Here is a 72,089-nt window from a genome sequence, read left to right on the forward strand (position 1 = left end):
TGATGTCGATGGGCTGAAAATTGAGAATACTGGCTGATGATTGATTTGTGTGCTGAGACTGAATTGGGAATGCAAGGTAAGGATTGAAGTCTGTGGGCTAGGAAACTCTTAATGCTAGTGTACTTGCTAGGATGCTGATGGACTTAGTGATTGTAGGTTGAGGATGCGGAAAAATGCTAGGAATTCAAAAATTATAGGGTCCTAATGGAGATGGAAAACGGCATGTAGCTTTATACGTTGCTTGAGGTACTACTTGAAGGACTCGGTGCCAATTTGATTGTTAATGAGTGGCCCAAGGGGTCTCTTGCATAGGCCAAGAGAGAGTAGATTGAGAAATTCACGTATTAATGCCCCACATTTTCCTTTATGATATATGGGTGCTCATGTGCAATTGAGAATATGCAACTACTTGGTGGAGTGCTTGGGCATGCACATCCTATGAACATACTCACACAGGCACTAGAACATTTCCTAGGTTGTCCTAAACTCTAGAATACCATGCCTCTATACCCATCTACGAGTGCATTATGTGCATTTTGCAATATGGCTTCTCTCAGAGAAGGTAGTACACAAAGAGGCTAACAAAAAATACAAGAGACTAGCATGAGTGAGATAGGTGTTGGGATCTTGGGCGACAAGAGCTTGTAGCCACTGCTTGCTAGACTCGAAATCTGTGTATTGATTTTTCATGCTATCAAAAGGTACAATGTAAGGGTGTCTGGTTGGACCTACAACTGCATGGCTAATCTAGTAATGTTGATGACGATGATAGACCAAAAACAGAAAGTGCTGGCTGATTTATGTGCTGAGGCTGAAATGGAGATGCTAGCTAAGATCTAATATCATCCACCTAGAAAACTACCACTATTGGTGTACTTGCTGGGATGTTGTTGAACCTGCCAATTGTAGGCTGAGAGAGCTGGAAGAAACTAGAGGGTTCATAAACTCCAGGGTGCTGATGGAGTTTGAAAATGCCTGATGGATCTAGATATTGAATGAGGGTGCTTTTCATTGACTTGACCGTTAATGGGTGACCCAAGAGGCCTCGAGTCATAGGTATTGAGCACGTGGCTTGAGTAGTTGCTGGATTAGTGTCCACATGTTTCTTTGAAATGAATGCCTCCCTTGTGGGGAGAGAAAATACACAGTTGTGGTTTGCTCTCTGCTTGCTAAAGAGAGCAACCACAATCGACCTCTCGCGCTCCAATCCACTGGTACCCGATTTAGATTTTAGTAGCATGTTGAAGCGTGTAGATAGTGTAGTGATGAAGAAATTAGGATCATTTGGGAAGCTGAGATCTCCCTATACTGTTAGAAGAAACAAAAAAAAATTACATATTGGAATACAACAAAATGACATAGAAAATTGCATACTAAACTGCAAGATTGTCTTTCAAGTTTCTTATTGTAGTTCTCTTTTGCTATTGATTTAAATGGACAACATGATTTTTTCCTTGTTGAAAGCTTAGTGTCATAGATTGTCAACCTTTTTTCTTTGTTTGTAACAAGCTAAACAGAAAAGGAACCTTGCATATTGTTGGAGCTATTTCGTTTGCGATGGCTCCATCGAGCACCGTAGAGATAAGAGAACGGAAAAACAAGGTTGTCAACTTTGGCATTTTGAGTTCTACTACACATAGAGATTTTCAAGAAGTGAGTCTTCTATAAGGAATTCAACTATTTGTGACAAAAAAAAAACCTTCTTTTTACTATAAGCATATTAGTTAACTAGTCAAATACTTTTCAGCCTGACATTTGCGTTCATTATTTCCTCTATAAGCATCAATAGAATAATTGAACAAATGATTTGTTGAGGATTGAATAGGTTATATTTCAAGGTTTCTTTTTCCCTGTTGTTGAAAACATTTGATTTGAGGTACTTGTAGGGTTGAAGGCTCTATTTAGGTACGTCATCGTATCATTTTGATGCACAAAATCAAGGTGCAGGTTTGACACTAGAAAAGTGTCAAATGTATAACACGTTGATTTTTCCTTAAATTTTTGAAAACAAGATGTAGCTTGCTTATTCTTTTGATGTATCAATGATAGTGTGTGAGCTTATTAGCCTTTTTATTCAAATTAAATTGCATTTGAAAAAGTAGCTGCCGTGTAAGCAAGAAAAAATTCAGGCCACTTATTTGTTGTAAAATAGCAAAATGTTGCTATAGCAACTGCCTTCGGTAGTGCCAACAAATGTCATCAACTATCTCTACTCTCAAGTGGTCTACATTTTCATAAGACCATGCTTGTTAAATCAAAATCTGGTCGCTTTGATATTTTATAACACCCAAATCTGGGAAGATTCTTTTGTTCGCTACCTAAATCATGTGAGAGAAGCAAAAGTTGACCTTTTCAATTGCATTTGATCTCAAACACAACAGCCTCAAAGGCTTTGTGCTAACCACCCCAACCAATTGTTTTTGGTGTTTACATACTAGACCTTTAATGTAAAAAAAAAAGAAACTGCAGCCTCCTTCCAGCCCCTCGTCCACCTGCTGAACTATTGCAAGTGACGAGCCGCAGTTGTGCACAACAAGCCTACTCAACTCCTATACGTGAGTGCAACCACTCAGGTCACACAACTACCCCCCTCCCATGTGCGTTGACACCAACTCTTTCTTTCCTTTCAATAAAAAAAGGCATTGGTGTCAAATTCCATTGATGATTTAATTTTAGATTCTACTTGAAAAGAGTTTGACAATGTCCAAACCATTTTTCTTACAATAACAAACTTTCTCCAAGTTAAGACACACCATATATGCTCCTCCTTCTTGAGTAGGGATCCCTTACAATTGAGATTATGAGAATGGAAAGGGTTTTGAAGTCATGATAAAGATGCATCGAAACCCCTCACATCGACTTCCTACAATTGCATGGGAAGCAAGCAAAAAACTTCAAAAGATGCATAAAAGTAAGACCTTGAGCACAAGATGGATGCAAGGCATAAATAAGTGGTTTGGAAGATGGGATGTATTACATCTGAACTTTTGGTCACATCTGAACTTGCTTTTCTCACATTTTTAGCCATGACTTAGACCTACACAGTTTCCTCTCCCAGCCATAGTGTGGGCTCTCCATTGCGACTCTCATCACCACAATTTTGGAGCATCAAGAATCACTCATCACTACACACATACTACATCACGTGTAACTTTGGTTCCATAGGTCATGTTTGATCTTTGAGGAAGATAATAAAATCTATCTCTTTGTGTATATCAAGGTTGGTGAAAGATGTTTTCCTTGAAATTGCTTTGATTGACATGAATGTCATCTGTGGCGTATTGTTTGAAAAACAATCTATTTTTGAAGAGCTTTTAGTTGTGGATTCGTCTCTTTGGCTGATCTTAGTGGTGAGTATGTGGCAACATGAATAGTTCTAGGATCTTTTTGGCAAATATGAAGCAAGGGCTTCCATTGCAAAATATTGTATCTTGTATTGCTTCAAAAGTTTCCAACAGTGCTAGAAAGATGCTATTTTTAGCAAATTCAAAATATGGGCTCTTTCTAAATGTGATATCATATGCTTTGCAAGCACATACGTACAACATAGGTAAATAATTGAATACTCTCGATGTCAAGAACAACGTGATGCTGGTCATGATGCCACTATGATTTCACAAGAGGAGATTGAGTCACAATAGGAGTTGGAACATGCTTTTTATGTTTGAAGGCATCTATTTCAATGAGGAAACTGTAGAGGTGGTCGTCGTGGCAATAGTTTCTCTCATCTCAAATTTCCTAGCAAGCACTGTTCTTACTGCAACAAAAATGGACACACTGAAGATGATTGTTGGGCTCATCAATATGATGAAGAACACAATATTACCACTAGCAACTATGTTTATCTAGGGATTCTTCTTCTTCTTGTGATTATTGTGGACAATCTCACTTACATGTGCTTTAAGTGTTGATTTGACACAGATCACAATAGAGCATATATTGTTGAACATCATAATAATATTGTACAAAAAAAAAGTTGTGTTTTGTGTTTGGTTCCTCTAGACAGAATACTTCATGTACATGATGGTTCACTTTATATTATTGACTCTGGTGCTGTAGGAAATATGACGTATCAATCTAAGTGGTTACATAACTATCATCCACTACCTGTTCAATGTGTTGTTTATATGGCTGATGATACAACTTATCAAGTAAAGGGTATTGGAGATTTATATCGGGTAGCTTATCTTCTTCCACTTCAGTTTTGCTAGGGGTGCTACATGTTTCATATATTCAATGTAAACTTCTTTCACTCACCGGACTTGTTAATCTTGGTTTGTTTATTGGAGTGGAACATACCAAATTCCATATTGAGAAAGATGGATAGATTAGTGTCACTACTTATCAAAACAGTAATCTGTAATCTGTTTGAGCTCTCTCTCAATGACGTTGTAGAAAATGTTTTCACTACTCGAGGTGATCATGATTGTGAGGTATGTCATCATCGCTTTGTTTAAAACTTCTTGATCTTCATTGTCGTGATCTTTTTCATGGCATGGATCTTAAAGCCCATCCTCAAATGAAAATTTGTGAGTTTTTTTCTCTTGGAAAACACAATTGCAAACCGTTTCCTCTCTCATATACAGCTCATTCTCATGATATATTGAATCTTGTTCATACTAATATATGTAGACCTCTCCCTTCATCAAGATCAAAACATCATTACTTCATTTTGTTTATTAATGATTAATCATGGTATACTATTGTTTTTTTTCTTAGACAAAAATTTGAGGCCTTATCTATTTTCAAATAATTTCCCAAGATTGCAAAACTTCAAACTAGCCATCACCTGAAGAAACTTCGTAGTGACAATGGAGGCAAATATGTTTCTCAAGAGTTTGCAAGTTACTATGTTGATAGTGGTATTCATCAGGAATAGACTATTCCATATTCACCTCAATAGAACGGTGTGATGGGTTATGGTGGGCAGTGTAAGGTGGCATTCATGATGTGATCATAATGCTAGAGAGAGAGAGAGAGAGAGAGAGAGAGAGAGAGAGAGAGAGAGAGTTAGAGAGTTTTTGCTACCGCCACCCATCTTGCTTCTGGCCATTGCAAACACCATTGTTTGTTCAGGAGGGAAAACCAATCAGCTTGGGATATTAAAGTGTGGTAAACACTTCTGATTTTCCACTTACAAAACTGTATGTCCTTATACCATCGCGAATCTTTTCACTCGAGGTTTGACTCCAAAATAGGCAATTAGCAAACCTTGAGTGAAAAGATTAGCCATGGTATAAGGACATACAATTTTGTAAGTGGCAAACCAGGAGTGTTTACCACACTTTAATATCCCAAGCTGATTGGTTTTCCCTCCTGAACAAACAATGGTGTTTGCATGGCCAGAAGCAAGATGGGTGACGGTAGCAAAAAGTATCTCTCTCTCTCTCTCTCTCTCTGTCTAGCATTATGATCACATCATGAATGCCACCTTACGCTACCCACCATAACCCATCACACCATTCTATTAAGGTGAATATGGAATAGTGTATTCATGAAATGAATACCACTATCAGCACAGTAACTTGCAAACCCTTGAGAAACGTATTTGCCTCCATTATCACTACGAAGTTTCTTCAGGTGACGGCTACTTTGAAGTTTTGCAATCTTGTAAAATTGTTTGAAAATAGACAAGGACTCAAATAGCTAGGAAATTGTGTGAATAGGAAATTGCGTTGTTGGCTTTTTGTATGTAATATATATTGTGTCATATATAATAGTAGCAAAAGAAGGTTTGGCTCTTTAGTCACAACACTTGCCCGTGAGCTGCATGTTTTCTCTCCCAATTAATGAAGCCATGGTAATTTTGTCTGCGTTACTTCTTCCTACAATAGTGACCACCTCTTAAATTGAACTGACAAGAGACATCTTTCAAATAACCTTAATGTTAACCTCAATGTTGATTTGAGAGGAATGATTAGAATTGACATTTTGTACCTCAATGATTGTATTTGTTTGTCAGGTGTTTCCTTGTGTATGTTTCCATGGTTGCAAATTTGTAGAGCTGATTTTTGCTTTCAAAGATGTTGTTTCATGTCACCATTCACCTGCATACATGATGCTCTCTCTCTCTCTCTCTCTCTCTCTCTCTCTCTCTCTCTCTCTCTCTCTCTCTCTCTCTCATTGTTCCTCTGTGTGTGTGTGTGTGTGCACGCTTGTCTCATTATTTCTCTCTTGCATTACCTATTATAATTTTGGAATTGTAGTTTCCATGTCCACGTTCAATTTAGGTTATAGCTTCCATGCCCATGTTCATTGCACATAGCTACCTTTTTGTAGTCTATTTTAGAGGTGGAGAATGGTGGTGCAAAACTTTTTTACAAGAGTATTAGATAAGGAGGGTAACAAAAGTTTTCCTTTCCATTATTTGAAAAAGTAAATATGGGGAAGAAAATTGCCATTCTTATAAGACTAATGTAAAACATCTTGTAGAGATAAGAACTCAAGTAAAAGATCTCCTTTAGGCTTTGATAGAATGAACCTACATGTCTGACATAAAAAACAAAGAAATCATGAAACTTAATTTACCTCATATTAAGTTGACTCAAAAAATTGGGTAGCTCGTCGAGTCACTAGCGGTTTTGAACCTTGTAGTAATATATGTGAAGGAACTTTGAATAGTTCTTTAGAATGCACGATAATCACAAAGATCTCTCGAATGTTCCTCACTGTCTACTCAAATTACAAACAACCTTGGGTGGGAGTTTTCTTTGCTGCAAATAGAATATTCAAACGGGTAGCTGCACAATAGTGGAATACATGTTGTACGCATTGATAAGCATATGGAGGATAGAGCACCATGATCGATATCCTCAAATTTCTCTGATTCTGTTTTTAGTAGAGATGGACCACAATTGGAAGAAATTTTGTGTGAAGGAAAATATTCTCTATTTTGCTTAGGTAGACATTGAGAACCACTATTGAATGTCAAAGATTTAGACATCTTTCTTTCTTTTACTTCAATTTTTGTCTCTGTTGTTTGGCTCGATGACCAGGTTGAGACAATAATATGCCATGAGCTTGATAACAAAATGGGAAGAGCACCATGAGAACAAAATCACCTCAAAGCACATAAAATCTAAAACGCCATGATTTGAGGAATAATAGGTACCTAGATACTCACTCTTGTATATAGAACCTCCATATAGTAGATACGAGCACCATCAAGGCCGCATGTCGCTTTATTTTTTCCACCTTTGCAAAATGAGAGTGCGCTACTTGCTTCTTGGTTAGTGTACTCTGAGCTTTGATATTTAGCTGAAGAAAATTTTGGACATTCACGAAGTGGTTGTGTTGAGGGACCATTAGTATTGTTCTTCAAGTTCTCTAAAAGTGTACTAAGGGTTTTACAAATTTCTCTAGGCTTTGAGCGTCCATCTCAGTTTCATTGGTAGCCTCCATAAGTACATGAACCTCACTAAGTATTTGTTTCTTTGAAAGTAGGCGTTTTGGTTAACTAAAGAATCACTAGAATTTATTGGATTCTATATAAGTTTGATTCTTGTCTTTTTTAGCGTAGTATTATTTTTTTACCGAAAGAAGTAAAACATCATGATCTGAAAGATGGATTGGGATATTATTTACAACAATGTTGACCAAGGATTCATCGGTCTAAATGTGATCAAGTAAATTTTTATTCGTTGTTGTGAAAAGTGTGTTTGCAATGTGTAGACTATGTTTTTCCATTATTCCTTGTAAGTATAGTTGCGATCAAGATCGTGTGAACATGTCACCAATAATAAAAAGTCACCAATAATAATAAGAATGTTTTGGCTATTTTTCATTTCTACAACTTTTTCTAGGTCATCCAAGAATGGTTAAATGTTGTCACTTGTTGGAAACCGATATAATGTAATCAATTGTAGAGACTTAGAGTTGTTGATGAACCATGTAAATTTAATCATATCATAGTATATTGATGCATGAGATTTTGATGTGGTAACATTCAATAAAGAGTCATATAAAATGGTTGTGTTATGGTTTGCTTTGTGTTTATATTTCTTTAAATTTTTTTCAAAGCCTATTGATGGTATGGAATATGTGTTTACTTCTTGAAGACAAGCCACATCAATCATGTCGATAAGTGGATGCAACTTTAAGTCCTCAATAAATTTAGGTAGCGATCTGAGATTTAACGTGAAGATGTTGACAATGTTTTTATTTCTACAGTTAAAATATGAGATTGAAAATGTCCGCTGGGCTATTGAAACAAGTCTAGCGTGTTCCTCTCTTACAAAATCATTGATTGTTAAGTTTGACTGTTCTAAACGATCCAGTTAAAATAAGTTCTCTTTCGTTCAAACTCAAGGAAGTGCAAACCATGCTTCGTACACTTATTAGATGAGAATGCCATTAAATGGAATGAAAGTTCTTGAGAACGGTGTATAGTTCGTGAAGAGGACTTGTTGAATTGAAAATTGAGTTCTGTATGTTCTTTTACTTGTAATTTTAGTAATTTGGAGCTCTTTTGTTATTAAAAATATACATGTCCATGTGGGTTTTATGTTTGAATTATATAATAATTTGCATTTTAGGCATGTTTCTTGTCCTTTTCTTTTGTTAGAAAATTAAATCCACATGATTTTCTTGTTATTATAAGATGTTTTGTTTGAAACTAGCCATCAACTCCGTTCACAAGTCCGTCATGTATGTCATAGTTTCATGCACATAGTTCAACTAGTATAAGAGGTTTGATTTTCTTTAGGATTCTCTATAAACCAGTTATTTTGTTTATGTCATTTAAAGTTAAAGTTGATGTAACTGGGGGATCACTAGTTGCTTTTAAAATATACGTTGGTTCTTTCATGGTTTTAAAAACATTGCTATTGTGTTTTGCTAAATTTTTATGAGTATAGAATAGTTGAGGTGTGTGTGTGTGTGTGTGTGTGTGTGTGTGTGTGCGCGCGCGCGTGTGTGTGTGTAAGAAAGAAGTTTTACTTTAAGTAGTTATTGTTCAATGTTTGAATGTCACTTTCTATTTGTTCATTTTTTCTAAGAAGTTGAGATTGTTTTGGCATATTAATTGTGTTAGTTCCTACTGCTTGAAGAATATTTGCCAAATGTTTTTATAAAGAGGATTGACATTCTCCAAAATCCACTTGTCTCTTACTAGAGATAGTTGATAAAATCTCCAAAACATAGTATGTGTAAACCTCCAAATGGTAGATGATGTATATGATTAACGGATTGCAATCGTTTGTCAGTGTATGAAAACATGCGTGCTCCTACTAAGGTATCTCATACATGCATGCATCTATGAAATAATGTGTGCTCCTACTAAGGATATCTCAACTACAATGACCACTTTCAGCTCATTATACATTTTTGATAGGATATCTAGTTGCATATCTGGGATTTGCAATGATTTTTATTTACTTATTGGTATATGTAGATCTGAATGTATTGTTGTTCTGTCGATATTGTATGCTGCTTTTTTAGTGTAAGCTAACTTCAAGATCTTTGGTTTTAGTGGATCACACAATTTATTAGAGTTGTAGTATCTAGCATGTTGTTGTGCAATAGCTTTCAAGAGAATTTTTTAACCTATTCCAACTCCTCCATTTATGAAAGCGAAGAGTTGCACTTGTGGCTCATACTGTATTTTGTGTAGAACATCATCAAAGAAATCTCGTTGTCGCATGTTCTAGTTCCTTATTTGCTTGTACTGTTTATTCGTTTCTAGAATCAGTTAGATTTTGAGATATATTGGAATTTTTGAGTGTTGATCGGTCTTTGTTATGCAATATCAAGGTCCATGGTGTATGGCACAATTTCTGTTGCATTTGTGACATTGATGTAGTTCTTGTCAATTTAATCATTATAGTCTAAATTGTCTTCAACTATGTTAGAAGCTAGTTGGTTAATGCTATACCATTGTTTGCTAATTGTATCATTTTTTTGTAGTTATACTTGTTGTAGTTCTCTTTAATTTTCTCTCTTTCTACCTCAAATGCATCTCTCCAATTTGAGAATTTTTGTATAAGTTTTTCTTTGCTCCTTTAGAAAGGTACATGTAAAAGAAGCATTTCTCTGTAGAAGTTCTCAGGGTCACGTTTTTTGTTATATTTAATTGATCTAATGACTTTTGGTATTTTTAGCTTTGAAAAATGTCTGACACAATCATATTCTATAACAATGTTACCTAGTGTACAATTTTTTAAACGTGCAAGCCTTCTTTTATACTTTTCTATAATTGGTTCTCTCATAATGTCCATAGAATTGTTCAGTATACTTACACTTTAAGATGAACACATGCTCTTACACAGACACTATATTGATGAATTGAAACTATCGTGAAGTATGAAAGAGAGACAAAGAAAGTACTAAGTATACCGCTTATTGAGCATACATTTGTTGTGAGTTCAATAATGCAAATTTTTGATGGCACTCAAAATAGTTTGGATAAGTCCTCAATTGTTCTAAATCTCTATAGACAATGTCTGTTTGCAAGATATCCTCAATGTTTTCTCGTCTTTACAGCTCGTGCGCAAATAAGTCCGTTATTTAGTGTAGCTTTTCACAAACATACCCATACTGAAGTGTAGATTTGATGTATGATTATTTTTATTACTTTAAGAAACATATTGGTAATGTGACTTGGAAACATTCAGTCACTATTCATGAGTTCCCATTGATAATTTTCTTGGTATGAGTAGCGGTATAAGCTAGATGTATTTTTTTGTTTGTTTCCATAGCAACTCTTCACAATGAGTCTGCTTTTCTTCGCATGGTGCAAGAATTAAAACTTTTAAAAAAGCATCAAAAAAGTCAATTGAATCCGTAAAATTATGTAGAAGTGTATTTGCATGAGATTCAATTGCTTCTTCATGTAGATTGTTGTTCTTTTACTGCTCATGTGGTTTTCATTATCTCTCTCTACATCAATTGTTTCTAGTGTTGTGTCTTTAAACTTTGAAGATTGTCTATTTTTTTTTCCTTCAAAGTTCTTAATGGTTTGAGTATTTGTTGTGTTGTTGATTTTTATTTTATGTTTTCTATACAGAGACATTTTAACCAACTTGCATAGCGCATAATGATAAGCCAAGGTTGAATTTCTCTAATTTTATATTTAGATTTGTACTCTAGTTTTCTCGTTATTGCAACTTCTATTGTTGTGTGTTTGGAAGTTGATCATGGAAAGATCCTCTGTATTGCATCTGCTATGGCTGAAACATTACTTATGCTTCCTTTCAATAAATATTGACCATGGTGCAAGTACTGGTGTATTTGTAAAAACATATTTCTTCGTGCAACTAGGCGTTCTTCTAGTTCATTAAGAATTGAAAATTTTCTAACGGTTTCATTCATATGTATCCAAAAAGGTGACATAAACTTTGGGATTTTTTTGTTACAAAAGCTCACGTAACTTTTGCACATTTTTATTAGTTTTTTAATCACATACATTAATTGTAGTAGAAGTTTCATTCTCAGTAAAGTTTATCTCGTATGAACATCTAGCAATAAGTTGTTCTTTGAAAAACAAGCGTCTACAATAAATACAAATTTTTGAAGGTGTCTGTTGTACATATTTGTGAAACTGCTTTACCCTTTGTGTTACCTCGATATCATTGTCTTCTGTTGCTAGATCACTGTTTTGTATTTGCTTGATTTTCTTTATTAGATAAAGCAAATGACAGTTTATTTATTTGAAACAATCTTGCGGAAGGTTCAAGAGTTTCATAAAGTGGGAAAAAATTTGTTCATGCGTGTTACATATGTTTTCTTTAAGTAAATCAAGAAACAAGTTATCCATGTGTGTTCTAGGAAAGAAAGTAGTTCTCGGACTTTTCTTTGCAAATTGAAAATCTATACTCCATTTATTTGTTTGAGAATGCTTGAAAGCTTATTTACAGTAGTTGATACAAAGCCTGGATTTCTAGGTTTTGTTGTAAGAATATTTTTCTGTGCGCACAAAATAGGGCTGCAAGCTTGTTTTCTAAATATGCGGTCCACTGAGTATATGCTCTTTTTTTGGTCCTCTTCTTTCCTCTATTTTCATTTATGCAAATTTTATAGCACTTAAGTTTTTTTGTAGCATGTTAGAAGGATTTGGAGCTAGATCATTGTTGAAAGGCACAAGAGGCTCAAAATGTCCAACATGTATTGATCAGTCATCATAAAATATATGTAACTTGTCTGTAAATTCTGAGAAATATATAACGTCTAGCTTCAAAGTTTTTTTGGACCATAATGTAATAATTTTTTCAAATAAGCATGAAAATTGAAAGATACACAAATAGTCACCCCATAAACCACCATTAGCAGCTTGTAGTTGCATTTAATGTGTGTATTCTTCTAATGAATGCACTCCATGTAAACTTATTAGGATATCAAGACATTGAAAAGTATATACGGAATGAAGTGCATTGTGCTCTTTTCTATTCATAGCAAGAATGAAGTCTGAAACAATAGCATGTCTCAAAGAAATTGGTGTTTTAACAAGTAGCTCAATGTGTCAAATAGACAATCTCTAGGGACGTACACATAGTCTTCTGGAATTTGTAATACAACATTGTTAAATGAAAATCTAGCTGTAAGATAATTGCAAGTTTCTAGCATTGCAAACAAGAATAAGGCACTTCAAAAAATCTAGGGTTTATTCCTTGTGCAATGAAGATATCTAGTAAGTCATTTATACAAACATATTTTGAGAAGGTGATTTTTTTTTGTATTTTCAGGCAAGGAACTTGATTAAGCGGAGGTTCTTTATTGTAGAACAAGGATATTTACAAGGATTTCTGTACAACAGAGATATCGACAAAGCTTTTAAACGGCTATTTAAAAAAAAACCACATCTTGTGGTCCTTCTAGGCAAGGAACTGGGTAGCGGCTGTATTTCTCCTTTTTCAAACCATGGCGTTTACAATAGGTGGTAGGTAACAGATTCCTGTACCCATTTGGAGGAAAAAAAGATTTTGTAAATATCAAGAATATAATGTTAGTGATACTCAAATTATTTTTCTTAGTAAAAGAACCCATGCTGCACGTTAGGCTTGCTGGTGCAGGAAGCTTATTATACCCTACCAGAGTGTTGCTACTATCTATTGTAAAACGTCCATATATTCGGATGGAGCTCAGTTTTTTGTAGAAGTCCCTTTTTTTTTCAAAGTATGTTTGAAATGAATCTTCAATGTTGAGTAGTAGCAAGGGGACCTATTCGTCGATAATGGATCTCCTTATGTAGCTATTATCGTCTTCAATTGCACCATTTATTCCAGGAATGGAAATAGAGCTAGTGACTTCTGAGCATTGTATGCAGTATTTTGCATTTGAATGAGTTTGTGAAATGGAAGTCAATGTATCATGGATTATGGTTCTACATTACTCGGAGCTCGGAAAGAAAGATGGCTTGTAGAAGAAAGGAACAGGCAACTATCTGCAAAAACCACGTTAAATACTATAAACAAGTTTTCCTTTTCTCTAAGTTCTTCTTTGTTTCCTTTTTTTTTGGTTTTATGGGAGAACTAGTTAAGATATTGAGTATTGATACCTCTTTGACTATCTGAATCTTTTTTTTCTAGAAGTCAACAACCTCTCAATAACTTGGTTTAGCTCTAATCTATGGTCATTGTCATTAATAAGCGCAATGATTGTTGACGTTCAAAATTGCAGTAAGCGTGCATCGTAGAAAGCTCCTAAGAACAAGTTCTTCAATGTGAACATTGCATATTCCTCTTTGCAAAACTCTTCCATGATGTAGCTTCTTTCATCTTCACAGACACTATTGAAAACCACCTTTTCTTGCATATATAACAACAAGTTAGAGTGCTCAAGAAGGGCATTTCTTTACTAGCTAGAGTAGAATACACCAGATTCTTATGAAGATTGAGACATACAATTTGGTAGTCAATTTCTCTGGTGCCATCTACAAAATCAAACTTGTATATAGTCTTTTTCCTTGTTGTGACTTGTGGACCTCTGTCTTGGATTGCAACAACTGAAACTGTTTCCTCTTGCTCTTTGTCTCCTTGTGCTTGAACCAAACTAGAAAAATTTGTACTTGGGAAAAAAAGTATTTCACACAGTTGTGGACTTGTACTAAATATCATTGAGCTTCCAGTAACTATGATAACAACTAGTTCATCTCCTTTATCAAATTTGGGATATTTAGGTTGAAGCATGAAGTTTTGTATGCGCACCTATGTCCTTTTCTTGATCAACTGTTTGAACTTTTGAATGCCATCTCTATTTACTTGCAATATGATTGTTACAAATTCTTCTTTGTTTGTCAAGTGTGCGTGCAAAACTGGAAATGAAGGACTAACATTCTGATTGTAAGTTCCATAACGACTTAAAATTAGTCCTTCAATAAATCGCCATGTTGCATTGTTTTCGAGAGGTCTCTCACTTGCATGCCTTTTTCACACTTTTTTGTTGTTCCTTCATTTTTGGGGGAAGAAAACTGTGTATAAGTACACAAAAAAAGTGTTTTCCATTTCTAAAACGAATGATAGTTTGTTTGTTACTATGCTACTTGTTGATTACTTGTCTAGTTCGAAGTGATCCACTGCTAATATACCATATTGTAGGTGAAACAAGGTACTTATTCTAGAGCCTTGTTGTCGGGCAGATACACTGCTTGCAGTTGCTAGCAAAGTGAGAACTAGGCTAACAAACAAGATGTCAACCAAGGACGGAGCTTAACCCATAGGTGCATGGAAACAAATAGATAGGTGTCAATCACATACTCAACCTTCTAGAGACAATCACTACCAATGAAAATAATCTCAAAACAAAGTATGTATATACAATTGCTACCTTACCTACGATGTCTATGCTCTTTGAAACATGACCTAACGTTGTCAAATCATCACCAAACTCAAGGAGTAACCGCCGCTACACACCTAGAGGACTCTACCCTAAAGTCTCTTATCCAATTTACTACTTGCAAACACTTGGTGCGGAAAACGCGTATGAAGACATGCCAAAAATTATAGGTCATCGATTCTCAACATACTTAGGCCTAAAGTGTAGTTTAACTTGTCATGAATGCAATGACATAAAGAAAATACACAGCTAGAGAGAAAACTCACTTCGAAGCTCGTGGGAAAGCTCTCAGATTAGGAAGGGAATGGGGTCTAAGGGGGCCTCTTTATTTGCCATGGGCTTACAAAGGAGATTATGGAAGGGGCAATTGGGTGGATGCCATGTGGACTGAAATGGTGGGTATGGCAGGGCCTAAAATTAAGTGGCAAACTTGTACTCTTTTATAAAATACAAAGAGAATATCTCTGATAAATTCAAAAAACTAAACTTTTCTCTAAATAGTTGAGTAAAAACCAATCCTTTGTCTCTCTAGTGGCTGCCAGTTTCTCCTCCCCTCTCTCCTAAAAGGGGGTCCCTCCAGAAATGTGTTGATCATTCCCTCGCTCTCTCTCTACTATATCATCTCTCACTTCTCTTCACTTCACCTTGAAAGTTGCTTCTCTTTCCTTCCTTTTAATTTTCCCTCCCAAAAGCTCTACAGCAGAAGTTTGAACTTCCTTTCCCTCCTCAAGATTACTGCATTCTTGAGGGCTGCATTCTCCTCAAGCTTGATGCATTCTCCTTAAGCTGAAGTTCTCCATTTCTCCATGGGCCGCACTAAACACCTCTATCTAAAGCTGAAGATCTGCAACATACCCTTCTGCTAGATCATCCCTCTTTCTGTCCTCAATAGGTTTCTTGCTCCTTCTCCATTAATCTCTCTAGAGAGGATCTACTTCCCTCTCAAGCTTTGCAACATTACCTTCCCCTATAAGCCAACAAGCAGGTGGAGCAGTATAGCAGTAAGTGGCATCCTTTACCTTTGTGTACCATCAAGAATCTTGCTCTTTATACAGGTGAGAACATGGATCTGCAATGTCTAATCATAAGTGTTTTTTTTGCAGGTTGTGCCACTATTCCCCATGGCAGCATCAGGTACTCAATGACCTAGGAGTGCCATTGAATCCATTTCATGCAACAATGTACAAGACAGCAGTGGATATTGGGTGACGATGGAGTTCAAATGAATGATGTGGGTGACAATGCAACCCAGCTCAAGAGGTGCACATAAGGTCTCAAGGAGACACATGTATTCTTGAGCACACCATTGGAAGGGAAGAATCATTGAGTTCAAGCAAACACAAGATGAAAAGAGGCTTGAGAAGGTGCAACATGTGTATGTTGCTTCACAACTGAAGCTAGAGACAACAGTGGCTCCATCGTGGTTTCATGCAAACTGTAATTTTACTCCTCTTTCAATTTTTCTGGTTGTCTATTTAGTATTTTTTCCTTGTATGTTTCTTTTGATGACTGTAATATTTCCATTGCTTGTTGATGTTTGTAGATGTTTTTCCATCCAATTTTGTAGAGTGGGAGCCAATAGAGTCCTTCACAGGAACTTTTGAGGCCATCCACACTAAGCTTGGCAAGTTGATCTATGTTGGCTGTCTATCCTCTGAGCATGCCTCACATGAATTTTTTTTCTTATGATCATATTTATGTCACACCTAGGTGAAATGGATATGGTAATATTTCTCCGGTTCACTCACCAACCTTGGAGAGTTTGGAATGGCCTAAGCCAGACAGTTCCTTGATCCCAACAACCAAAAGGAGAATTGAGGTGGATGTACAAACAGCAATGAAGTGCATGTATGGTTCCCACAAAGCCACGGTAACATGGTTTATGTCTCTTCATGTGTTTGTGTTTATATTTCGACTTTAGAGTGTTCACAGGACACCAACAATGTGGACTTGCAAAGGGGGAAGTATTAACAGATTCCTTGCAGTTGGATGGGTGACTAAGGTGGTCAACAACCAGGAAGATAGAATCAAGTGCTCTGTAGTTGCTGACAATGTGGTGTACAGATACCATATTGAGAAGAAAATCTTGTCGATGGTCTTTCCCTATAGAAGATGGAAGCTGAAAATGGGACAATGGGAGGCACTAGACTCTGATGTTGTTGCTGCTAGAGAATCAATTGACCTGCAAATACGCCTCCATGATGATGCAATGCACCACATTACAATGAATAATGACTGACACTTGAGTCACCTTCGTGAGTATCTTAATCTCAAATATACCTTTTCCAAGCAATATCTCTTTATAAGCAATGAAAAGGTTGTTCGCTCCAAAAAAGAGAAGAGCTTCCTGTGTGAGAACGTTCTGCTTCCGTGATGTATTTTTATAAAAGCTTGCAACTGACAGGGATTTTGCTCCCATTAATATATACGGTGTTTTGAATCTTGTTTCTGCACATCCTTGTTTATTCATGCAATTTCTTTGATGTGGAGCACAAATGTTTTGAATGTTGGTGTCTTTCAATGCTTTGTCGCGTGATTTTGTTTAAAATTATAGTTTTAAGTTATTTTGACGTTAATTTTAAGTGCTTTTTAAAAGGTGACTTTGGGTATATAAGTGACTTTCTAGGTTTTAAACTTCATTTCTCACTTTCACAAAACTCTAGCTCTAAGCCTCTTCACATCTTCTTCGCGAACGAACCCATGGCAACGTCTACTGATGTACTTCTCACACAATTAGAAAAGGTAGGAGTTGCAGATCGAGCACATGAACTACTCACTGTATTCGAGGGGACAATTGACATGCAGGCCACTGCCAACCTTCATGCAGAGGCATCCAAAAGATTTCTTGACTACATGGCGTAGCACATGGAAGAATATGCCATAATCTTTGAGGGATCCAACACGACGTGGTTGACAGTGGATTTCCTCAAGCATCTCTATGCGGCCAAGAAAAACTTTTTCTTTCACTTGTTGAGGTTTATTAAAAGCCTCACGGAACAAGACTACTAGACAGAGGATGAGGATGATCTCATAGATCTGGGCATGGGGTGCATAGGCACCCAATTAATTCTTGGACATGGTTCTAGCCTTACTATGTGCTTGAGGGCATGGATAAGGGAAAATCAAAGGAAAAGGTCAACCAAAGACCACCTGTGACCATTGTGGAGAAATCAAATGAAGTTATCAAAGAGATTGATGAGCAGACTGAATCATCTATGGCACTCGTCCTCTTGCAAGATCCCAACTCCACTGAGGAGGAACATCGGATAATAGAGGGAGATGAGGTGTTGGAAAAAGTCCCAGACCTCCATTTCTCACTTTGCATGCAGTGCTGGTGGATGATTGTCACTTTCTATTCCTTGACGACATTGCCAAAACATTAGGACTCAGAGAAGATGGGTCGCTCGCAGTGCTTGCAGGCATGAAGAATTCCAGTGAAGGAAGAGAAAGTCAATTTTCAAATTGACTTTGAAGACCAAGGTCTCCCATCAAGCCTCTCTTTCCTCCCCAATGAAAACGAACATAAGTTGGTGCAAAAAGTAGCAAGTAGACTTGTGGAAATCAAATCATGTGCCTCATTCTACGAAAGCGTACCGAAAAGCACTTTTCATCCACACAAACCACTGATTGCGATTGGTAGAGATGATCGATATAGCATCGATTTTACAAAGAAAAATCTTGAAGAGAAGGATGAGGGAACTAAGGTAAACAAATCTTAACATGGTAGATTGTCTATTGTTTCTTACAGCAAGTGTTAAAGTCATTTAAAATGCTTTGCAAACGGCATACCATGTTGATAAGTTCGCAATGCGTACTGGAGGTTCACGCAACGTGCCCATGGGTAGAAATAGCTTGCATTGGCACTACGTGAGCCACCTAGGGCCATTGATTCTTCGAGTTTCTCACAAAGAGTTCTCCAAGAATGGTTCAACGGAGATGCTCAAGTGCAAAGCATTAAGTTCCATACTTGCTGAAGATTCCCTCACCCTAAATGCTTACAAATGTATATTGGTGGACCGAGAGGCAACATTGTACACCTTTACAGGCAAGCACTTAGGCTCAATCCTCTCTCACTGCGCCTTGAGCCTAGGTCAAGGGTTGACAAACCCAGAGAAAATTGTAAAATCGCTTGGCGTCAAGTCAATCCTTCACCCCATACCCACAGATATAATTCGTAGAATGATGTATATCCAAATCAATACAGAATATTTGATTTGTTAATGATTTTTGTCAACATTCGATACTTCACCCCATTGTAAAATCGCTTGGCGTCAAGTCAATCCTTCACCCCATACCCACAAATATAATTCGTAGAATGATGTAATATCCAAATCAATACAGAATATTTGATTTTGTTAATGATTTTTTGTCAACATTCGGTACTTGTTTTTTTTTTTTGTGATTCATATTTTCCAATAAATTTCATTTGCACAATACATGCACAAAACCTCCAACATGTAGCGACCCATCGATCGGGGGACACATCTCGGTGATTTTTTTGCAAAACCGAGCAACCGGGGGGGGGGGGGGGGGGGCGTATGGGGTCAATTGGACCACCAATGAGCATGGCAATGCTCAGTGAGGTCAGATGAGGCAAAAAAAGCCCCTGTGCACCATTGCGTGTGTGTAGGGAGCAGATCTGTTACTGACGCCCCCCGTCGCCCAATTTTGCAAAAAAATCACCAAGATGTTCCCCCAAGCTGACGGGTTGCTGCATGTTTGAGGTTCTGTGCATGTTGACACCGCCGGACAAGCCGTGTGCCGTGGTGGCCATCTTAAATGTAACATACCCAACAATTCAGATACTTAAAAAAACAATGTACAAAATCAAGTGGAACAATTACACGGAATGGTAGAATTTGACATTTGATATTATATGAAAAAATTACAAATCTCATCAAGAGAGAGTACATGGGATAAAATATTTCTGATGAAGGAATCCTTCATTTTGTAAATTGATTTCTAAAGCTAAATTTGTATTTTTCAATGTTACGCACTTAGCATGCACCATACAGGAAACGCCATCCTGAAACAGATGCACCAAAATATCTTCAACGGCATCTTGTAGGGCCAGTAAAGCTGCACATTGTATACGTGTAAGAGAATCGCTATATTAATCCATTTTCTCTCTCACCACCTGAGAGAAGGCCGCTTTGGGTATGATTGGATCAGTGCTCTTTTGATATTTTTTAATCTCCCGCAAAGCAACTGTGTCAGGTTTCCATCTTTTCCTTTATGTGTTGTTGGTGGTGGTGAAGGAGCCACCTGCTTGGCCCATTGAGGAGGATCATCTTTATACTTTTTCCTCCTCTCTTCTTGGGCTTGTTTTTTTCAGGCGTCACCTTGTCCTTTTTTCTCTTTGCACATTGCTTGGCTCTTTGAGTATTTTTAAAAGGCCTAGAGCTCCCAACCTTTGCTTGTTGGGTGGCTTGAGCTCTATCCTCTGCCGCCTTTCTCTCTGCCTTTTCTCGGGCTTGTAAGTTTGCCAAATGAGCTTTCTCGGCCTCGGCTCTCTGCTATTCCTCTTGCTTCCTCTGTCTTCTTTTTTCTTCTTGCACTCTTTGTGCTTCCTTCTCAGCTGCCTCTTTCTTTTCTATTTGCCTCATTCTCTTCCTCCTCTTGGCCTCTCGTGCTTTAGAAACCGGGTCACCTAGTATTACCTTGATTACTCTTTGTTTGAATTGCGGTGCAAATCTTCGTGGCATGGTTTTTGCGGTGGCCTGAGCACCAATTGTTGTGACAACAGGAGAGGGCTCCAGATTTTGAAGTGGACCTTAGTATTCTTCTTTGGTTGCTCTTGTTTCTTGCATGGCTCTATGTAGAGATGAAATTGGTGGGGGATCTAGCAGAGGTGTGTGGTTGGAATGTTTTAATGGTCCGAGATCACTAATAATATATTGCATGGTGGTTTGATCATCTGGATTCGATGGTTGGGGTGGTTGGTTGGAATTTGGAGCGCGTTGGGGTGATGGGTTATCCACTTGTGGTTGGGAATGTGGATTTGAAGCCGTAGATTCTGCATTGGGTTTTGGTTGCTGATTTTCTATGATGTGAGTAGCTATGATGGTATTGATGTGTGTAGTGCCAGTCTGCTTGTGTGAATCGTCCATGTGGTGCAAGAGTGCACGCACGTTTGTGCTTGAGAGGATCTTCTAGAATGTGCAAACAAAAAATGAACTTCAAGTTGTGAGTTTTGACTTATATAGTACTATTTTTTAAAAAAAAAACTTAAAAACTCAATAATACTAATAAATTTTTTAAAAAAATCCAAATTAGACAAAATTTGATCCACGGAACCACTGATTGGGACGTCAAAAAATCACGTGGCATTACAATGCATGTTTACAATAGAAGTGGTTAGTGTTAGAAACTTATTGGTTTTCCACCCAACACCTGCCATTTTGTCGTCTTGTCTCCAACCATTGTCGGGATCGATCTTTTGCACTAGAAGCATGATGTGATTGTGATCGCCTTAGGCTAACCACTTTCTGTATTCTACATTTCAAACTTCTTTGCACTCTAGTCTTCTTCCTTTATCTCCCCGCTAAAACTCTCTAGAACCGATTGAACATTTTGTGTAGGGCATTGCTCTTTTTCCTCCCACCTCCATGCCGTGTATTTTTAAATACACTGCTTTTGCTTGATAGTGTGAGAGCTCTATTCCTTGGCTACTCCAGATGCCCAATGAACCAAATGTGTCGATAAAAAATGAGTTATGAGCAAAAAGAATGTGCTTAAAAAATAATAAAATTTTAGTTCAAACACTAATGTTTTTTTACTGCAAAGACAAAGTGTTCAACCCACCATGTAATGTGTTATGTGCATCTCCCCCCAGGCATCCACCATTTGTGATGTGAAACTATTGATTACAAACTTTAAGGTGGATATCTCAACACATGTTAGCTTTGCCTTTTTAAGAAAATGAAAAATATCATCTACAAACTACCACACACGAGCACACTTAATTCATAGGGGTGCTTCGTTACTTTTGTAGGTGGTAATGTCACACACCTTTTTCCATAATTGAAACTAATTGGGACTTTGGGAGTCAGAATAGTCTGAAAGCAAATGCTTAGATTTACTACCACCCCATACATATTTTATTAGAACAATCTTGTGTACTTATAGATGCCTTCTTGTCCTTTGATAACTTTATTGCACCCCCATGTAGGCCAACACTTGATAGAATAGATTTGAGTTCTCTGATACACTCTTCTCTTCTTTCTACAGGCTTCATATTCCAAGCATAACTAATATGGAGCATAAACAACTTGTCAAGAATTTGTAGACGGGCATCAAGAGTGCACACATGCACATTTATCAAAGGAATCGGTAGAATAGGATCCCAATTTGGATCGTCCATGTCTCGATTAGGGGGTATACTCTGGTTATAGTTGAGGATACCTTGAAACCATTGTTTTAGTGATTTACCCACTGTTTGTGTAGTGGGCACACCTTTCATAGAGTTGATTGCATCTTTGCCACCCTTACCCTTACCCTTACCGCCCTTTGACTTGTTGGCCTTTGCACCCTTTCCCTCAGTTCCTAATGAGACTTTACTGTGGAAATAATAAATGCATGGAAATAGGGTCATTGCACCTTGCTTGCACCCTAACATACACTTGAGAGTTTTCAAGTCTCCTGCCAAATGCCACTCCACTGGAACATACCCGGACCTGAAACCTGCAATCGTTTTCCTTCTTGTTGTTTGCGAATGACATCAACTATTTGGGTGTGATTAAAATACCATTTGAGGGACAAAGTGTCTCATGGGGAAGATGAAAAGCTTCCAGCCACCAAATATTTTTCTCTGACTGAACACCTAAACAAGTGTTTCTCTTCTCGTTGGCATTTAGCTCAACATCGACGTCCATCAAGGCTCTGTTCATAAGCATAATACTTACCCTTTTGAGCCATTGACCTTTGACAATTTGGCACTCATCAAGATTCATCACAAATATAACTTCGCCATCACACTCTTCCTGTGTCAGCCCCATAAAATCTGATCATTGACTCTTGGAGCTTCAACAAGTCAACATAGACATTATTGAACTCATTGTAATGGAAGGCTTTTCTCCCTTCTAATGGCAGGGCATCCTCCACATATTGAAATCCACCCAACAAGCTTGTAACATCATTATTGGCACACCTTTTTGCAACATTGACACTGTAAGGTTTTGGCAACAACCTAAACAAACCTTTTGCTGTGTGACCTAGTGTGACAATTCCATACAAAGCTTTGTAGGCCTTGAAACTTATTCCTATGCTGTCACACACTTCTATCATCTCCTGAGGCGACACAATTCTCTTTAGCTCACTAAAATACTTCTGGTGCAAAACATTAACAATGCCAGCATTGGATGGATCATCCAATAGCTCCACCAAAACCTTTGGCTTGATGATATGCTACAAGAAAGTCGGTCCAGTCGTTTGAGCATCAAAATCAATTCCCATCATCATCCGAGCCAAGTTCCTGCATATTGAAATAATATTACAAAAACCTGCAAAAAATGTACGAAATTAGAAGCTTGCATTTGTATCACTACCGAGTTTCTTTTGCGCTCCACCGCTTGAAGATAGCATAGACATTGCATGTCTCTTACGTTGGCGAATGTGGTAGCCCAATGGAATGTGTGTGAGATGATCGATTCGCTGGCGCATATTACATGCAGTGTGTTGTAGCTGAACATAATTGTCTAGACGATGCTCTTGCTCCATTTCTTCATGCTTTGCATTTTTATTAAGCTTTGACATCTCGTCGTTTATCTGATTCGTCTTCTCATTGCCTTCCTCTCTGACTTGCTGAATGTCTTTCACATACTTCTCTTGCAATGATGAATTTGCAGCACAGAGATATTTTGTTGCTTCCCTTTCATTGACGAAAGCTGAATATAATCTCCAGCAGTAGCCAAACAATATGTCTCTCCCATCTCCAATAAAACGCAGTAGCTCAATGACATTACGAAAGGGCGGTGATGCATTGGTCATTGGATCGCAAGGGTAAATATGTCCATCAACCCATAAGTTGATTGCCTTGCACCAAAGGTTTTGTAGTTAATCTCCAGCATTGGGATTAGATGTGCCAAGTCGCACAGTAGCGTAATTCTTCTCTAAATAAGTGTTTAATTGATATCATTTTGTCTTGTTAGTAATGTCTTGCAATGGTAGGGGATTGAATGACATTTGTGTTAGCTAATCAAGCAAACTAGAGAGAGAATGTGTAATGGTGTGACTGCTACAAGCACGCGAAGGTGGCTATGGAGGAAAGAAGTGAGGAGTACTCATAGATAGGAGAAAAGGATTATGTTGTGGAGGGAAGAAAGAGAGGGAGTGCAACTCAATCTCCTTTGAATTCAAATTGTTGATCATGAGTGTAGAGATAGAAATGCTTCTTCACATAGAGGTAATGGAGTTTTCCATTGCTCTCAGTTGGAGTTGGAGTGGGAGAAGCATGAGAGGAGAGAGAGAGAGAGAGAGAGAGAGAGAGAGAGAGAGAGAGAGAGAGAGAGAGAGGGAGTGGGAGATAGAAAGACAATAAAGGAATAGAGAGTGGGAGAGAGGGCAGATTTGCAACGTTGGAGGATCTGCACTCTGTCAAAAGTAGACAACAAAGAATGTTCCTTAATGATTGGGAGGGGAAGTGACAAGAGAGAAAAGGGGGGGAGGGGGGGGGGGGTTGGAAATAAAGAGAGAGAGTTGGCTCACATTTTAGAGAGAGAATGCAGTGAGAGAATGTGAAAAATCTTCTTTCTTGACAGGGGGTTTGAAAAGTGCCTCCTTTAATGAGATCTAAGTGAGAGAGAGTGTTTTATATGTTTGAGAGAGAAGAGGGGTGGGAAAAGGACATTTTAAAATTCATTTACCCACCTCTCTTTTGAGTTACTGAATAAACTATTTTCAAATAAAAAACATGGAAATGGCTTTTTAAAAAAACCTTAGCATAGGCCTTTTTGCCCTCTCTTTTAGTCTTGGTCAAACTTGGCTTAAGCTTGAGGCGTTCCCTTAAACTACCAAATAAAGAAGCCCTCATATACCGCATTCACTTCCTAATGAGTTGACAGGGAAGAGCTAATAATTCATGCTTGAATCCATACTTCTCTTCTTTACGTGTTGGAAGATGATTCGAGGCAAGCTCTTGTAATATGAACACTTAACCATACGTTAAACACTAGAAAAATATATGTACATACTCTATTTAAATAGTGTATGACACTTATAAACTCATTCAAAGAGCCTTGTAGTGTCCGCTCCCAAGATGAGAAGATCCTACAGACTCCAAGCGTGCTCTGGATGCATCTTATTGTTGCTAAAAATTGTCTCGATGCTCTTGCATCTCTCGTGTGATCCCTACCCACTGTTCTGCATCCAACCATGCCGACTTTGGCTCATTATTCTTGTTTCTGTCTTGTGCATTTAATTGACATTGTCTCAATAGCCATGACCAAGATCGAGTCATTAGAGATTGGATCGTATCCATATGATAGATTGTACACTCTTTGAATGGAATCAATGATGTGATCTTTCCCTCTTGATCTTGAGTATCCCAATGCTCCATCATAGAGTGACCAAATTTCATTTTATAAAGTTGGCGAACCCTCTGTTGCATGGAATTTTCCATCCTATCCATAGCCGATTCCCCATCCTTGGTCTTGTACACCTTGCTAGTATCAAACCCTTGTGATTCCTAAGGTATACGTGGTGTGCTAAGTGGTATACTATCTACTAAAGAGATAGGTGGATGCTCTCTCAATGGTGAGGACACATTGTTAGCGAGTCGCCATGACGATGTCTGTAGCATAGCGATCTAGTACTAACATAATGTCAATACTCAGGGAAGTGACTCGGATGGAATACGGAGACTCTTTGAGATCGCCAATATCAAGAAGTGAACCTAACAAGCTAACGTAAGAAATCAGCAAGAAAATCAATCACTCAATGATTAGGGAAATCTGCCTATGTGCTTTCTCACAGCTGTAGGTCATCACACCATTTTGGCACTAGAACGGATTGGAAATGCAACAAAACTTTAGGAGGAGGTCTAGAACACCTAGGGGCACTATCCTACCAAGTCTGGTCACAATCCAGCAAGGTACCAAAATCATGATCCATCATGAAAAAGGTCTTGAAAACTACAACATAACTATCCAAAAAGTCTGCCCTATGGTCTAGAAACACTCTCTTATGGTCAAAACGTCATAAAACAGTGATTTAAGCACTCAAATCTAAAGATTAGGCTCACTAATGTGAAGTTGCGAACCTCAACAAAACTAACAATGCTTACACTTGAAAGAAGGAGAAAAGAGAGAGGAACACAATGGAAGTTTCATAACTGAAAACGGATTAACCAATCATTACTTGCGATGATTACAAGTTGGATCTTCGTAGTCGCTTGAGCGTACGTACATTAGAGCTCTTTCTTCTCTAAAGATAAGCTTTTTTCACATTAAAGTTATTGACCTTTATACCTAGGGCATTCTAAATGGCCAGTTGCCTGCTCACACGGACCTTTACAATTATTATGACATCATTACAACTTAGGGAATTGACTGCTACTCTAGAATCAGGATTTACATAGAGTATCACTACATTAGCTCGGAAAACTAAAAGAGTAAAAATATGGTGTCTGGCTACGTGTTTGGCCAAGTGGACGCCGTTCAGTCTGTCTCGTACCATTCCCCCCTTCCTAAATCGTGTTGTCCCTTGACATGACCTTGTGCACTCTTGTCATAGGATTGTCTTCAACTTTGTCTTCAAGGTTGGTCTTAAGCTTCAGAAGATCTTTGGTGTTGATTACAAATTTATCTCCAAGTTGTTAATAACTGATTTGGGTAGCCATTTCCTTATTGTTGATGTAGAAGAAATATATACAAGAAGTTGATGATGAGGGTTTCTGGATTAGAGTCTTAAAACCTAGATGACCAAAGGGAAGAAACACAGTAGAAAAAAAAAGTCCTTTGGTATACGCTCTTATTGGAGTTGAGCATTTGGAATTCAAGTACCTCTCATGCAAGGTGAGTGCTTGGGAGAAACAAAAGAAGAGTGCCTAATGTAAGTGCCAATTATGGGACACTCTATATGCTTAAGAGAAATTTGTCAAACAAAAGCATATAGCGTAAGAGATGGAGTTAGTGGGTGCTTCAAGGAACAAATGTAGCACATGTGACATCAAAGGACGTTTCAATAGCTTCCACGTTTCCAAGAAGAGTTTTTGATGTAGAAGCTTGTCCACTTAAAATTATGAATTTTAGCTTCACACGTAGCTAAAAATTGATTTTTTGAGGACCAACGGAGCTTCAGGTGACCGAACATTGTGCTATAAAGCACGCCGCGACCCTCTAAGTGATACACTTGTTTTGAGCTATCACACACTTTAATCAAAAAATCCATCATTCAAAAATATTAAAAAACATAAAAACAACGAGTGAAAACGGACGCCTAAAAAAGTAAGTGGTTAACCTTCGAGGTTATTCGCCGACGCTTGTAGGGTGCCAAAAGCACATGCATTTGCGCTCTAATCGTGTGCTAGAGACGGAGCGACTAGAGAGAATTTTGACTTACGCGAGTTCTTAATATCCACCTACCTTAGGTTCCTAGCCCTCGGCGGGGACCCAAGGTAGTACAAACCAAGACCCGAACATAGCGGCTAGTGACTCTTCCTCTGACTACGACGTCATGGAGGGTTTCCCAATGCCTAATCCCGATAGCTCAAGCCAAGACATGCATGCCATGCTCCCGCGGTCCGGGCCAAGCATGCTTAGCCGCTTGAAGGAAACCTTTAGTAGAGCCACTCGCTCCGAACATGGAGCTAATGATGTAAATGAGGGGGGTGGGGAAGTAAATTCTCCATTCATGACCAACGTAGAGCCTATGCCCTTAGAGAATGTGCACGTGAATACTTCATTCACTGCACCTCCTGACTCTTCAGAGTTATTTCTCTCCGAGGTCATATTACCCGATGGTAGAAGCCTTGCCGAAGTGCAAGAGGTTGAGCGGTATATCCTTGCAGCGAGGGAAAAGTAAATTGAGAGCTTACGCAAGGCGGAGCAACAAAGAGAGTTAAAATCAAAAGCCCCTATGTCACTATCCTTGCTAAGAGAGCAATCGAGTGCTCCTGACTTAGCAACCGCTAAGGGCCAACCCCTAGAAAGCAACATTACATCTAGTTCAAAGGACACCCCTCGCACCTCAATCCTTGATGGAGCGTTCTTAAATGAGAACTGGGAGTACGAACTACAAACAGAAACGCTGACCGACCTATACACAGGTCACACCTATCACATGGGTTGATTAGATGTACTACAATCCACAATGGGCACTACTAGTGTGGAGGATCAACAACAAAGAGTTTGTAAGTTCATCCATAGGGCCATTGAGTTAGAGAGATAGAACAAGGGGATCAAAATGCCTTCAACGGGTCTCATGAGGTTCTTGGATACATGAAAGGCTAAACAACCTACCTTATCGCAAATGGAGACTCCCTCGGTAAGTCCGATGGATCCTCCATATGTTGTTTCTCCAGGGGTCTTAGTGCAATATGAGCCCACAAGTGATAGCTTCACCTTTCCAAGTCTAGCTCATCTTTCCCTTGATGACACCACGGCTACCATGCCTACCCCAATGATGGGCATGCCAAGAAACACACCATGGATCTCATTTGTTAGTAAAGCACCGCTACATGGTAGCTCAATGCCTACAAATAGTACCTACAAGTGTGTACCAATCGTATACACCCATGGGTCCTCGTACTCATGTAGTCCCTACCCCTCCCATTGTTTCAACTACCTATGCTCCACAACCACAACACCCAAGTTCTTATTTCCATGGGAGTATACTGGCTAGCATTAGCATGTCACATCCGACGTTTGCTATGCCTAGGGCCACACATATGAACTATGGACCACCACATGGCACAACATCGTACCCAACGTGGAACCCAAGGGCTTCCTATGCGCCAAGCCCAATGACAATACCTACTCCACATGTAGTCTCTGGAGCGTCTTCACCCACGGTGCCTACTCACTTAGGTGACTTGGCAACATTTGCTCAAGCTATTGGTCGATCCATTGCTGAGAATATGCATAACACGCATGATATTGAGCCTAGAAGTAAGGCAGTACAAATAGCCAAGCTCACACAAAAATTTAGTGGAGACGGGGATGTGAGAAAGCATATCGAAGTGTTTGAACAAATATGTGATTCTCTGGGAGAACACAATGACTGCATAAGAGTAATGCTTTAAGCCTAACCTTAAGTGGAAAGGTAGGGGATTGGTATAGAACCCTAAGGGTGGAAGAAAAAATGATTTACCCTACTCTTAGGAGACTGTTCTTGAAAGAATACATACGAGAGGGAGTACTTTGGGGTGTAGCCTCTCAGCTCCAGAAAGCCCAATGAGAGGAAGGAGAGTCGGTGAGAGACTTTATTAGTCGCTTGAAGCATTTAAATTCTCGTTGTAATCCAAATGAGCGCTTCAATAATAATCAATTGCTGGATAGATTCATTAGGGGATTACGACATGAGGATATCTACAATGGCCTAGTCATTAGAGGTATCACCACTTGGGAAGCAATCACCACAAATGCGATCCAATTAGAGGATAATTTAATGATTCAAGGAGAAAGAGTGTCCGTTGAGCCTAAACTATTAGCTCGCAAGCATCGGGGCATCAGCCAATGACCATAAAGCCTATTGCTAAGGAGCCAAAGATATCTGAGATGACTTTAGCAGATCTCACCAAGGCTATTCAAGAGAGTCTTAGAGACAATCGTTCTCCGCAAAACAATCATATGTATCCAAGAAGGGAGCAACAATGGTGCTCAGTTTAGTATGGACCGCATAGTACCAGTGAATGCCCTACTTTCAGAGTAAAATTCAATGGGAACTGTAATGCCTGTGGGAGGTATGTTCATCAATCTAAGGATTGCATAGTATTTATGCGCGTGATGGCCAATAGACCAACCTTAGCATGGACAGACACACCTCGAGTGCCTGCATTGATGCCGGCCCCACCTCTTGAACAAACAGCACAACACATGGTCCCTAGGGCCCAAAATGTTGTTCAAACAACACCCTTACCATCTGCAGTGCTAGGACCGCAACCACCACATCACTTCTAAGAATCAAGTGTGTTGTGAGTCATCTATTACTTGTTTGGAAGGCTATGAGGAAGATATAGATCCTAATATTGCCTATGGGATGGATGTGCTTGAAGAAAGTCCACAATACTACATGGAGGACTATTGGGGACAAGTCAAACCTGTCTATCAAGTAGCTGCTCTTGCAGCAAGAGGCCAAAATATCAATTACACTGCTAAGAGACCACCTCTTCAATGCTATGAGTGTGGAGGTCCACATCGTGTAGCCGAGTGTCCTATTAGGCTACAAAAGAACGCCACACTAATGTAAACCAATCAAACGAGCACATCTACAATGTCGATACTCATGTGTAATCAATGTGGCATAGATCATTTGATTACCCAATGTCCAAATAATTCGAACGCACCGGAGATGACGCCATTAAACTTGATTGAAGTTACCGAGGAGCCATCACAAAGTACACATGTGGTACCAGTAAACATACTCACACGATCGATGCTCCAAAAAAAAATTATATTCTTGAGGAAAGAGACATGGCATCAATTGCCCAATCTCAGAAAAAAAAACAAAACACGAAGAAAGAGATCGCAAAAAGCAGCGAAGTCGGACCCCAGTTCAAAGACCAACATAGGGACTGGTGACGACCCTGTATATATGAACGACACTGAAGAGGATTCTGACTCAGGAGAAACCATGGAGACCAAAACAACCACTAAGATAGAAACCAACAAGGAAGATCTTCATGAGCCACAATGGCCAGGATCCAAGAAGAAGATAGGAACTTATCCAAACCCTACAGAGGAGATTGAGCGAGTCAAGCAATTAAGGAGTTTGGTAGAAGATACCCAAAGGGATCTAGAACCAGCACCTAGGCAGATCTAGATTATAGAAACCGTCTTCCCTACGCAACAACAAGCTCACCAAGTCCATAGACCCTTAGACATACCTAGTGTCATCCAAGAAGAAAGTGACTTAAAGTCATGGGAAAGTGGGCGTACTCACTTCTTGATGGAAAGAATGTTTACAGAGGGACTACCTGATCCTATCAAAGAAATGGAGATCCCATCTTCCCCACGTCAAGGGACTGTAGTCCAAAAGGTGCCGTTAAACATTGCCAAATTGATGGATTTCATGTCTTCAGAAGTTAGAACAACCATCATGTCCAAACTATATAAAGACCCTGAGCTAGTCTCAGCTCTTCGAGCCTTCCTCAATGGAGAACTGAATTTTGGGCTACCACAATTTGCACAGATGGATGGAGCTGGGGAAATTCCCATAGAGGAGGAACACTTAGATCCACAACCCGATCCACAACCCAACCTAGATGAGAACCTTGTTATAGAAATACCTGTTAGCAAGTTGGGACACTTCTTTGAGGATGATGAATCCAATGCGACCATACCAATCACTACTAAGGGATTAACTGTGAAGGGAATCCTTGATAGTGGCGCTAGGGTTAGCATTATGACTAAAAATTGATGGGAAACTATGGGAAGACCTCACCTTGCGACCACAACCATAGTAGTGAAGATGGCCAATGGGTCTATTGTTAAACCTATTGGGATGCTAGAAGATCTCAAGATCAAGGTCTTTGGACATAAAATAAGGATTACCTTCATTGTTATGGATTTCTCCAAACACACTATGGCATCGAAGATGATCTTAGAACGTCCTTTCATGAGGGAAGCAAAAATGGTGCATGACTGGTCTAAAAACCATGTCTACTTGCAGTTCCAAGATTCTGTCATTCGAGTGGATCTTGTGACTGGTTGAGCACATCCTCTAGGAAACAGGTTTATAATTGATCATAGATCTGACACCACAGTTCACTCGGCCCCATTGTAGTATTGTTAGACGTGTAAAGCGAACACTGATGTTGATTCTCCTTATATGGACGTACTACCTAGGATGACTGAGTCTGACAATGTGGATTGGGTCCACCTAGCAGCAACCATAGACACTTGGGGAAATAGGGGGATGACCTGGGTAACACCTGAGGGGGATGAAATGCCACCACTCGTACCCTTAAATATGCTAGAAGCAATGCATATAGCTTCTGACAAGACCCATCCCAATATAGCGAAGAAAACATATAAGTGGGTCCCTAAAGCTTCTTTAGCGACCATAGCTGATGCTAAAAAACAGAAGCCTTGTAAGAAACATCCCACTCGCTCCAAGAAATGTAAAGAAACATGGCATTGGATTTCTAAACGACTATTGGAAGCCCAAGGCTACTATCAAGGAAATGATTAAATATGGGTGCCAAAACGTAGATTGCGTTCTTACTTGTCACCTGATACATGTGAGCCCAACCCCGTAGCTCCAAAATGAATCAACAATCGCGGAAAGAAAAAAATCACAGAATGCTACACACCCGCTCTAGAGCTAGTTTGGGTACCGAAGAAAGAACGATTTGTTCCACCTAGCTCCGGAAGGGGGGAGTCCCATGAAGATTCTAGCTCCTCATGTAATGCATCCATAGAGGTCCACAGCTTCCACCTACAATAGTGGACCTCCATGAAGCTACAAAGGAATCCACACCTCTCAGTGTTCAAGAATCACATGAGAACCACTTCAAGTTCGATCCTGGGAGAGTACCTTACCACCCTTACAACTCGACGAGGCACCTAAAGTAATAGAAAACTACTAGCAAAAATCCTCACCTATTACCAACTGGAACAATTGGTTTCAAAGGGTGACGAGCACATTTCAAACGGTATGATCTACCCAAGGAAGGGGGGAGTGTTTGCTGACATCCATCATTCACTTGCTTCCCTCTCAACCTTCCTCCCTGACCTCTCAATCTCCCAATCTTAGGGAATGTACATATAAAGCCTTATACTCACAAAAAAAAAAGAGCAAGAGCAATTAGCAATCGAGTATGCACAATAAAAGTCAAAACATTGATTCAGACCTCACATTCGCATCCAGTACACTGAAACAGAAACCTATGCCATAAAACACCTTTGATCCTCATCACTCGAGTGATGGAGGGTAAGTAGAATTAGTACGATAGGAGTGTTTCTGTTTTAGAGTTGAGTGATTAGCAAAGTTCCTTTTTCTTACTGATGTGCCTCCTAGAGGTATTCTTTGTGTTTCTTAGTGTGTACAGGAACGTGTTGCTGTTGTTAGGATTTGGACCTTCATGGGATCTTTCCCTCATTCACACTTTAAATCAAGCGCGACCATCAACACAAAGTGGTGTTTCTTGTCCATTACCATTGCCCCTTATCTTTTTTTGCATCCATGTTTTCCTACTTTAATTGTGATTGGTAGCATATTATCCAGTACATTTGCTTAGTATCAAACATTAAATTCAATGTAATTTTTTGTCATAAGCACTTGTCTAGGTTTAAAAATCAAGAAGTCCGACTAAGCTAGTTTGACCAAGTTAGGCGTTAGAGATCTTCTCTTAATACCATGGGGAATGTCTTCCTAATTATCAATGGTTACTTAGGTTCTTAATCCGATTTAGGTAGCAGTGTGTGAAATGTACTAGGGCTTTCTAGTGGGCTTAGTCCCTATTGACCTTTAGCTTAAGTATTATAAAGGGAGTTTACTAGTGTGATGAGCCTGGGGAGGGTAACAGTGATATATGACCCCTCCAAAGTTACAAAATTAAAATGCTGAAAACGAACCAAAAAAAAAAAAAAACAAAGTGCCACAATGTAAAATCTTAAGCTGGAAGAGAAATCTTAGCTTGATTTGGTACTCCACTCACATGTATCGCCTATGGTACTAGAGCCCTAGAGGTTCCCAGTGTGGGCGCTTTTCCTTGAAAAGCAAAAAACCCAAGGCATACAAAATAAGCACACACATCGAAATTGAAACAATGTGAAAAGACTTTGGGGGGTCAAAGAAAAGGAAATAAGTTAGGCGATGATTTCATGAGCAATTCCTTTTATCGTAGCTTAACTACAAGGTCTTCTAGGTATAGCCTCTAGTCAGCCCTTGGACATGAAATACTTGGCTCTCGCGATCAAACAACTTAATTGACCAGAGAAAATTAGGAAGCTTATCCATGGTATTAATAGTCGATCTTTAGTGCCTTTCGATCGTTAGATTAGAGACCCCAGACTTGTTTAATTTTTTACCTTTATAGCTGTTTATGCATTTGATTATATTACAATTTAATGTTTATTGTTGACATGGTTTAAAATTCTGTTACCAATCAAATTGTCTGCCTACAGTTGCATATGCTTTTTAATTGCTTATGAGAATGCAATTACTGTGCCAACGTTGTTTGATTTTGCAGTGACTGAAGGAGGCTAAGGACATTCATCTCAAAAGCTCTTCCACCTTGATGAATGATCTTCAACTCAATAGCTTCCGACGATGGAATCTACGTCAGGAATGGGGGCATGTTAACCCTCATGCACATTCCTATCACCTACAATGGACATTGTATTATTTATTTGGTAGAGTCAGGTACCGGGCTTGTCGGTCCAATAGGAAAGGGTAAGAGTGATCGCCAATGAGAGGCGCACTCTAACTGGAACATTCAAGGGATTAGTTGGCTAAGCATGGATGCCCAAGTGTGAATGGGGCGAGCTCATATAAAAGTCAACTAAACCTAAAATTCACTCATTCTCTCATTTGTGCAATTGAAGAGTGCTCTTGCTCCATCTCCATCTTCTTCTTCTTCATCTCCTTGTGAGTGTGTGTATGCGAGAGAGAGAGAGAGAGAGAGAGAGAGAGAGAGAGAGAGAGAGAGAGAGAGAGAGAGAGAGAGAGAGAGAGAGAGTGCGATCGAGCATTGCGGCGGCACAATGGCGGTGAGGCGGTTGAGCGTGGCATAGCGGCGTCTCCCTTTTCTTCGCGTCGAGGAATCCTCCGATATAGGAAGCGTAGAGCGGTGAGTGACACACCAACGCCATCTTTGAGCTTACTAGTTTAAGCTTGTTGTGTGCTTGGAGCCATTTGTGGCTCGCACACAGTGTATCGGCAAGTTTCTTGCATTGACACATGCGGCATACGCGTACAACGCTTTTTTTGGAGTCAACTTCTTTCAAGCAACTTTTGTTGATTCTTCGGGTATTTCAATGATGACATATTCTTGTGGTTGCTTTGCATCGTTTGTTTGTACTTTGGCTTCATGCTCCATGATGTAGCTATCTGTCTCACCCTTTTCTCTTTCACTCTGACAAACCTCATTAGCTTCCTTCAACACCTTTATCGTAAATAAGGGAGTTATATTATGCCATCTTCATCGCAAAATTTGGTGTTGGTTGCCTCATTTACACAAACATCAAGAGTCACCAATATTTGATCCCATCCAAAAGGTTCAAATAACTCCTCTAGAAATGGTTCCTTAATGTAAGATTTATCTTCTACTGAACACTCTAGGATGCAATCTTCCTTTCTAGGACTCCCATATTCTGATGCTCTGCACATCCAAATATGCACTTTGCTTTGCAACCAAGCAGATACCTTCTTTTCCTCTTCAGTTGTGGAGTGTAATTCTTCCCCCAGGGTTCGCTCTACATCTCTATAACTATGATCTTTGACACTAATTTTTGCAGTAACCTCTTTGTGTCTCAAGTAGATATAGTCATAGCCCCAATCTTGTACCATTTTTGAGCTGACGCATGAATGGTCTAGCCAATATGATATCAAAGTTGCTGCTCTTGTCAAAATTCATTATGGCAAAGGTGTGCTCATACTCAATTGTCACACGAGGATACAATGATTTTTTCTAATATTCCAATTGGTTTCTCCATGTATCCATCTGCTAACTGCTGTTTCAGTCGAGTTTTTCTTAGAGCAGGCTTTCCCCATTTTACCCACATTGCCTTGGTTGTAATGGCAATTCCTGCCCCACTATTTAATATTGTAACTGTCTTTACTCTGTGAGGTCCCCACCCCGACGTCTCAACAAGGGATCTGATGGTAAACCCGGTGGACACTAGATCTATTGCGGAAGCAAACAAAATGGTTCACGGTTTGACTAGCGGACGATCTCTCATCACAAAGTGAGTCGAGTTCGAGCCTACTAGCAGGGAGATCTAGCTCCACCTCGCAGGGGAAGCGTACTTGAACTATCTAGCGATCCTAAGACTCACCTTCCAAGAGGAGAGAAAACCCGAGTGCCTTTTTCCCCATGTTTCAGAGGCACGTACTCTCGAGATTTCACCGCTCAAGGTGCAATGAGTATTACTAATATCGAAGTAAGCACTATGGGGACAGAGAGCTCCCGACCAATCGGGACCACCCATTTCGTAGGCATTGGCAACCTGAGCCAAGCCCCCACTTTCCACCCCCATACTCACACTTCCTTGTGTGACCTAATTACTACCACAAAGGTTGTTCAACATAAACATTCCTTGTTTAAATTCCGAAGTACATTGTTCGTTAAGACAGTCCTTCAACCAGTATTGCAAACAGCACCAAGACAGAATTCTAGTAAAAATTCTACTCAAACTTATTCATAAAAGTTCCAATGTTCTGGAGGTACAACATCCCCCCTCCAGCGAGAGTTCACTCCTCCCGTTGTCGCCTAGCTGCCCATACAACTAAGTATGTCCACCGCATAGAAAGCACGTCATGGACACTCCCACCGCATAGAAAGCAAGACGTGGGTTCCCACCGCATAGAAAGCAAGTCGTGGGTATCCACCGCATAAAAAGCAAGTCGTGGATTCAAGAGCCCTTAACGAGGAACTCTGCCCCCTGTGATCAGTAGGGGAGTCAGGACTGATTCAACATTGGAAATAAAATGAACATGTTGAGCTAAATTTTCCCTAGCAGACATTCTTTCCTATTGCAAACAGCATACCCATCAATCATTTCCTTCCTACTTTAGAACTTAATGTACAATGAATTCAATGCCGAGGTTTCCGTCGGATTTCTCCAACATGTTTGAGGATATGTTCATTCCTAACTAAACGTGTGCAATGTTAATTCAAACGACTTAAATAAAAATTATGACCTACCTCTTCCATTTCTTCGTCAATGGCCCGTGAGATGGCTGGTATTTGTTCCTCCATGGGAGCTTTTCCCTTTCCGTTCACCTTGCTCGTTCCTGCCTCGTGGTCGTGGGCTCCACCAAAGCGAGTCCTCTTAACCGGAGCCATTTCTCACTACTTTAAATAATTAGCTTAGAGAAAAAGCGTGATTAAGGGATGATAATCTTTTCGATTTTCTGATCTAATCGAGCTTCTTGAGGCGAGAATTCGACAGCACCTCCCTCCTTGCTTCTCCTTCAAAAGGTGTGTGTACCGGTAGCACCTTCCCAGAGTATGTGCAGGTGTGTGTGTGTGCACTGTGTGTGTGTGAGCATATGTGTGTGTGTGTGTGAGTGTGTGTGTGTGTAGGCCTTTAAATAGGCTCCTACAGGCTGAAAATCGACCAGCCTTGCTATTAGCATCTGGAGGAGCACTCAGTTCACTGCATTGGCAAGTCTAGTTGCCTACTCACCAAGTGTCAGGTTGGCTAGTTTATTTGACTCTGAGACATAGTTACTGGCTTGGCAGCTTTCCCAGGACTCCCACAAGGCAAGAGGGCGCCCCCTAGCTGCTAAAGCTGGTTTGGAGTGGCCTGGAACCTGTTCCCACACAGTCCCGGGCCCTCGGTACCTCCCCAGACAATTTTTAGGAAAATTGGTTCTAGGCTAACACGGGTCATACAAGTCGGATTTTTATGCCGTAAATTGCTATATGAAGCTCTAACTAAGACGTACTGGACCGAGTACCTGCCATATTTAGCAGCCCCCGGGGTCGGAAATTGCATTTTTTCAAATTCGGGGTACGGGTGCAGTTTTTCAAGACGATCAAAATTGGACGGGTCGGGTGACCAAAAACTTGCTATTTTTGGAATTTTTTTACAAAAATTATTTTAATTCACATTTCGAAGCTTTAAAACATTGTGAACATCATGGCACTGACAGAATTTGAAAACTGCTAAAAATAGTAACTTATTCCATTATGTTCATTTCATGGTACAATGGTGCTCTTTTGATCGGGGTCAGAGACCTTACAACCTCCCCAACGTGAAAAAATTGAGATGTCCTCATCTCAAGAATGTGTTTGGGTAATCTTTTATGAGCGTTGGTTCGTCCTCTCAAGTTGCATCTTCTTCAGGGTAATCCTTCCACTTTACTAGATGCTCCGTGATAGTTCTGTTGCGTAACTTCCTTTCCCTTGTTTCCAGTACGTAGTCAGGTTGGAGATCGAGAAATCCTTGCGTTGGCATGACTATCTGATCTGAGTCCAAGAATTGATCAAGGTTAGGAATATAGGGTTTGAGTAAGCTGACGTGGAATACATCATGAACCTTCAAGTTTGCAGGTAACTTTAGCTTGTAGGCTTGGTCACTTACAACCTTAACAATCTCGAATGGTCCACAATACCTTGGGCTTAGCTTCTTATATCTGCCTAGAGATAAGTTGCTTTTCTTTGGCCGGACTCGCAGAAAAACCTTATCCCCTTCTTTGAAAGTTCTTTCCAAACGGTTCTTATCTGCATAGTGCTTCTGTCTATCCTGAGCGGCCTGAATGTCCTGGAGAATAGCTCTAGTCTATGCTTCCATATCTTCTAACATCTTTCTAGAGGATTGTACCCTGATGGTTGGATCTGAGAAGTTCAGTGGTGCTAAGCAGTCCTGTCCATAAAGAGCTTTGAAAGGTGACATTCCAATGCTTCTGTGTTCGGAAGAATTGTAAGCATACTCCACCAAAGGTAGATATTGTAACCACTTCTTTGGCTCTTGTGAACAATAGGCTCTGAGAATGTCCTCGATGACTTGATTAACTCTTTCAGTTTGCCCATATGTCTGCGGATGATACGCTGTACTGAAGGCTAATTGTGACCCAATAGATTGGAAAAGAGAAGTCCAAAATTTCGATGTAAACTTGGCATCTCTATCGCTGACGATACGCTTGGGTAGACCATGTAGCCTAAAAATCTCCTTGATGAATACCCAAATAACATCTGAAGCAGTAAAGGTTGTCTTTACGGGTATTAGATGAGCCACTTTTGTGAGCATATCAACAACCACGAAAACAGAATCATAACCTCCTGTAGAAGGTAATCCTATAACAAAATCCATACTGATGCATTCCCATTTCATCTGGGGTATGTCAAGAGGTTGAAGTTGCCCTGGTCACTTGATTCTTTCGGCCTTTATCCGCTGACAAGAAAGACACTGCCTCACATAGCAAAGTATATCTCCTTTCATCCCAGTCCAAAAATAACTCCTCCTGACAGCATGAAGAGTCTTAGCATAACCTGGATGTCTGGATGTAGGGCTATCGTGTGCTTCATACAAAATGGTCTTCTTTAAAGCTGGATCTCTGGGTACACAGAGTCTATGTCTGTAGTAAAGACATCCCTCCATAAGAGAGTAATCTTTAGCTTCAGGCATCTTATTTTGCTGGACTAGGGATACTATACGCTGGTATTCTGGATCTACTAAAGATGCTTCTTTGATTCTATCCCAGATAGGGTTATTTGGAATAGAGATAGCTCCGAGAAAGGATTTTTGGCTAAGACCATCTGCAACTGCATTTTCCTTCCTTGGTCTATACTTTATGTCAAGGTCATATTCCTGTAATAGCTCTATCCATCGTCGTTGTCGCATATTGAGAATAGGTTGAGTAAAAATCCATTTTAAGCTCTTGTGGTCTGTAACCAGCTGAAACTTGCGCCCAAGAAGATAATGTCTCCATAACTTCAGTGCATGAATAACTACTAAAATCTCCAAATCATGAGTATGATAATTCTTCTCATGATCTCTCAGCTTTCGCAAAGTATACGCCACTGGTCTTCCTTCTTGAGTAAGAACTCCGCCTAGAGCGAATTTGATAGCGTCGGTCGCTACTTCAAATTCCTTAGTGAAATCTGGAAGCTTTAAAATAGGAGCTGAGACCAAGAATTCTTTTAGCTTAGCAAAGCTAGACTCGTGCTCGGTCTTCCATTCGATCCTCATTCCTTTCTTCAGGAGTTCCGTCAAAGGTGCAGCAATTTGAGCATAATCCTTGACAAAAATCCTGTACCATCCCGTTATCCCAAGAAATCCTCTGACTTCACTGACGGTAGATGGTTGAGGCCAATCAACGATGTCCTTGACTTTATCTGGGTCCACTGAAATTCCCTCAGCCGATATGACAAATCCAAGATAGTTGACCTGTGGTGAGCAAAAAGTGCACTTGCTCTCTTTAGCGTAAAGTTGGTGTTCCCGAAGAAGATTGAGTACTTTGCGAACATGTTCTTCGTGGTCTACCTCGTTCTTAGAATAGATCATAATGTCATCAAAGAAAACCAAGACAAAATCATCCAGGTAAGGTCTGAAAATATCCTGCATAAGTCGATTGAAGCTTGCAGGAGCATTTGTTATACCAAAAGACATTACCGTGAACTCGTAGTGCCCATACCTAGTATTGAAAGCTGTCTTTGGAATATCTGATTCCTTGATCCTGATTTGGTAATATCCTGACCTTAGATCAATCTTAGTAAACATTTTGGCACCGTGGAGCCTGTCCAAGAGTTCGTCAATCCTTGGAACTGGATACTTGTTCTTGACGGTTACCTGATTCAGTCCATGATAGTCTATGCATAGCCTTAAGGTTCCATCCTTCTTCTTCTGAAAAAGAACTGGAGCACCCCAAGGAGAAGTACTGGGTCGAATGAATCCTTGCTCAATGAGTTGTCTAAGTTGTTCCTTGAGTTCGATGGCCTCTGAAGGTGACATCTTATAAGGTCTTTTTGAGATAGGTTCACATCCAGGGATAGTCTCAATCTCATGATCTACCTCTCTACGTGGCGGAAGATTCGTAAGGTCTTCTGGGAACACATCGTCATATTCCCTCAACCAGTTTGGTCGAAGTGAGGTATCCAATTGGTACACTTTGTTGAGTTTTACCGCATAAATTTGCTGACCCTTCCTTAGTCCCTTCAAAAGTCTGCTGGCCTTAACTAGAGTAGCCCCAGGTCTCCCATTTTCCCCCTGGATTAAGGCTTCATTACCCAAGTTATCTGTAAAGGTAAAATTCCCTTGTGCACAATGTATGTGAGCCCTATTTTGCTTTAGCCAGTCCATCCCTAGTATCCCATCAAAGAATCCTAAGGGTAGGGTTCCAAATTGGGCAGAAGTTGGGTGTCCCCCTAAATCAAAATCGATTTTTCCTGCAGAATGTTGAGATACTACTTCCTTGCCGTTTGCTAACTCTACAACTAGCTTGCTTGTTGGATACTTATCTAGCTTTAGCTTCCTCATGCATCTGGGTGAAAGAAATGAAAGAGTCCTACCACAATCTATAAGGAAGTTAACTTGTTCACCTCTGAGAGATCCTGGCGTATGAATGACTGTGTATTGTTCGCAACCATTGGGATTGTCAATTGTAGCATGTAGGGTTGCTCTCTCCACTGCTTCGTCACCCACAGTTGGTTGTACCACTGCGGCATTTACTCTGGCGGTAGCTCCACGCCCTCTCCCTCTGTTCATTCTTCCTCGTCCTCCTCTTCCATTAGCTTGGCCACGCCCACAGATATTCAAGGGTATGGAATTGGCATTGGTTGCTTGAATGTTCCTGGGGCAATTGGATCTGTAATGCCCATGCTTGCCGCAGCCATAGCATCGGACATCAGGGAACTCCATGGTTGTGGTGGTAGCCACAATAGGGCGCTGGTTATATGCTTGGTTGGCTGGTCTGTTATCCCAAGCAGTGATCCTTGCCCTCTTTGCCCAATGATTCCTCCTGTTCTGATTAGCCTTTTGTACTTCGAGAGCTAGAGGTTTGACCCTCAACAAGGCATCCTGTAGTGTCATCGGCCTGAGAGCTTCCAACCGAGTATTCAAGGGATCGAGTAGTCCTTGGCAGAACCTCGCCACCTGTTGTTCCAAGGTCATCTTAGGAGCATATCTCCGAAGAGTGAAAAACTTTGCATAATATTCTTCGACAGGTGAATTCAGCTGCCGAAGTGAAAAGAATTCATTCATCCTCAAGGTTCTATAGGCAGGCGGTAAATATCACCCCATTATTGCAGCTTTGATGTCTTCCCAGGATTGGGAATATCCCTTAATATCCATGTCCTTGAAATGTTGCTTCCACCATATCTTGGCATCGCCAGTCAAGCGGAACATCGCAAGCATGGTCTGATTTATGGGTTGGGTCCCCGCAGCTTCAAAGTAGTCGTCCATGGCTTCCATCCATACTTCCGCATCTCTCTCCACATTTGCCCCCTCGCCCTTAAAGATCGGAGGTTGGGCTTGCTTAAGGAGGAGTTTCTTCTCTTGCGCTGCCGAGTACAGAGCAACAGGCGGTACCTACATGGATTATACGAATTCTTAATACCATTACTTGGATTTCAAAATAGACACGAGACTTTAAGTAAAATTCAAGGTTCTATTTTATCAAGAGACAGAGATTCAGAGACAAAAAGCACTTTATTGATGAAAATTTATTACAATTGAAACCCCTCAATGTTTAGGATAACTGATGATCAGCTTATTACATGGCTTTATGAATTTGCGTATAACATACGCCTAGGAGATGGTATTGACATGATGCACTACTTCATTTGTGTAATAGTTCCTATACTCATCCTTGAGTGGATAATAAGCTAAGATATCGAGCCGGAGTTTCGCTTTTAGTAATCCAAAGGTTTTGACTCTGTTTGCTGGGATCACATTGGTGACCTTCTCCCAGAGCCAGTCGTTGATGGTTTGATTGGATTTTTCTGAAACAGTCTGGTCCAATCGAGTAGGCACCAAGTAGAATATCTCTATTACTCTCAACTCTTCTCCCCAACGTATCTTCTTCAAGTCGGTAGCCAGGCATCATAGCTTCCGAGCGTTGATGTAGTAAACCCCTCCTGGAAATGTCCAATCAAGTTCCCATCCTCTATCAATGGGGGTGGAGTGTGTCGTATAAGCCTTCAAAAGTATCTCCATGACATCTCGCCTGAACTGGTAAACTGGGGATCTTCGAGCTTGCTCATAAATAAGCTCAAACACTTGGAACTTCCGATATTCGAGCACAGGGTCTTCCTGCAACACCAATGCAAGGAATTCAGATCAACTACCTATATACTTTCAGTTCCTTTTAAATGTTCAAACAATACGACTTTATTTCCCAGCCTAACCTAGGCTCTGATACCAGGTGTAGGGTCCCCACCCCGTCGTCTCAACAACGGATCTGATGGTAAACCCGGTGGCCACTAGATCTATTGCGGAAGCAAACAAAATGGTTCAGGGTTTGACTAGCGGACGATATCTCATCACAAAGTGAGTCGAGTTCGAGCCTACTAGCAGGGAGATCTAGCTCCACCTCGCAGGGGAAGCGTACTTGAACTATCTAGCGATCCTAAGACTCACCTTCCAAGAGGAGAGAAAACCCGAGTGCCTTTTTCCCCATGTTTAAGAGGCACGTACTCTCGAGATTTCACCGCTCAAGGTGCAATGAGTATTACTAATATCGAAGTAAGCACTATGGGGATAGAGAGTTCCCGACCAATCGGGACCACCCATCTCGTAGGCATTGGCAACCTGAGCCAAGCCCCCACTTTCCACCCCCATACTCACACTTCCTTGTGTGACCTAATTACTACCACAAAGGTTGTTCAACATAAACATTCCTTGTTTAAATTCCGAAGTACATTGTTCGTTAAGACAGTCCTTCAACCAGTATTGCAAACAGCACCAAGACAGAATTCTAGTAAAAATTCTACTCAAACTTATTCATAAAAGTTCCAATGTTTTGGAGGTACAACATCCCCCCTCCAGCGAGAGTTCACTCCTCCCGTTGTCGCCTAGCTGCCCATACAACTAGGTATGTCCATCGCATAGAAAGCACTTCATGGACACTCCCACCGCATAGAAAGCAAGACGTGGGTTCCCACTGCATAGAAAGCAAGTCGTGGGTATCCACCGCATAAAAAGCAAGTCGTGGATTCAAGAGCCCTTAACGAGGAACTCTGCCCCCTGTGATCAGTAGGGGAGTCAGGACTGATTCAACATTGGAAATAAAATGAACATGTCGAGCTAAATTTTCCCTAGCAGACATTCTTTCCTATTGCAAACAGCATATCCATCAATCATTTCCTTCCTACTTTAGAACTTAATGTACAATGAATTCAATGCCGAGGTTTCCGTCGGATTTCTCCAACATGTTTGAGGATATGTTCATTCCTAACTAAACGTGTGCAATGTTAATTCAAACGACTTAAATAAAAATTATGACCTACCTCTTCCATTTCTTCGTCAATGGCCCGTGAGATGGCCGGTATTTGTTCCTCCATGGGAGCTTTTCCCTTTCCGTTCACCTTGCTCGTTCCTACCTCGTGGTCGTGGGCTCCACCAAAGCGAGTCCTCTTAACCGGAGCCATTTCTCACTACTTTAAATAATTAGCTTGGAGAAAAAGCATGATTAAGGTCTGATAATCTTCTCAATTTTCTGATCTAATCGAGCTTCTTGAGGCGAGAATTCGACAGCACCTCCCTCCTAGCTTCTCCTTCAAAAGGTGTGTGTACCGGCAACACCTTTCCAGAGTATGTGTAGGTGTGTGTGTGTGTGTGTGTGTGTGTGTGTGTGTGTGTGTGTGTGTGTGTTGTGTGTGTGTGTGTGTGCAGGCCTTTAAATAGGCTCCTACAGGCTGAAAATCGACCAGCCCTGCTATTAGCATCTAGAGGAGCACTCAGTTCACTGCATTTGTAAGTCTAGTTGCCTACTCACCAAGTGTCAGGTTGGCTAGTTTAACTGACTCTGAGACTTAGTTATTGGCTTGGAAGCTTTCCTAGGACTCCCACAAGGCAAGAGGGCGCCCCCTAGCTGCTAAAGCTGGTCTGGAGTGGCCTGGAACCTGTTCCTACACAGTCCCGGGCCCCCGGTACCTCCCCGGACAATTTTTAGGAAAAATGGTTCTAGGCTAAAACGGGTCATACGAGTCGGATTTTTATGCCGTAAATTGCTATATGAAGCTCTAACTAAGACGTACTGGACCGAGTACCTACCATATTTAGCAGCCCCCGGGGTCCGAAATTGCATTTTTTCAAATTCGGGGTACGGGTGCAGTTTTTCGAGACGATCAAAACTGGACGGGTCGGGTGACCCATTATGTTCATTTCATGGTACAATGGTGCTCTTTTGATCGGGGTCAGAGACCTTACATACTCCTTTGTACTCAAGTGGTAAGGTGGTGTTTCCTTCTTCACCTTCGCAGTAATCACCCACCTTATTTATTGGTACTAGCTTTGTCTATGGTTTCTTAGGCGAGGTGTCATCCATGTTTTTGTCCCCCGCAAGTTGGTCATGTGAAGGGATTTTCAACCCCATCTTTTCTAGGTGTTTGCCCATTTGGCCCCATAGATGCGGTCTAATTTTTAGTAGCTCTGAGAGATAAAGTGTGCATTGTATAGGAGAAGACATCAATTCGTGCAAGCTCTTGGTATCCATCATTTTTTGTGTGGCTTTCCACTCATAAGGTACCATTTTAACCTCTAGTTTTGTTTTGATTTCTGCTATGAGAGATGGCAAAGTCTGTAGAGAGTGTGGTTTGCTCTCTTCAGATGCTACAGACTCGGCATCCCCATACAGATATTGTATATCCCCTGGGGAATAATTGTGATCCATGTTTATCTCAGGGATAGAGGTGCCGATTCTAAAGTAGCACTACCATCTTTTTGGTTTTTGATTGATTCCCATAGGGATTATGGCCACGGTTCTTCTACCTCTGGAATAGGCATCATTGCTTGTGAGACCACCCCATCTGTGGTATTGGCTACTTCCCTTGTATCTAAAGGTGCCTCAACTCGTGGCTCTTTTTTATCTCTATTTACAATATCATGGCTTTCCAATTTTTTTGTGTATTAGCACCTCCATTTTTGGAGCATCTGGAATATGTGGTTACATAAGAGCTTGGACCGTTCGGATGAGCTCCTTGCACATTTGAAACCTCTCTTTTTCATACCCTGGATGAGGATACATCAGCCATCTATGCTCTTGGGTTTGATTGGGTTTTAGCTTAGCTTCATATGCCTTCAAAATTGTGTCTAAAGGCTCAAAGAGTTTGTCAACCAAGACCGAACCACCTGAGTCAATCTTTGACTCTTTAGGTCCCTTTGAATTTTTCTTGCTTTCTTGTTGCTTGTGTTTAAGCTGTCAAAGTTGTCAACATCTTCTTTCAAAACTCTGAGCATTAGGTTGTAGACTACTCCATCTAGACCTCTATATTTCATTTGACCTAGTTCTTTAATAAGATTGGCTTCTATTGGCCGATCTACTCGATCTTCTATTTGTGGCTCTCCTTGTGGATTCAACAAATATAATCCATATACAGTGATGATCATTGCATATGCACCAATTGGATGGTCTGCTGGCTTGTGTAGATTTCTGGATAAACACTTAGGTCAATTTTTTGAACATCGATCTACACCTCGTCTTTGAGCTTGCAATATCTGGCTCTACTATAGTCCGTGAAAATCTGGGAGTTATATAGATTTGACTTTAACTCTAATCAATAGGACCTTGGCTCCCATGCTACTTTTGTTGCTCACAAGATACCTATGGCTTTTAGAATCTCCATATAAGACTTTGTCTACATTGTATCCATAAGGCTATAAAATTTTCTCTGTTGCATTTGTGCCTTTGCTGCTATTTGCTGGCTTTGATTGACTTGAGTCCTCAGCTCTACTTGAGTCCATGTTGTGATCAATCTGTAAAGTTGTCTCCTAGTAGATTCTAATGGTGCTCAACAGAACTTCTCCTACTCGAGTTGACAATACTTCTTGTGCCAAAGAAATCTGGCAGTCAGAGCTTGAGATAGAGGAACCAATTGATATAGCACCAATCATGGTGTACTGCTCAAATTTTGGAAGAAAATATGGACATTTTCGAGAGGATTGTCCCAAGAATCCGAAAAATAGTGACATAGCAATTGCAAATCAAAACACAGAGCAAGCTGCAAATGAAAATTTTGATGTAAGTGCATCTAACTCGTCACTTTTGATGCAAACCAATGTTCCTCCATCACCATTAGAAGAACCAATAAAAGCATTGCAAGTTTATAGACCGCATGAAGATTCAAAGGCACCTGAAAAGCTTAAAATTGATCCTCTGAACAACAAATTCATGTGGGAGCTTCACAACTTAGTTATGAGACTAGGTTTTTGTTATAATAAAAAAACCCAAACTTTGAAAATGCTGAGAAAGAGGGAAATTTTGGTCTTTCAAGGCCTCTTTCATTAACATGATGAGGTTATGGGACAAAACTTAAGGTCTCTAATGTATTTTTTAAGGTTTCAAACTCATAAGTATCTTGTAGTTTAAGCTAATTTCAAAAAGTTATAGTGCATAATTTCTTGCAAAAAATTCATTGCTATGAAAAACTAATGAAAGTGTGTACATAAATTCCCCAATTGTGTCCATATGAGGTATTTGTACACAAATAAGTGAGATGAATGGAAAAATCCAAAATTGTACTTTATTTCAAGGCTAATTTTTTATAAATAAAAAATAAGAATTACATCAAGCGTATTTGTTGGGATATGACATAACTAACAAAGTGTGGCTTGCATAACCATCAAATAGTATCAATGGAGTCACATGACAATTACAAAAATGTCAAACACATAAATAAGTAGTTACCATGGATTATTGCATGCACCCTCATCATTTTTCTTAGACTAGAGTACAAGTTTTAGTGAAATATTGACTATTGCTTTGTGTGGGTGCTTTTTATGAGTGTAGTTACTATTGAGGTTGTGTACAAAAGTGACGGATTTTATTTTTTATAGGTGCTTTATATAACATTTTATTATTTTGTAAAAGTATTTCTTGAGATTTTTTCTAGATTTCATGTACCAATAAATTAAATTCTTTATTTTTGAATCTTGACTAAATATCATTATTCACAAACAAACATATTGAATTTTGATAATCACAAATATTTAATAAAAAATTTGAGTTATTTTGCTTTAGATTTATTTATAATTAATTATTTTATTTTCATGCAATTTTATTTAAAATTTATGAAGTACTTTTAAGTTGTGTCTTGCCGTAGAGGTCAAGTAATCATGTTAGCAATCTATAGTTATATACCAAATGCAAAGTGGTTTTAAATGTTAATCGGTGCTAAAATGTGATATCTTAGATATCGATATAGTTTTAGGTTGTAAATGTTAATCAATGCTAGAATGCGATATGTAGAGATCGATAGAGTTTTAGGTTTTAGAGTTAGGCTTTAATTTGACCATCTTTAATTGTTTAAACCTTGCTGTTGAGGTTATATTATTAGGGTTTGGTTGTCTTAATCCGTTTTGGTTAGATTATTTGGGTTAGAAACCTCTTGGTTGGCTGCCAATAGTTGGTGGCCCGTGTTAGATCGCTTAGGGTAAAGTGGCTTTTGGTTTGATCGCTAGTAGTTGGTGATGCATATCACTTAGGGTAAAGAGGCTTTTGGTTTGGACGCTAGGAGTTGGCACTGAAGGTGCATAGGGTTGGCCGTATAAAGATGCTCTAAATCAATTTAGGAAATCTTTAGTGCAACCATTTTAATCTATAGTGTCTAGCCACTTAGGGTTGGCCATGTTTGGTCGCTTAAGGCTAGCCACTTATTTTCAGTTCTTTGCACTTTGGCTATTACAGCCCGCTTAGGGCTAGCAGATCAATGTTAGCTTCTTTTGATTTGGCCTCTCTAAAATGACTTAGTGTTGCATTAGTTTAGCCATTTCAATAATGTGCTTAGGGTAAGCGCTTGGGCTATTTCAGTCCACTTAGGTTTAGCTGCTTAGGGTTAGAAACATTTGCTTTGCTCGTTTAGAGTTCACCTTGTAAAGGCGCTTAGGGCTGGCCATATAAAGACACTCTAAACAGATTTTGGAACTCTTGAGTTCGACTATTTCAGTCTGCAGTGTTTAGTCACTTAGGGTTGGCCATGTTTGGTCGCTTAGGTTTTAGTTCTTTGCACTTTGGTTGTTTCAATCCGCTTAGGACTAGCCGCTTAGGGATAGTTACTCATGGTTAGTGGATTTTGATTTGAACGCTCTAAAATGGCTTAGTGTTGCATTAGATTAGTCATTTTAATAATCCGCTTAGGGTAAGCGAATAGGTTGTTTCAATCCGCTTAGTGTTAGCTGCTTAGGGTTAGTGGTGTCTGCTTTGCCCACTCAGAGTTGGCCTTGTAAAGACGCTTAGGATTGGCCATATAAAGATGCCCTTAATTGACTTATGTTTGCTTTAGTTTTATCATTTCAATCTGCTCCTAGGATTGGTAGTGTAAACCAACAAATATAGAAATTGACAAATAATGATGATTATATAACCCGGTGGTCTTGATCTTAATTCACCACCAGACTGAGATGTGTAGGAATCAGGCATGGCTAGAGAATGTGAGGTAGTTTACCCTATGCTAATGTAGAAACTATAAAGGGAAAACGAAATTGGTAAATTGTAAAGGGAAAAAGGTTTACATTGTACACCAATGTACTTAGTATTTGCGGATTTAAATGGACTTAGTTGATCAACAAATTAGTTTGGCCGGTAAGAGTCTTAGGATAGACTATTATAGTATGAAGGTCTGTCCTGGACGTGGATGTGTACTTATGTGGCACCCACAAATATAGACATTGACCAATAAAGATGAAAGTATAGCCCGATGGTCTTGATCTTCGTGCACATCAAGAAGTAGAGGTATGAGCGAGCTTTAGAGGAGTGTTTAGGAAAGTTAACCTGATGGTAAATCTCTCAAATAAGCTCTCTCCAAAATGATTGCCCCAAAATCTTTAGTCGACAAGTATCTTTCAAAAAATCTCACTCTACATAATAATATTGAACTCTCCAAAGGTGCTACACAAAACTCTATCACTCCTCTCTTTGAATTTCTCTATGACCCTGTCTCTTTTGATTATCTCTCCCCATCACTCTCTCCCTTTGAATGCATCTCTCTCTCTCTCTTCCTCAACCTCTCTTCCGCTATCCTTCTCCCACTCCCTCCCTACCCCCCTACCCCCCCCCCCTCTCTCTCTCTAAATTTTTCTCTATATCTGTCTTGTCCAACTTGTCTCTCTCTACCTCTATCTCTTCCTCACCCTCTCTTTCTCACAATTCACAAAAAGGCTCTTAAGAGCATCAGAAATTTGTAAAATTATAAGAAAAAACAACTCTCCAGAGGTGCCACACATCAAATCTCTATATCTCTCTCTCACAAAATCCACAAAAAGGCTCACAAGGACACCAAAAATCCATATACTAAATGCAAGAGAATACACCTTGACAAAAATGCATCTCCATTCAATTGCGTGTAAAAAGCGATTGTTTATACTGGTTCACAAAAAAATTCGTTGTTTGCATAATGCAAGCTCAGCTTGAAATATCTACTCTAAGGCATGTTTTGCTTGTTCTAACACCACAATGTTTGGCTTTGGCCCACAAAGATGCTTACTCTATCACACAATCCACCTCATCAGCATGCCTCTTTCCATGTTCTTGCATATCTCTCAAACAAATGGCTTGCATATCCAAATTTTTTAGCAATTTGGTGGAAAATTACTCGCTACTCTCAAATATTGTTACGATATGACCCATCTAGCTCCCCAACAATGTCCACGTTCCATACCTCCTGCAAAACCAAACAAGGTCAAACAAAGTAGCGAAATAGTGTTTTCAATTACAACATGCCAAGAGTGTACCACGTAATGGTGTTCCATCTTCCTATATTGATCAATCCTCCTCCTCCCTCGTATCAAAGCAGGTGTCTTCCTTAGGCAACTCTACGGATTTTGATAGTGAACCTACTCTATTTTTTGTAGATTGGTTCCTTGCTGAAAACTACATTTAGGTGGTCTTGATGCCATCCAACAACACCAGAGATGTTATGAACCATGGCATAATTATCAGATTGGCAGACAACTACAAACACATCTTTGTCTTTGGCTGTTGCAAGTGCGAGTTGAGTGAGTTGTCCAAACTAGCATACTTCCATCTTGTTCCAACCCGGCACCTCAGATTCTTATAGCCCATACACCGAACTATTGTATGACAGAAATAAAATAGAGGCAATCAATGTGGACTTGATGGGTGACCCATCACGAAATGAACAAAGGAATTTCTCCACAATGTGTGGCTTGACAATGCTCAGCAAAGCATCCTTTATTTCCTCCTTTATCATGTCTGAACCGAAATGTGTAATCTGAATAAGACCGCCATCACTATATGCAATAATCCCCAGACAATACCACGCCTTGTCAGCAGGTCAAGCTAGATTTTATTCCACACAATAGATAAAAACCACTTTTCATGAAAGACACCTAGGATGATGAGTAGGCAACTATTGGTAGGTCAGACACATTCAATATTCCAGTTTCCAGACTTGTAGCAAAGTCAATTATTTCCTTCACATACATTCTAATTTTTTTCTTGAACATAAAAAAGATAGCAATTACAAAGTGAAAACCCCCTTACTTTCTTATGAATTGTAACACAACCTACGTTTTTCCTTGGTACGAATTGTTAGGGTCAGCCCAACTTTGGTGGCCACCTTGTGTGAACAATATGTAATAAAATTTATATGGCTCAAAAATTAATTATAAACTCCTCTTTTTCTGTGCACATGCATCTTATCTGCTTGTCTCTGCTTGGTTGAGGTCATAGGGAAGTCGTTGCCTTCCCAACAGTTGGTATCAGAGCGAAGAAGATGGGCTCGCAAACAACCATGGCCACCACAAAAACCTCTCAAAATGCTATCAAAACTGGCTCTTTTTGTCATTGCTTTATCACAGAGTCCACAGGGAGGCATTGCAACCCTTAACGTGGCTTCTAAACACGCCATCGTTAGCATAGCACATAAGAGTGATATAGCTAATATGAGATGCAGGGGGCCTTTTCGAAATAAAGTACTAGATTTTGTTGCATATTGTTACGAGACTGGGCACCCTCCTGTTGTAGTGCTTAGCTGCAATTGGGATAGCTGGCGTAATGGTTAATTATGTGCTGTCTATTTATTTTACTAATTGAGTTGATGATGATTTTGTAGAGTGGAATGCGGGGAGTTGATGAAGAGTCGACGGAAATTACTCTTGGCCATTTTATATTTGCACAGTATCTTAGAACATCATTTCAATAAGCCACTATGGCTCTGTAAATAGTTGTAGTGGGAACTCCCCTTATGGGTCATGCAAGAACTAATGAGCTTCACTCATTTACAAAAGTGAAGTGGTTGTAAAAAGAGGGGCCTCAATTTTTGGCACCTTAAACTCAAAAATAATATATTAAATACCAACTCCACAAGAGAGGTGCCATGGAGTTTGGGGCTAAATTTAGGCCTTTCTCTTCCAGATTCTCTGTCAAAGGCTATTAATTTGGCTCTCAATGCAGAAAAGAAGAAAGGTGGACATTCCTCTCACACTGATCAACCTGCTAACACTAACCGCAACAAGAGACCTCCTTTCTCTACTAACCTTGACAGAAACAAACACCAAAGCTGTACTTTTTTCAAAAGACGTAGATTCGACAATCCTCCTACAACTTCTCAACCTCATATGAGCAATAACAACAACAACACCCAGCAACGAGGCAACCAAAATTCTTTCAACCAACGTTCTCCTCCAAATTCTAATGGTAACAAAAAGGTGAAGTGTTTTAAACGCTTTCAGTATGGTCACTATGCAGATAAGTGTCCAAATGATCATGCTAAGGGCAATGGTCAATCCAATGGCCATTCCAATGGAGTCAACAGAAATTCAAGTCAAAAACCCTTCAACAACAACCGCCCCAACGGAGCTACTCTTAACCTCATCGAAGATGCCACACCCGACAACAATGAAGTGGAAGCTAACTACGGTGAGGGATATGATCCTGATTATGATAACGATGACAACCATCCTTAGGTACTCCTATATCGCCTCACACTTTGTTTAAAGTGCAAGGCACTGTTAAGGGTGAAAGTGTCACCATTTTGTTAGATGATGGTAGTAGCCATGATTTCATTTCCACACGATTGGCACAACAACTATCACTCTCTGAAATTTCATCACCTCACAAGGTCAAAACTGTTTTTAATAATCAACGTTTTAATTGTAAAACTCAAGTCACTGTTGAAGTTTGCATTGGTGAATTCACACAAGCACGCACATTTTTGGTAGCACCATTGCATGGTCTTGATATGATTTTGGGAATGCCATTTCGTCATGAATTTGACCCTTTGATTAATTATAAAATACGTACAATGTCTCTCACTCATAATAATAAAAATTTCTCCATCCAAGCAACACTGGCACATCAAAAATTTCCACTCCTCTCTCACACTCAAGCCAAACGAGCAATTCAAAAACAAGGGAAAACATATCTAGTATTAGTAAATCAAATTTCTGCTGAAACTGAAACTTCACGTAACTCCACACACGATGAATTTCTCTCACAATTTAAAGATTGTTTCATGCATGATCTGCCACTTAGTATTCCACCATCACGCCCAGAAGACCACAAAATTGACATTATACCGGGTAGTGAACCTCCTTGTAGAGCACCTTATCGTGTAAATCCTACTGCACACAGGGAAATACAAACTCAAATCACTGATTTACTTGACCGAGGCCTAATCCGACCTAGTAGTTCACCATACGGAGCTCCAGTACTTCTTGTCAGAAGAAAAATGGAACCTTTCGTATGTGTATCGACTACAGATCTTTAAACAAGATCACCATTAAGAATAGGTTTCCTATTCCTAGAGTGGATGATCTATTAGACAAATTGAAAGGGGCAAACATCTTTAGCGAAATTGACCTCAAATCAGGGTACCATCACGTTAAAATGTTTGAACATGATGTCTACAAAACTGCTTTCAGAACACAAACTGGACACTATGAATTTCTTGTCATGCCATTTGGTTTGACAAATGCACCAGCCACATTTACACGCATGATGAATTGAATTTTCATTGACCATCAAGATTTTGTGATTGTATTTTTTGATGACATTTTGGTATTCAGTAAATATGAAGAAGAGCATAAACAACATTTAACACGTGTATTTGATCTGCTTGCACAAAATCACTTGTATTTGAATCCTGAAAAGAGTTCATTTTTTCAATTTGAAATTGAATATTTGGGACACATTGTATCGGGTAAGGGAATACATGTCGATCCAAAGAAAATCGAAGCCATTCAATCATGGCCTAGACCCAAAAACTTGCATGAGCTACGATCTTTTATCGGACTTTGTAGCTATTACAGGAAATTTGTTCGTAATTTTGCTTACAAATCACATTATTTGACTCTCTTGTTGAAGAAAAACACGCCTTATGAATGGACTGATTTGCAAGAAATCTCATTTAATGCACTTAAACATGCTTTGACTAATGCACCTGTATTGCAATTGCCTGATTTTGAAAGACCCTTCTTTGTGGTAGTCACTGATGCTAGTGGAAAAGGTATCGGTGCAGTCCTTATGCAAGATAATCATCCAATTTCTTTCGAAAGTCGTAAATTCAAATCGTCTGAAGCAAAGTTCAGTACTTATGATATAGAGTTGACTGCTGCGGTACATGCATTGAAAATTTGGAAACATTATCTAGTGGGTACTGACTTGATCATTAAAACTGATCAACAAAGTATCAAATATTTACTTTCTCAGCCCTTAATAGATGATAGACATATTAAGTGGGCCGCTTTTATTCAAAGTTTTCAGCCCAACATTCAATACCAACATGGTAAAGAAAACGTTGTAGCTGATGCTTTGAGCAGAAGACCCTCACTTAATCATTTATCAACCATTACGGGAAATTGACACTATGCCTGACACTTATGCACATGATGATGAATTCAAAACGACATGGTTGCACATGCTTGATAATTCTGTACACACATTTCTCGAATACACTATTCAAAAGAACTTCCTTTATTTCAAACAAAAATTGTGTGTGACTAAACCTTTTCGTACATTAATTATTGAAGAATTGTACAAACCACCTTATGTTGGACATAGAGGATTTGCTGCAACTTTTCAAAATTTATGTCGTGATTTCTATTGGCCTACTATGAGAATGGATGTTAAACAGTATGTTTCAACTTGTTTGATTTGTCAAAAAATCAAAGCAGCTACAGGTAAGAAATTGGGACTTTTGTACCCTCTCCCCATTCCTGAAAGACCTTGGGAACATATTTCAATGGATTTTGTTACTGGTTTCCCACTCACAATGCACAAACATGACATGATATGGACTATTTATTGACCGTTTCTCTAAACAAGCATATTTCATTCCTTGTAAGAAAACACTCACAACACATAAAGTTGCACTTTTGTTTCTTAAGACTGTTTTTCCACATCATGGTTTGCCTAAAGTGATTATTTTTGATCGAGATTCAAAATTTTGTAGTGCTTTTTGGACTACTGTGTTTGAAAATCTTGGCACTACACTTGACTTCACTTCTGCATTTCATCCTGAATCCAATGGTCAAACAGAAGTCACCAACCGCACTATTATTGACTTGTTAAAGGCTTATGTTTCTTCTCAACCTAAGAAATGGGATGATTACCTACATATTTTGCAATTTTCATACAACAACACCACTCACAGTGCCACCGGTAAGTCTCCATTTGAAATTGTATATGGTCACTCTCTTCCTACTCCTGCTTCACGTCTTTCTAATGTTGTGCCTGCCGCCGCTGATGATTTCACCTATTGACTTTCATGATATTTATGCAAGTGTGCATTCTTCCATTAAACACTCACAAGAACTTTACACCAAGTATGCTAACAAGCACCGCAAGGCACACCAATTCAAAGAAGGTGATCATGTTTTACTTCGAATCGAAAAACGAAGGATCAAAAGTGTTGATACTAACGTCTTTGTTAAGCTTGCTCCTCATTTTTATGGACCTTTCAAAATTTCAGTTGTCATTAACGATGTTTCTTTCCATTTAGAACTACCTGCACATTGGCACATTCACAATGCCTCTCACATTAGTCTTTTATGCCCATTTTGAGTCTTCTACCTACACACCACATTTATGAAGATCCACCTTCACTTGTAGACCAAGAAGAGCAACTCATCCCTGACAAAATAGTTGACCATGAGACCACCACTACACGCACTAGAATGGTTTATAACCGTTACCTTTTGACTTTCAAGGGCCATCCTAGAGAGGATGCCAAATGGATGCCTGAAAACTTTTTTCGCAACTTTCCCGACCTTCTCCAAACTTTCCATCACTCACGGTCCAGTTGATTTCTCTATTGAGCAATTGAGGACAGTTGCTATCCCTGGTGGGAGGGATGTTACGAGACTGGGCACCCTCTTGTTGTAGTGGTTAGCTGCAATTGGGATAGCTGGCATAATGGTTAATTATGTGCTGTCTATTTATTTTACTAATTGAGTTGATGATGATTTTGTAGAGTGGAATGCGGGGAGTTGATAAAGAGGCGACGGAAATTACTCTTGGCCATTTTATATTTGCACAGTATCTTAGAACATCATTTCAATAAGCCATTATGGCTCTGTAAATAGTTGTAGTGGGAACTCCCCTTATGGGTCATGCAAGAACTAATGAGCTTCAATCATTTACAAAAATGAAGTGGTTGTAAAAAGAGGGGCCTCAATTTTTGGCACCTTAAACTCAAAAATGATATATTAAATACCAACTCCACAAGAGAAGTGCCATGGAGTTTGGGGCTAGATTTAGTCCTTTCTCTTGCAGATTCTCTTCTCTACTCTCTTATGCTATGGTTATTTTGTTGTGTACTCTCCAATCTAGTCTCCATCTCTTACACATCTCTTACAATCATGTCTATGTCAATTCTATGTTTACTATGCGTGTGTGTCATAGTCTAGGTGTGAGTGTGTGTGCTTGGAAATTGGAAGAAGAGGTGGACAGGTTGATAGTGATGCTTGGAAGCTTGTGTTGAATTGTTTAAGCGATCGATCTCCCCCTCTTCTCCCAACACATATTGAGAGGCTCTCATAGGAAGGAAACTCCTCTCTCAGATGGTATCTCAAAAGGGGCCACTACAAAGCCACTACACGCTTCACATTTGGGAAGGTCTTACCTACAGCCTCTTATTCTCTTAGCCGGGGCAGTGTCTAGTCCCATTTACAACTTGGATAGAGGGGTGAAAGAGCGGTTGATTTCACCTTCTTGAGTGGCCTACATAACATAATGCAAAAAAAAGACACTTAGGGTTGATATTCTTATTCACAACAATAGAATAGCAAAAGAAAAATTTACCCCAAAAAAGGACTCAATGTGCTCTAGCATCCAATTGGCAGTTAAAGAATAGCACCCTTTTGAGATGCTAGTTGAGTGTGTGATACCTCTTGAAACGCTGCCTTGTATTAGGATTTCATCTTGAAATTCCATATTTGGAGGAGATCTCAATTCCTCAGCGTTTTGATATGCATAAATTGTATGGCGGCAGTTAAAGAATAGCACCCTTTTGAGATGCTAGTTGAGTGTGTGAGATACCTCTTGAAACGCTGCCTTGTATTAGGATTTCATCTTGAAATTCCATAGTTGGAGGAGATCTCAATTCCTCAGCGTTTTGATATGCATAAATTGTATGGCGGCAGTGGTGAAAGTTTTATGGAGAATGTCATTATGCAACAATTTGTGAGAAAACTTAAGATGGCCCCTATGAAGAAAGATGATGCTGGAGTGTATGTTGAATTCATTTGCAATGGAGAAGCAATTGTCCCATGGGAAAATTGATAAGATATCAAACGTAGCTTGTCTTCATGGTAGTAGATTTCCACCTGGGTGCTATTCCGTTGTAGTGAAAGAGGTATATGATGGCAAGGATGCTCCACTCCCTCATGTCCCTTTGACGAATGAGAAAATGACTACCCTGAAAAAACGTAGAGGAAAGTCTAATTGCATGGCTTAAAAGAAATCTGATATTATTTTGCACTATCTCTAATGGTTTTAGATGTGGCTTATTCTTGCATTTAAACAATTTAAGGTCCCACCTTGCTTCACTCTCATCACCTCACACCCACCTTGTTGCATCAACTTCACACTCCAAAATTTGTGTAGAAATGGCCTCCTTTTATAGGCCAAAAGGGCTGCCCTCTCTCATGAGAGGCAGCCGTGTGTAGCAACTCTTGTGTAGACAAGTCCAAATTGGACTCTCCAATCCGCCCATGTGTGGCCGCCCTCCTTGAGAAGACAAGTCCGCCTTTGAAATCAGCCACTGGCCACTGGCCATTGACTTTTGACCACTGGCCACTGGCCAATCGACCGGCTGGTTTCTAATCACTTTTCGGTCTCCATTTGGCCATAATATTCCAGCAAAAAGGAATATTTTCGTAAACACAGCTCGAGATTGGCCGTGAAAATTTTGGTTTCCAGTGAGTGGTTTTTCTTCACACGCAATGGCTTCCTCTCATATTGGGGGCCTTACAAATGTCCATTTTTAATTCAAAAATTTACAAGGGGTAAATAAAGCTTCAAACTTAACATCTCTCTCTCTCTCTCTCTCTCTCACACACACACACACACACATTCGCTCTTACCCCCTTTTGTCTCATCCTCTCTTTCTCTCCCTCCTTCTATATCTATCTCTCTCACTCTCTATCTCTCTATCATCCTCTCTCATTCTCTCTTTCTCTCTCTCTCTCATCATCTATTTCCCTCCCTCTCTCTCTCTCTCTCTCTCTCTCTCTCTCTCTCTCTCTCATCTAGGCACCAGATGAGGCATGAGAGAGAGAGAGAGATGCAATCAAAGAGAAACAGAGAGGGTTTCTTACATCTAGGCACCAGATGAGGCATGAGAGAGAGAGAGAGATGCAATCAAAGAGAAGCAGAGAGGGTGGTAAGAAACAAGAGGAGAGAGAGAGAGAGAGAGAGAGAGATAATTACTTTTAAGCCAAAATGTTTTTCGTAAAGTGTCACTAAAAGAAACCCGCCATGCATTTATATAGGCTTTGTCTCTCACCCCTTGGTCTTAGACTCTCACTCTTTCTCTTTCCTTACCTCCCTCTTTGCCTCTCTCTCTCTCTCTCTTCCCGCCCCCTCTTGCTACTAATTTCTCTCCCTCCCTCTCTTTCTCTTTCCCCCTCCCTCTCTCTCGCACTTGCTATAGGTGGGTGATAACCTATAGCAAGTGCTAAAGCGAGAGAGAGAGAGAGAGAGAGAGAGAGAGAGAGAGAAGGAGAGAGTTTTTTTCAAAAATCAACATGCCTAAATAAATATATATATATATATATCTTTCTACCCTTTGCTCTCTCTCCATATCCCCCCCCCCGAGAGAGAGAGAGAGAGAGAGAGAGAGAGAGAGAGAGAGAGAAGAGAGAGAGAGAGAGAGATAGAGAGAGAGAGAGAGAGAGAGAGAGAGCATTAGCATTCACTTAACATAATTGGTACACTTAATTCCTGATCACGAGATTTCATTGAAAGGTCACACATAAAAATTGAATTTTATGTCTCTCTCTCTTCCCACCCTACTCTCTCTCTCCCTTCCCTCTCCCTCTCTCTCTCTCTCTCTCATGCTGGGTGGCCCACTCATCAGATTGTGTGTGTGTGTGTGTGTGTGTGTGTGTGTGTGTGTGTGTGTGTGTGTGTGTGTGTGTTGTGTGTGTGTGTGTGTGTGTGTGGTGTGTGTGTGTGTGTGTGTGTGTGTGTGTGAGAGAGAGAGAGAGAGAGAGAGAGAGAGAGTTACCCTTGAACACAATTAAAGCGTATGGAAAAAAAATCTTTTCGTCTCTAGCTCTCTATTTATCTTTCTCCTCCCTTGTATCTCTCTCTCTCTCTCTCTCTCTCTCTCTCTCCTCTCTCTCCTCTCCTCTCTCTCTCTCTCCTCTTCTCATCTCTCTCTCTCTCTCTCTCTCTCTCTCTCTCTCCCACTTAATGCTAGAGAGAGAGAGAGAAATGCATGGGAGGAGAGAGACAAAATTACCTATAGATCACCGAATTAAGTTGAAACTTGTGTAAAGAAGTGTAATTTAACTCATATTTGAAGACTTTATATAGAGCTTGATAAAAAGAAACCTTAGATTTTTCTTTAGTTGAAGCTTTGCAAATTATAAAAAATACTAATTCGACTTTTGTTTGGTCTCTCTCTCTCTCTCTCTCTCTCTCTCTCTCTCTCTCTCTCTCTCTCTCTCTCTCTCTCTCTCTCTCTCTCTCTCTCTCTCTCTCGCTCTCTCTCGCTCTCTCTCTCTCTCTCTCTCTCTCTCTCTCTCTCCCCATTGCGTGCGTGAACCTGGCGCTTAGTTCACGCTTGCAACAGAGAGAGGAAGGGAGGGAGACAGAGAGACTTCCATGCTTTGGTTTGAAATGGGAAACGACTGCCTCAGGGTCACATATTCAGGCATTTGGGGTATCTTGTGGGGGTTAATGTGCCTATGGATCAACTTACAGATTGGGTTATTCAAGAGGTCAAAACAAAAATCGATGCATGGCATTGATGAGTGGCCTATACATGTTAGACTTGGAATATTGCCATCAATTTTAGTTCCCTATGTGCTTTACTATCTGCCTCTTCTTAGATGGCTCAGGGGGTTAGCCATTCAGTACCCCCTATATAACGTGAGTTCATGAGGTATTAAAAAATTCCCTCTTTTAACATGTCTGAATGAATAAAATGACCCCTTCTTTTAGGATTTTTTTCCAAAATTTAATATAAAAACCCCTTATTTTAATTGATCTCTGTTATATTGCCTAAAGTTTTTGTATTTTAAACCCCTCCTTTCGAACTCACCTTATACATTAACATGATTACATAGTGCACCCCCCCGAGTGAGATGGACTGAGAAGGCTCTGCAACCTATTAAATTTGAGTTTTCTAAGTTCTTGTGGAGAAAGTTAAATGCATCTTCTGTCCCCATAGCTTGGCAGGAGAATAATTCCCCTAACAACCCAAAGAAAGTAGTTAGACTAGATTTTCTTGGGGTCATAACAAGATTGGGAGGCTCTCTTGATGCATTCATGCCATCCCATGAATTATGTGCGCGATAGCGAGGCCATGCCTACTTGCTCCCCATAGAAAGTGTCATCTATATTGCTTAGCACCTTGTCCATAGAAATTGCTCATTGTTGTAATCATATACAATGATCACAAGAAAATATACAAGCGTCAACTATTTTTGAACAGAGTAGCTAATATTATAACAGAAGCGTAAACCATGCTCGAGTGGAATGAGCCCATAATACTGGCATGCCATGCATGCATATCAAAAAAATAGTGTGATAAGCCCTTGGCTTCAATGACAGCCTCCATAATGTGAGTAGAAAAATGGTCTAACCTTGTCGCCCCTTTTGAGAGAAATTTCCTTTGCTTAAATGTGGCTTGTAGCCATGTTTGCTAAGAAATGTAGAGCTGTCGAATGTACCTTATATAAGGTGTAAGAGTTCATTTGTAAGTAAAGGAGTGGGGAGTGATGCAGGCATGGATTTGCAATGCACAAACACATACACACACACACACACACATGGAAATGCCACACCATACCTGCAATTGTACCTCTTGGTGCAAATGTGGAGAGAGAGAGAGAGAGAGAGAGAGAGAGAGAGAGAGAGAGAGAAACACAACATCTGGTACAACACAAAGAGACAAAGCCTTCCCATTCCCAATTAGCCTTCCATGCATGCTGCCATCGACACTTCTACATTTCACAGCTGCTGAGGGAGCTCGTTTCTCAAAACCTAGGCACCAGTCAAATCTAAAACAAAAAAACAATTGACAGAGGGAGAAAGAGCATTTGTTGAGGAGCATTTGTTGAGGCATCTCAACACCTTAGTTCTGTTTATTTCACAACACACACAGAAGTTTGAGAGTGGTTATTTTTCCCAAATATGTTTCTCTTGCAGTTTTAACTAATCTGTCTGCTTGGCATAATTCATACCGACCTCCAATAAGAAACAGATAGACATGTTGCAAGTTTCTCCAAGTTCGTATGCTACTAGCATATTCCAAACTTTGGAAGTTGGTCAAATATCCTGAAGTTAAGCTTGGCTTCACATAAGTGCATCTACAAAATGGAAAGAACAGAACCTGGGTGCTCTTAGCTAACAGATACTCTGGTTGACACAAAAATGTCAAAGCAAAAGAGAATCAAACTTGTTGAACTTTCATAGAGAATCGGCCTTGCCAAATCATGCAGCTTATTGAGAATCATGAGAATGAGCTATGAAATTTTATCTCAAGTGCCAAACTTTTCTTAACCAAAGCAACATTTGCTTGGCAAACTAACATTGTAGACAATCTTACAAAATGGAATAAGTTCCAAATTGAAACTTATATTTAAGGTACTTACTAGTTTTTGTAACCATCATCCCTCTACTAGCATGAGGGGTTGGAGCAATCATGTGGTGTGAATGTGCATTCAATGTACTTCATGTACATATTTTGCATGCATTGATGCAAGCTCTAATTGCTTTGGAGTCCCCAATCATGCATAAATAGAGGTAGGGAGTTGTGCCCCTAAAATCCTTGCTATTCCCCCCGCTGGATAGCATGAAAGAGATACTAGTCAAAGTAACGCAACAGCCAGTTTCTTTAGTATCTTTATATGGAGCCTTGTTCTCGTGATTTCATCTTATGGCATTGTCATACTCGAGACATGTAAAAGAAAATTAACCCTGGGTTGCCCAATGCTATTGGACCCTTCAAAAAATGTTGGATCTGTTTGACCGACAATGGGATTGGCATAGCCGTTTCTAACTACATTGGATTTAGTATCAACAGCCTTGCACAGAGCCTTGCTCGTTGTATGTTGTGGAGGTAATGTCCAATTGGATTCATTTGCCCCCAAGGTTTTAAGCCATGTTCTCAATTGAAAAGCCATGCAAAATCCATGCAAATAAATGGAATTGTCTAAGCTCAATAAGAGCCTTGATGTAACGACAATCAAGCCATGCTTGATAAAAGCCAACATACCCCTTGGGCAGAAATCATTGCACAAGTTGGAATTAACAACACTAAACAAAATGAAAATGATTGCATAATCAATGCAAAATTGAAATTATAACTTAAAAATGAGTACTTGGTATTGTGGAAGATGTAGGTAATTTCACTAGTTTGTGGCAAGGTCTCCATGCTAAGATAATGGTTGAGAACCTTGTCGACTTGCTCCTTGACATTGCTCAATAATTTTGCCTACCATGTATGTTGAGTCCTTTACCCCTACTGGTGGAGATTTGTCTTGACGTCCCTTGCCGTTGTTGATCTCATATTTTCACCTTATCTTTGGCCATGTTGTCACTTAGACACCTTGTCCTTGGGGTTCGACAATTGTGGATACCCTTTGTGTGGCGTGCATGCTTGTGCAATTAGCATGGATACCAAGAAAAACAAGAGAGGGGGTGGGCATGCTCCCTTGAAGAAATTTAAGGGGGGGGGGGGGGGGGGGGGGAGTGGGCACTTAATGTGAAAAAGGATAAAAATTTACAATTTTTGAGCTTTTCCATGGTGATGGCAAGTAGCACCGAAGAGAGGAAGAGAGATGGCAGCCACCATAGGGCTTGGGAGAGACCATTGCACAAACAAAAAATGGTGTTGAAGCTAGGACGGATGTGTAGAAAGAACCAACTCAAGTTTTTGTGTAGGTCTCCCTGCTTCCCCTCCATGACCAAGGGACCTGTCCCACGCTCCATTGCTTCCCCTCCATGGCCAAGGGACCTTCCCCATACGGCTACACGTGAGACCTTCCTCCTTCTCTGCATGACTTTTCTAGCATGCAAGCATGCTTTCCATCTCCATGTCCTTGGTCCATCATTCTATAGCTCACCATGGATAGATAGAGAGAGAGAGAGAGAGAGAGAGAGATCATGTAGCCACGCTTCTCCTCCTCCTCCATGGATCCCCTCTCCCTTGAGCTCTGATTCCAGTGTAAGATCGTGGGGGATTGGACCATGTAATTCTCCACCTAACCTTGCTATATATAGGCTTCTAGCCATCCAAACATAGCACCCCTTGACCGCATCTCCATCCTGGCCTTTGGCCTACGCGGTTTAACCCTAGGCATGACACAATTAGTTTATCGTTCTATCCTCGCTCAAAATAACAAAAAGGCAAATATAGCTCTCTTTAGAAATCTCCTTCCTTTGCCCTCTAAAGGAAGCATTTTCACATAAATCAAGATTTGGAGGAAAACATTGAAAATGTATCTCTCTAAACCTTGCTCAAAAACCAACCTCTAGAGCGAGGTGTGTGAGGATCAGGCATGGCTAGAGAATGTGAATTAATTTACACTGACATCTGCTTTTGGTTTGACCGATTAGGGCTGGCGGTGAAAAGACGCTTATGGTTTGGACGATTAGGGTTAGTGGCTTTTGGTTTTGCCAATTAGGGTTGTCTATACAAAGACTCTTATGGTTTGGCCAATTAGGGCTAGAGGCTTTTGATTTGGCCAATTCGGATTGGCCATGCGAAGATGTTCATGGTTGGTCGGTGGTCTGATTAGGGCTAGCTAGCCATTTGTTTGAATTTATGTGTTAGTTGTTATATGCTCCAATAACAGTCTAGCCATGTGCACTCACTATTACTTGTTATTTTTTTGTAATCTTTAGATTAATCATAGATGATAGGAGGATGGCATGCCCTTGTTTCCTATGTAAGCATCAAATCTTTCAAAAACAAAAAATCTATGATCGGCATATATGCAACAACGGCCTTTTTCCCGTAGAGAAACTACAAGGTCTAAGTTATCAATCTCATGGTCAAGAGAGAATAATTCAACCCCACTCTTAGATAATGCGCAGTTTCATCACCGACTTAACAAAGGAGATGAATATCAAATGAACCACCACCGGTGGATTCTACCCCATCAGCACTCAATGCCACATTTCAAGAAGTTGAGATGGAATAGACGTTGGATGTATTCTTTGACATGAACCTCATCATTGAAAGTCAAGGGGGAGAAAGTTCTTGCAGTCAAGGAAACACTACCTCACAACCTCAATCATCTTGTCCACAATGACAACATGAGAATGACAAAGAGGAAGGAGATTTTTTGTCTTCTCAACTCAAAAGTCATGCAAAAGTTGATTGAGAAAATGAAGTGGAAAAGAAACAATGTTTGGTTGATCGGATGCGATTCAAGTACAATCGTGCCACTAGAAATCATACCTTTCCATATCATCTTCAAAAACTGCCAGACTTTTCTATTGAATTTTGGCTAGATGCAACAATTTTGGAGGCAAAGTGAGATGGATTATGGGTCACCAAAGAATAAGAGGAGATGTTGAGGGGATTTGATTGGCAAGTATGTATTGTACCTATTTTTTATTCTTGTCCTTATGAAAATACTACTATAGTGAGTCTAATCTATTTCTTTATGTGCAACGAGTATCACAAATATAGAGCTTTGTGGTCACATAAGAAACAATTTAGAGTGCAATGGATAGATGAGCGAAGGGTCACCTTTGACAGTGGTGTTAGTGCAAGCTTTGTTCAAGAAAGTTGGAGTAGTGAGAGGGATGAAAATACATAGACTGACCAACTTGAATACTTTGGCCTCATCCAAGACATCTGTTAAGGCGGTTACGCCGCTAGCGGAAGCTAAATAGCGAGAACTCAACCAACAACAGAATTTGTCAGACGAGGACGGAGCTTGACCCGCAGGCGCATGGAAACAACTAGGTGGGTGTCAAATCACCTGCTCGACCTTCTAATGACAATCACTACTAAGGAAATCAAATCTAAGTTCTAAAATACGCAAGTGACTGAAATCCTTACTACGAATGAATGCTATACGAAACAGGATCTAGAATCATTGAATCGATCTCAAACTCAAGGGGAAGTCTATACACTAGGTAAGAACAACACCCTAAAGACTTGAACTGCAAAATCAACCTATAACCACTCCGTGCGGTAAACGCATATGAAGACAGGCCGAAAAATACAGGTGATCGAAACTTGACCCCGATGGTACTGATGCGTAGCTCTACTCGTTGTGGTTTTATAGATATGTGCTGCACGCTCTATTCTGACACACGAGTTGGAAGAAAACTCACACCGAAGCTCGTAGGAACTTACCACACATAGAAGCCGATAGCGCGCACTCTTGGTATCTGTGCGTAGCTCTCGCCGTTGCTAACACAATGGCGGTGTCGCTTCTCTCAATGGCGGCTCCGTAGCTCGCGTAGCAAGTAGATAAGACTCTCTCTCTCTCTCTCTCTCTCTCTCACTCTTCTCCTCCTCTCCTCTCTCTTCCCCTCTCTCTCTCTCTCTCTCTCCTCTCTCTCAGACACAGTCACGGCCTCAAAAACTCACTTTGATTAATAAACTGAATCTCCCTTTAGGTACAAAACTTTGGCTTATATACCTCAGCCTTGGTTGAGAACATCTCTAACTAATTACATCAGCAAGTGAAATTACTTCGGGATTACAAGCTGGAAACTCAATTGAGTCCCGTTACTTAATGAATGGCTCAATTCAAAATCAATGTCGGAAAGACATTTATTACAATCAATGGTTACAAAAATGATGAGTGTGAGCAAAAATGTGGGTGTGATCCTCTGCTGGCTAAACACTCCCCCCCCCCCTCCGCGTTCATGTCGTCCCTGACATGACTTTTATGCTTGGTCAATAAAGTCCTGTCGTCTTGAGCATCTGCAAATGTGATTCGTATCGTAGGTTGCCGATGGTCAAGTTGGGCCGAATATTTTGCTTTCGTGGGTGAAAAAGCCGGTGTAGAAAGCTTCTTCGAATGTTTGCATGTGGAAGCTAGGCAAAAACATAATCCTCTGGTATAGGAGGTGCAACACTTTTGGAGAAGGCTGCAATGAAAGATCATACATCATATCAGTCACTGTGTCGACCGTCGATAGTAGACTCGAGGTCGTGGCTTTATCTGGCGCGAACACTTCAATGCAAGCTAAGAGAGTCCTGCAAATTTTCTTGAGCATCTGACACGAAAGGTCAGGAGAGCTAGTAAAGAGCTTGATGGTGCCCGTTAGGGTTTTCACCATGTAGTTTACCATTACTTCTCTCTCTCGCCTCTTTGGTCCTGGCATCCTGGATAATTAAGCCAATTGGGCTTCTTTTCTTGGCAATCCTGCCAATGCTCTTTCCAGCTTCTGACTCTTGGCACCCGGGCAGAAGGTTGCATCCTCCCGAATCTCCTTTGGTGCCTCTACCAAGTAGATGAGGTAGGCTGGGTATTTGTTCAGCCAACCTTTCCTCCATCTAGGTTGAGAATCTACAATCTTCTTTGATTGTTCTCTTTGTGATGTCGCCTTCGTAAAGAGCGACATACTGCTCCTCCTCTATTCTCTTTTTCGTCTTTATCACTTCAAACTTCATCAAAGAGGGAAAGGCAGGCTGGGTTGCATCCACTCTTCATGGAGCACTTTTGTGTCTAATCCCTGAAGTCTAATGGAGATTAGGAGTCTCCTCTCCCATTCCATTTCCGCCTTGGCACTTTCCTCTGTTGACTTTTCTATTTGGTCATGGAGCCTTTGTTCTTCTTCTTCAGAGATTCTGAAGTTGAGGCCACCTCTTGAACTGGGGCTGGATCTTCAATTGTGGTTGCCTCTCCAGTTTCTGGTAGCTCTATGGCTGCTCCACCTGATTCTTCTTGTGGTGTCTCTGTCTCTCTTCTTTGTTGCTCTTGTAGATCTTGGAGCTGTTTGCGGAGGGTCTCATTCTCTGTTCTTAGTGTTTGATTTTCTAAGTGAGCCTCTCCTCTGCTGCCAATGATCCCTCCGCAATGTGCAACCTTTGCACTTGCTCTAATCTTAGCTCTCTTTGTAACTTCGGACCTGGTCTTCCAGAGCTGGTACAAGAGCTCCCTCTTGTTCGGTTCCTGCTCTGCTAGCTCTAGGGGTAGTCCTGAGTCTAGTGATTGTTCTTTCTTGGAGCTCGACTCTTTCCCTTAGCTCAATGAGCTCATCTTTAGCCGCCTCCAAGTCATCTTCCATCCGCTCCCTTGCTTCCTGTGCACTTGTTACTTCTCTTGAAGCCTCGGCTAGCTGGAGTATCAAGCCGTCTCTCTCGTTTTCCGCGTCGTAGAGTGATGCTTTATGACTTTCAGATTCAGTCATAGCATTCTCTAATTTCCTCTGCAACTCGGCTTCCCTTTGTTTGGCTGTCTCAATCTCTACTTCCTTTGCCTTGGATCTTTCTTTGATCTTGCTGAGCAGTTCATGCACCATGTGCATGTCTTTTTCATCTTCATCTGTCAACTCTAAAGCTTTTCTGCCACCACCTCCACTGGCTTCGGCTCTTCTAGTACGTTCTGCTCGTCCAGTTTTTTCTTCACTCTCTTTTGTACTCTTTGTTTTTTCTCTGTCCCTCTCCGATCATCTTGTTTTTGTAGGTGATCCCATAAACTGCCTCAAGGGCCTCTTCTTCAGTGTACCCTATCGCTACCAGATCCTCATAATCGTTTTTCTTTTGCTGAATTGGATCTATCTCCTTTTCCTTGGTCCCGGCCTCCGGCTTTTCCATACCAGCCGTGTCCATCTCTACTGTGGTCTCTTCCACAATGATTTCCGTCTTCTTCGGGCTTGGTACATCAGTAAAGGAGGGCTGATTGTCCTCAGTCATCTTGGCTTTCCCTTTGTTTGCTTGCCCGTCTTTCTCTTGAGGTTCAGTAGACTCATCTACTTTCTTCTTCCTTGTCGTCCTTTTTCAGCTCAGCTTTTAAAAGCTGTACTTCCTCTTCAGTGTATGGCTCGACAGGTTGCTGCTCCAGTATAGCCTCTGACTCCTCATAAGCTCTAATATATTGATCATATTGATCAACATGTGGCCTGGCTGAGCTAGTTCCGACTTTAGTGGGGTCTGGCACCCACTTTTCTTCAAAGTCCCCCTTTAGAGCTCTTTCCGCTCTAAACTGCTCCACCAGTCTTTCCATTCTTGCCGCTTTCTGACTTTTGGTTTGCTTGGGAGCAACCTTCTTCTTTGCTTTCTTCATAAGCGGCTCATCCACATCCTCTTCAGGTTCTGAAACTATTTCTAGTTTCCTGCGTGCTCTTGTGGACGCCTCTTGGATACTTCAGGCTGTTCTTCCTCCTCATCGGCTTCTCTAAGCCACTCATTCTGGGAGGGAACCTTTGGCCATTGATCTCTGGCTCCAATAGCTTCATAAGCTATTCTTGTCAGAACTTCAGCTCCTCCTATATACTTTGGCTTCTCGTTGTGCATGGCAATTACTTGCTCGTGGATGTGTTGAGCGTAATTCACCTCTTTTGGCATATTGCTCTTCAATGCCCATGTGATGGTAGTTGCAATGGCATGGGGTGGTGTCGTATACTTTTGCGGTCTTTTACTGCAAATATGGAGAAACTGGTTGTACAGTCGGCAAAGGGTTGCCGCTCTTTGGTCTGCCATATCTCCATAGGTTGCATTCTGTTTCTTGGACCCATAAACCTCTATAGCCTCCCTTCTTTCCCTGACAGAGCTCCCTTTGTTGTGCAGCTTCAATGCATCTGCAATGAGCTGTGGAGTGATCTGTACCTCTACTTTCTCTCCATCCATTGCTGTCAATGTGGCTTTCCCATCCTTCTGAATGGATGTTGCCAACTCATACACTCTTCTTGTATCTACACCTGATGGTCTCGAGGTGAAGAATCTGTGCAAGTCTGCCCTTTCCAGGTACCTGCTGATGTTCTCTGACCTGCTATAATCCACCAATTCTTGTGGGATCATCGGTATATCCACCGCTTGCCCTTGAGGATCTCTGAAAGTCCCCTGGTAGATCTTTATTCCCTCTTGTTCCAGTACTGCTTCCTCCACCCAAGTTTTGGTTGGCTTGAGGGTTTCTGCTGGAATGTCAAAGGTTCTGCTTCTGCAAGAGCATCTTTGATTGTCGGTCTTTTTCTCTTTGTTGCCGATGACTTGGCGGAATCCATGGATCCTGTAACTCCAATTTCAGAAGTTAGCGTCTTTTTAGTACTGAAAGCCGAAATGAAGCTTTTAACTATTCAAATGACTTGAAAATTGAAACATGAGCTATTCAGGGCCTAAGGATGCAGGGTAGGTGAAAAAATATGCAAACTGGGCTCAAAATCATGCTGGAGACATCATACGCGTATGATGTCTTTTGTGTCAAAATGACTTCATATTGGTTGTGCTTGTAGCTGATAGTGTATACATGAGTATCATATGCTTGGATTTGAGTTTGGATCCCATTTGGTCAAGTTTTGGCCAGTTTAGTCCAGTTCAGGCTCTTGGCAAAATTTTGAAAGGGAATTGGATTTTATGATCCAAATTGGATAAAACTTGGTGGTTCACTTTCAAATGGCATGTAGATCACTTCTGTTTGGTGGTTGAAGCCCTGAGGTGCCAAAATCACATAGTGAGACATCATACGCGTATGATGTCTTTTAGTGTATTTTTGGACCAAATTTCTCTATAAGCTTGGATTTGGCTTTAGATAGGCTTATTCAGTGGATTTATGAAGTTTGGATAGATTTTGGGCTAAAAATGGCTCTGGAGACATCATACGCGTATGATGTCTTTTTCATCAATTTTTCATGGGATTGGTTCTGTGGACTCCCCATGTACTAGTGAAGGACTGTATCTACTCAAATCTTGGTTTGGACTTGAGTATGTTGGATTTGGGCCAAAAATAGGCTTTAGGTGAAGGATTTTCCCTCAATTGGGCTAATGGGGTGATCCACTTGACCAAATGGTTCCAAACTTCATATGTAGCATGTATTAGATATATATAATGGATGTATGATGACAAATGAGCAGTTTTGGCTCTGTAAGTGCAAATAGACATCATACGCGTATGATGTCTTTTGTGTCAAAATGGTGCTTTTTGGTTCCAGATAGCTTGTAGATGTGTTAATCAACAATCCTACAAAGTTTCAATGAGTTTGGAGTTATTTTGACAAAATTAGGACCAAAAATCAATTTTATGGCCTACTTTGCGTCTTTTTGGTTTCCTTGGGTTTTCTAACTCCAATTCTCATGATACTTGGTTCATAGGATGTGATTAACATGTGGAATGAGGCTATGCACTCAAATGTTGAAATGGATGTGAAAATCATGCTGTGAGACATCATACGCGTATGATGTCTTTTCTTGAAATGTTGGTTTTTTGTGCAAAGAATGCTTTGTGCTAGTGCCCTAAGCCCTGCTAACTAGTTTTCAACTTAAAAAGTCATCAGTTTAGCTAAAAACCCCTTATAGGCATTTCAGTCTCCGAAGTCGTCTTTTTGCCTTGGAGTTGAATTTCTTCAACTTTTCTTCTCGAGAGTTGCATTTCCAGCTCATTGGATATGTTGTGAAGCCACCTATTTGGTTGAACTTGACTTTGGCTCCCCGTTCTCAATCTTTCTCCATTTGGTTGCCCGAAAGCGTCTTTTTCACCATCGGTAAGTGAATCAGCTTTCTTTTGGGTTTTGCTTGCAAACATAAGTCATCCATGTATATTTGAAGCTGCTTGTGAAGTTTCATGTCATTTGGTCGTCAATTTTAGCCGTTATGCCAAAATGACGCTTTGTGTGTCCGCAGCCGAATCGGTTGTTCCGACCTACTTTTGGTGATCCAACCCGGAGATACTCCATGGTTGCATTGCCCTCGATGTTGTTAAGCTTCCTGAGAAGTTTTGTGTCGTTTCGACAACTTTTTCCTGTTTGCCTCTTGCAGGCTCTGTTGACCTAGGGTTTTTCAAGTCGTTCTTTCTCGAGCTTTGAGTGTTAGAAACCCATCTTCTATACTAGGGTAACCCACCTCTAAGTTCTTGCAAGGTTTGGTTAGGCGGTTGTGCCCCTACCTAGCGTTCTTCCCATTCCCGTCTGCTCTTGTTTCTTGGTTTTGGTCAGTTTTCGCGACAAAAGTTAACGATAAGCATCAAAAGCTTATGGCAACGAGTCTACCTCTCATGTCTGGTGTCCTCTGAGCTCTCGTAGCAGTCGTAGAAGGCGGTAGAAGGTCGGATGCTCCTGTGTGCTCTTTGCTCTCTCCAAGAAGGTAATAGTGGAAATGAGCTTGAAAGTGAAGTGAAAAATACTTAACTTCGGACTTCCGGATCACTTGTTACCAAATTTGACATGTGCTCCTATCTCGTCGTGAAATGCACTTTAGGATTTGAAATTTCTCAATTTGGACTCCGTTTGACCTGTTTCTGAGAAATCTGTCCACTTTGCCAAAATTCTGTCATTTCGGGCTTTCCGCAACTTTTTCAGAATTGTACCCAATTTTTACCATGGGTTGCCCTTGTCATTAGGACCATCACCGTCTATTCTTTTCTTTTTTCCGATCTCATTTCACCTGCTTTTTTATTTTTCTTTTACTTTTATTAAGAAAATCATAAAAAATAAAGGAAAATAGCAAATTGAAGCCAAAAAATTCCAAACATACACGATAAATAGCTGGTAACCCTGTGTATATGAATATACACTTATTTGTG

Source organism: Adiantum capillus-veneris, chromosome 7 (genome assembly GCF_014529385.1).
Source record: "Adiantum capillus-veneris isolate H3 chromosome 7, ASM1452938v2, whole genome shotgun sequence".
In the NCBI taxonomy this organism is placed as follows: Eukaryota; Viridiplantae; Streptophyta; class Polypodiopsida; order Polypodiales; family Pteridaceae; genus Adiantum; species Adiantum capillus-veneris.